This window comes from Somniosus microcephalus, unplaced genomic scaffold (genome assembly GCF_052327205.1).
Source record: "Somniosus microcephalus isolate GS21.2 unplaced genomic scaffold, FLI_Smic_1.0 unresolved_chr2, whole genome shotgun sequence".
NCBI classification, from domain to species: Eukaryota; Metazoa; Chordata; class Chondrichthyes; order Squaliformes; family Somniosidae; genus Somniosus; species Somniosus microcephalus.
The window spans coordinates 57,336,426-57,408,514 of record NW_028225180.1 but is presented as its reverse complement, the minus strand read 5'-3'; the positions used below and the strand labels follow the sequence as shown (position 1 = coordinate 57,408,514).

The following is a 72,089-nucleotide window of genomic DNA, read 5'->3' as shown; positions in this document are numbered from 1 at the left end:
CGGGGCCTACCACCTCAACATCAATCCCCGAGCTCACAGCTTTAGCAAAGCACAGAGAGAGACAGAGACTCACCTCAGATGGTGTCCGGCAGGGCTGCGGAGAGTCTGTTTCTCCTCACACAACACACACACAGCAGAATGTGATCAGACCCTCCGGCTTCACCTACATCTCCTCTCTCTAGATCCTTTTTAAAAAATGTTAAACCCACACTCTTGCCTTCTTCCTTCCTTCCTTCCTTCCTTCGGCCGCTGTGATTCAAACTTCACGCCGACCTCACCAAATGGCGGGCGCCCTTCTTCACCCACCGGGCTCTGAGTCCAGTCCCTTCCCTGGGGTGCCTTCCTCTCTTCTCTATCTCCTTCCCTCACTCTTTCCTTCCCTCTCTCTCTCTCTCTCTCTCCTTCCCCCTCTCTCTCCTTCTCTCTCTCTCTCTCTCTCTCTCTCTCTCCTTCTCCCTCTCTCTCCTTCCCCCTCTCTCTCTCTCCTTCACCCTCTCTCTCTATCCTTCCCCCATCTCTCCTTCCCCCTCTCTGTCTCACCTTCCCCCTCTCTCTCTCTCCTTCCCACACAGACAGACAGACTCATTTTAACATATAATTTCTTTTTTCTTTTTCCGTAACAGCATGCCCTCAAGAAAACGTTCCAGCCGTCGACGCAGCACTTCTGATGCATACCGAAAAAAGGCTCGGAGAGCCTCAGAGACTCCTGACCAGACTCAGGCACGTCAAGCTGCTGACCAGGCGAGACATACCCAAGCCAGAGCCTCAGAGACTACTGACCAGACTCAGGCATGCCAAGCTGCTGACCAGGTGAGACATGCCCAAGCCAGAGCCTCAGGGACTCCTGACCAGACTCACGGACATCAAGCTGTTGACCAGGCGAGACATACCCAAGCCAGAGCCTCAGAGACACCTGACAATGCTCAGGCACGTCAGGCTGTTGACCAGGCGAGACATACCCAAGCCAGAGCCTCAGATGCTCCTGAACAAACTCAGGCACGTCAAGCTGCTGACCAGGAGAGACATACCCAAGCCAAAGCCTCAGAGACTCCTGACCAGACTCAGTCACGTCACGCTGTTGACCAGGCGAGACATACCCAAGCCAGCGCCTCAGAGACTCCTGACCAGACTCAGTCACATCACACTGTTGACCAGGCGAGACATACCCAAGCCAGAGCCTCAGAGACTCCTGACCAGACTCAGTCACGTCACGCCATGACCAGGCGAGACATACCCAAGCCAGAACCTCAGAGACTCCTGACCAGACTCAGGCACGTCAAGCTGTTGACCAGGCGAGACATACCCACGACAGAGCCTCAGAGACTCCTGACCAGACTCAGGCACGTCGCCAGGCCGCCAATAGACGCAGGGCCATTGCCAGAGCTGACATTTGGAATCATTGGCTCGGAGCAGCCTTCTCCTATAGACCCACCATCAATTATGAAGCCGACCCCACAATCATCATTGGCAAGATGACCATCATTTGCCCTCACTGTGGCGCTCTGAAGTGGGAAGGGGAAATTGATGGGATTTGCTGCAATGGAGGAAAGGTTAAACTTTCAAAACTAACAGCTCCACCTGAACCCCTACACTCACTTCTGTTCGGCCGAATTCCAGCTTCAACACATTTCCTCACTCACATCAGAAAGTACAACAACTGCTTTGCAATGACCTCTTTTGGTGCAAACAGAGTGCGTGAATCAGGATTTTGCCCAACTTTTAAAGTTCATGGACAGGTGTACCATACAGCTGGCTCCCTACTTCCTCTACCAAACGAAAGACTTCAGTTTCTCCAAATCTACTTCTTGGGTGATGACGAAGAGCAAGCCAATCGCCGCAGGGAAGCTGCTGTTCACCCTGCACATCAACACCAAATCAAGCTTCAAACTTTGCTTGGGTTACAGGAGATGCTTCATCAGCAAAACCCATATGTAAAGAGTTTCAAAACAGCCATCGAAAAAACATAAAATGAAGACCTCAAAGTTGTCATCAAAGCTTACAAGACTCCTGCAGGTGAACATGAGTGACGCTTCAATGCTCCAACCACCAATGAAGTAGCCATTGTCAGTGTGGGCCAAGAATTTGAACAACGGGACATTGTCTTGCATATGAGAGGTGGTCCACTCAAAAGAATTTCTGAGCTTCACAGGTCATATGATCCTATGCAATATCCGCTTTTGTTTTGCCATGGGGAAGATGGATACGATGCCTATAACAAGATCCCTCATGTTGAGCCCAAAACTAGTGCGCCACCTACAGCCCAAAGGCAAAAGATGGATTCTGCCATGGAATTCTATTTATACAGGCTGATGGAACGAGAAACTGCATCAAACCACCTGCTTCAGTGTGGAGGACTTCTCCACCAGTTCCTCACTGACATGTATGCAAAAATGGAAGGAGAGCGGCTTAATTGGTTCCGGAATAACCAAAATTATTTGAGAGTCACAGACTATATACACTTACGAGATGCTGTGGCCAATGTTGGCAACACTGAGGACATTGATCAATTGGTTATCCTACCATCCACCTTTATTGGAGGTCCTAGGTACATGCATGAGCACACGCAAGATGCCATGACCTATGTCAGAAACTATGGCAGACCTGACCTCTTCATCACCATGACTTGCAATCCCCAATGGCAGGAGTTCCCACCCAAAGCTGGTACTGAAAGGCATGACCTCATAGCACGGGTCTTCAACTTCAAAGTTACAAAACTGATCAAACTCCTGACTGTGGGTAAACTTTTTAGTGCACACCATTGCTACATGTACAGCATTGAGTGGCAGAAGAGAGGACTTCCTCATGTTCATCTTTTACTCTGGCTTCAGGCAAAGATTCACCCCAATCAAGTTGATTCCTTCATCTCTGCAGAGCTACCCGTTAAGGACAAGGATCCAATCCTCTTTCATGTTGCTGTAAAAATATGATTCATGGTCCTTGTGGGCGACACAACCCTTCTTCTCCCTGCATGAAAAACAATGCATGTACAAAAGGGTACCCAAAGCCACTCCGTGAAGAAACTCAGCATGGGGATGATGGCTATCCTTTGTACAGGAGAAGGGGCAAAGAGAGTGGAGGTTTCAGCACTGAGATAAGAATGCGAACTCAAAAACCTAGAGACTCAGGTCAACCTGGTCTGTCAAATCAGACAACACAGCAAAGACAGACATTGGAAGTTGACAACCGTTGGATTGTTCCTTACTGTCCACTCCTATCCAGGCTCTTCAAATGTCACATCAATGTGGAGTACTGCCACTCAGTTAAGTCTATCAAATATGTGCGCAAGTACATCCATAAGGGCAGTGACCAAGCTGTCTTTGATCTTCAACCGGCTGGACAGCAGAATCAAAATGATGAGCTCACCACACATCTGATGGGCCGTTACATCTGCAGCAATGAGGCAGCCTGGCGATCTTTTGGATTTGACATCCACAAGCGTTACTCCACTGTCACTAAATTGGGTGTTCACTTGCAAAATGGACAAAGGATTTTATTCCGACCAGAAAATGCCAGCCAACGTCCCGAGGAACCCACAAAGACAAAACTTACAGCATTCTTTGAGTTGTGCCAAACGAATGACTTTGCCAAGACACCTTTGTATCATCAGGTGCCCAAGTACTACACCTGGCAGCCAAACAAGACATGGCGGGCTCGGTGCCCTGGAGCAGGTCTGAAGGAAGATCCTGGTCATACAGGGGTGTACTCATCAGATGCACTTGGCAGATTCTACACGGTCCATCCAAACAACACCGAATGCTTTCACCTTCGTCTACTCCTCCATGACGTTGCTGGCCCAATATAATTTAATAACCTCAAGACTCTCACTGGCCATCTCTGTGACTCCTTTCAAGAAGCTTGCCGCAGGAGAGGACTCATTGAGGATGACATTCATTGGCATGCAACGATGACAGAAGCTGTTCCGTCGTACTCCCCCAGTAGGCTACGAAATCCCTTTGCCATTATAATTGCCCTCTGCAGCCCTTCCAACCCGATGCAGTTGTGGGAAGATCACAAAGACAGCCTCACAGAAGACATCTTACACCAACTCAGGACAGCCAACCCCACCATGGAGCTGAACTTCACTGATGCAATGTACGATCAGGTATTGATCCTTTTTGCGAACAAGACTTTGGCATTGGCTGGCAAGTCTGTGTCTCAGTTGAACCTTCCATCTCCCAATAGGAATGATTCTCCAGGTCTCAGCAGAGAGGTCGTCAGGGAAACCACCTACAATGTTGAGGAACTGACCTCCTTTGTCACCGTCACTGAACCTAAATTGGTTCCAGACCAGAAAGAGACATACAGGTTGGTTGTGGTTATGGTGGAAAACAAGGCAGGTGGCATTATCTTCCTCGATGCACCTGGTGGAACAGGAAAGACATTCCTGATCAATCTTTTACTGGCCATGGTTCGCCCTAAGGGGTGCATTACACTGGTTGTTGCCTCATCAGGAATCGCTGCAACTCTTCTCCAAGGAGGTCACACTGCCCACTCAACCTTTGCTCTCCCTCTGGATCTGACAACACAAGAACACCCAGTGTGTAACATTAGCAAAGGAACTGGTGCTGCTGAGTTGCTTCAAAAGTGTAGACTCATTGTGTGGGATGAGTGTACAATGGCCCACAAGAGGGCACTTAAAGCACTCAACAGAACTCTTCAAGATCTGAGAGGCAAAAATAGGCTGATGGGTGGCATCCCCCTGTTGCTGGCAGGTGATTTCCGCCAAATCCTGCCAGTTGTCCAAAAGGAACACCAGCAGATGAACTCAATGCATGTCTCAAGGCCTCCCATCTGTGGCCAGCTGTGCAAACAGTCCATTTGACCACAAACATGTGTGTTCTTATGCATGGTGACGAGATGTCAGAATCCTTTGCGCAACTTTTGCTACAATTGGGAGAAGGAAACTTGCCAATTGACAGCAGTGGTCAAATCACAATTCCTCCAGGCTTTGGCAGTCAATTCAGAACAGTTGATGAGTTGATCTCAAAGGTGTATCCAGACCTCCTCAATCACTTCAAAGATCCCAAGTGGCTGTGTGAACGTTCAATACTTGCACCCAGGAATGATGCTGTCAACACATCAACATGCTACTTCTTCAAAAACTCCCAGGCCAAGAGCAAATTTATAAAAGTGTTGATACTGTTTGTGACAGTGCTGATGGGGTACACTACCCCACTGAGTTCCTCAACTCATTGCAGCCTTCAGGAATGCCTCCTCACAAACTGGTACTGAAGGAAGGCACCCCCATCATGCTCCTAAGAAACATATATCCACCAAAGCTGTGCAACGGAACCAGACTGGCAGTCAAAAAGCTCATGCCAAATCTCATTGAGGCTACCATCATCTCAGGCTGCGCCAGAGGGGAGGATGTTCTCATTCCTCGAATTACAATGATACCAGCTGACATGCCATTTCAATTCAGAAGGCAACAGTTTACTGTGACTATTTATTTTGCAATGTCAATCAACAAGGCACAGGGGCAGACTTTGAAGGTTGCTGGCATCAACTTACTCAGGCCCTGTTTTTCACATGGCCAGTTGTACGTGGCATGTTCAAGAGTTGGTGCATCAAGGGTTCTGTTTATTTTAACACCCTCAGGAAAAACAGAAAAGGTTGTCTATCAACGGGCTCTCCAATAACGCAGAGTGCTTTCACCTTCATCTACTGCTCCATGAGGTTGCTGGCCAACATTATTTAATGAACTCAAAACTCTCACTGGCCATCTCTGTGCCTCCTTTATAAAAGCTTGCCGCAGGAGAGGACTCATTCAGGATGACATTCATTGGCATGCAACGATGACAGAAGCTGCTCTGTCTTACGCCCCCAAAAGGCTACGAAATCTCTTTGTGCCCATCCTTCGCTCCAAGGGATTCATTGCACTGGCTGTTGCCTCATCAGGAATTGCTGCAACTCTTCTCCAAGGAGGTCGCACTGCCCACTCAACCTTTGCTCTCCCTCTGGGTCTGACAAGACAACAACACCCAGTGTGTCCCATTACCAAAGGAACTGCTCCTGCTGAGCTGCTTCAAAAGTCTAAACTCATTGTATGGGATGAGTGTACAAAGGCCCACAAGAGGGCACTTGAAGCTCTCAACAGCACTCTTCAAGATCTGAGAGGCTGCATACCTACTACAAGATAACACATATAACAGTGTAATGTTGAATACATTTATTGATTATAAATTCACTCTGTACAATACCAAACCTATTGGGTTTGCAAACCTTTACCAGAAGGAGTATTCACTCAGTCTTTGGTTGTAACTCCAGAATATTGTAAAATGTTCTATTGTTCTACATTATTGGAATAAATGTTCACTGTTGATTTCTAAACTGACCTCTAAATGCCTGAGATAGTATCTTTTATTTCCCTATTCAACTCATACACTGAAACTTTGTGAATAATGTATTATCACTCCTGGGTGCTTAGGAAGAGTTCTTCAATCCCAACAGTTTTATAAACAGTTCTATAAACATGGCACAGGGTTCTTGAGTTCCCTCGGCACCGCCGGACACTCCAGCTAGTATATTATTTATATATATAAAAGGGTACATCTGTCTGTCATTCCGTCTGTCTGTCTGTCTGTCTGTCTGTCTGTCTGTATTGTATAAACTCGAAAGTTATAGAGCGTACCTACACGTGTGGTACATCAAAAGAAAGCTTACGATTCCAGAACCGTCATAAGCGTATTTACGTTTTGGTGAGACAAAAATTGCGCCCTCGGTATCCAAAAAGCGTTCAACATTCCGGTCATTATGCGCTCATTAGCATCGAGTGACGTCGAGGTCGACCAATCATACGGTTGAACGACCCGACGGCCGACCAATCGCTGCATGGCGGGGGCGGGTTCCTGGCGCTTGTGGGCGAGCCCTCCTAGAGTCGAGTGAAGGGACGATTGACCAATCCTACACTTCGGTGACCTGACGGTCGACCAATCGGTGCGTGTGTGGGCGGGCCTTATCGTTCTGAACCGAGATGAGTCGCCGCCATCTTGATTCCAAACTTTTCATTACTTTTTCCCGCTTTCTGCGTCTTTAAAAAAAAAGTTGCTTTTAAAACACATATTGTTTTAAAAAAAAGTTAATTACTTTCTAAATCTTTAATCTAATCTCATTAATTTTCCTACGTTTCTCCGTTTTTGCAGGTAAGCCTTGAAGCCTGGGCATCTGTTGCCAGCCATGCTGGACCCCAAGCAATTGTTTTGTGGCAAACTCCTCCCACCCCTCGCCTCCCACCCCCCCTGCTAGGCCCGATTCCAAACCAGCGGCCAGCCATCTTGGTAAAGGCTGGCTGGGCTCACTGCAACCTCCTCGCGCTTCATTCGGGGGCGGGGCGGGGCTCGGGAGGGGAGGGGAGCAGAGAGGGTTACCCCGGCAACCGGGCTCGCCAGCCGCAATCGGCCGCTCAGGCCCAGGCCCGGAGATCAGGTGGCGGACAGGGGAGGAGGGTTACCAAGGCAACCGGGCCCGGCCAGCCGCAATCGGCTGTCTCAGGCCCAGGCCCGGAGATCGGGAGGCGGAGAGGGGAGGAGGGTTACCAAGGCAACCGTGCCCGGCCAGCCGCAATCGGCCGTCTCAGGCCCAGTCTCGGGAGGATGGGGCTCGGGCTCACCGGGGAAATGCGCTCAGCATGTCAGTGCGTGGGGTGGCATGGAGCTCAGCGGAGCCATTGCCGGCAGTGGGGAGAGGGTCTGCTGGCTCCCCCACTCCCTTCCTCCCCCCTTCCTTCCCCACCTCCTCCATCCCTCCCCTCTCCCCCCACCCCCCTCCCCTCGCCCCTCCCCTCCCCTCTCCCCCACCCCTCCTCTCCCACTCCCCCTCCCCTTCCCTCCCTCCCCTCCCCCTCCCCCTCTTCCTCCCCCCTCCCCCCTCCCCTTCCCCCCTCCCCTTCCTACCCCCCTCCCCTCCCTCCCCCCCTCCTCCCACACCCCGCCTCGTCCCCTCCTCCCCCTCTCCCCTCCCCTCCCCTTCCTCCCCCCTCCCCTTCCTCCCCCCCTCCCCCTCCCCTTCCCTCCCCTCCCCTCCCCCCTCCCCTCCCCCCTTCCCCCTCCCCCTCCCCTTCCTCCCCTTCCCCATCCCCTCCACTTACCCCCTCCCCCTCCCCATCCCCTCCCCCCTCCCCTTCCCCCCTTTCCCCCTCCCCTTTACCCCTTCCCCCTCCCCTTTCCCCCCTTCCCCCTCCCCTTTCCCCCCTTCCCCCCTCCCCTTTCCCTCCCCTTTCCCCCTCCCCTTCCCCCCTCCCCTTTCCCCCCCTTCCCCCCCTTTCCCCCTTCCCCCCTCCCCCTTCCCCCCCTTTCCCCCCCTTCCCCCCAGTCTCTCTCTCTCTCTCTCTCTTCCCCCAGTCACTCTCTCTCTTCCCCCCCAGTCGCTGTCGCTCTACCCCCCCAGTCGCTCTCTCTCTTCCCCCCCAGTCGCTCTCTCTCTTACCCCTCAGTCGCTCTTTCTCTTCACCCCCAGTTGCTCTCTCTCTTCCCCCCCAGTCGCTCTCTCTCTTCCCCCCCAGTCGCTCTCTCTCTCCCCCCCCAGTCGCTCTCTCTCTTCCCCCCAGTCTCTCTCTCTCTTCCCCCCCAGTCGCTCTCTCTCTTCCCCCCAAGTCGCTCTCTCTCTTCCCCCCAAGTCACTCTCTCTCTTCCCCCCAGTCACTCTCTCTCTTCCATCAACAACATGCCCTCGAAAAAGCCTCGGCACCCCCGGGCACTCCAGCTTATATATATAAAAGGATAGTTCTGTATGTCTGTCTGTCCGGGCATCACTCAAAAGTTATAGAGCGTACCTACACATAATTTATACCAAAAGAAAGCTTATGATTAGGGGATTCTACTAGGTGTCTTTACTTTTTGGTCAGATAAAAGTTGTTCGGACAGTAGACAAAAAACACTCAAAAAATGTAAAAAAATCCGCTCGTTAGCGGTTGACCAATCCTACCGCTCATTAGCATTGAGTGACGTGATGGTTGACCAATCCTACAGTTCAATGACCTGATGGTTGACCAATCGGTGCGTCACGGGGGGCGTTTCATGGCGTGTGTGGGCGTGGCCTAATCCTTCAAACTGCCGTTACTGAGGTGAGTGGCGGCCATTACAGACCGGCCGGGCCTGAAGCTTAAAAAATTTCTCTCTCTCTCTCTCGCTCTCCTTCCCCCCCTCTCTTTCTCTCTCTCTCTCCTCTTCCCTCTCTTCTTCCCTCTCTCTCTTGCCATGAGTGCGGGACCGGGAAAATCGGGGCTTTCACATGAGCCCGCCCCACCCGATATCGGACACGTGATTCCAGAGTGAAAGGCGTTCCACTGCCGCCCGGCCAACCGGGGTCCAAAGGCCCGCTGCGTTAACCATGAGGAACCCCGGGCTCGCTTCGGAGCGATGGGCACCCGGACTCCCAGTGTCGGATATGCTCCGTTCTGGTACCGTGGTGAGTCGGAGGGAGAGGAGAGGGAGAGAGAGAGAGAGAGGGGGGCGGGGAGAGAGGGGGGGCGGGGAGAGAGGGGGCGGGGAGAGAAGGGGGCGGGTCGAGAGAGAGGGTGGGGGAACTTCCTGCAGACCTCACAAAATGGCGGCCGCCCTTCTTCACCCGCAGTCTCTCTCTCTCTCTCCCCCCCAGTCTCTCTCTTTGTTATGTTCATAAATAAATAGACGTTTTCATTATGAACAGCTAGCTTGAGCTAGTCATTTATTCACCCATGTGGACTAGTGTACAGGCATCCATCTTGACTACTGCCTTGTGGGTAGCCCGCTACTAAACATACAGCTCCACCTAGTATACCATTCTAGAATGACGTTACTGATCATTACATCCCCCTTCCTTAGAGATTAAACAAAATCAATATCAATCAATCATAACAACATAAACATCTTCACAACAGTCAACACATTTTGAAAGCTTTACTTTATGAACTCTAAGCATTTCAACATTTATTATAGTTTTCTTTGTACTCAAATATTACGTCTATCAGGCTTTTTTACTTCACGTGTGGATCTTCTCAGCACAGGTAATCTGATGTGTTTTCATGAGAGGCTGTATGTGTGTTTGTGTTAGATTGTTCTGATGGTGAGTGACAAGATTCAGTTGCGGCATTGTCATCGATTTGCTCTTGGATAGTTTCTTGTGTTTTCAGGAGGGAACGGCGGTTCCTCCTGAGAATCTGTCCTTCCTCAGTTCTAATGGTATATGACCTTGGTCCTACTTCCTCAAGAACTGTAGCTTTCCTGGTCCATGTATTTCGATCCTCAATGCTGACAACATCATCCATTGTCAATGGTTTCAGGGTTTTGAATGACTGGTCATAGTGTGATTTCTGTTTCAGCTTTAACAGTTGAAGTCTCTGTCTTAGTTCTGCTTCAGCTTTAACAGTTGAAGTCTCTGTCTTAGTTCCTTACTCTGCTTTTCTTTTGCACAGCAGGGTAGCGTGGTGCGCAACTTGTGACCCATTAGGAGTTCAGCAGGTGAAGAACCAGAGCCTAAACGGGAGGCTCAGTAGCTCAGCAGGGCGAGATAAGGATCAGACTTGCTTTCTGTTGCTTTCTTCAGTAGCTGTTTGAGAACTTGAACACCTTTCTCTGCCTTTCCATTCGACTGAGCATACAGAGGACTGGATGTGATGTGTTGAAAGTCATAATGTGCTGCAAACTGTTGCCACTCCTTACAGTTGAAGCACGGCATTGTCGCTAACGGCAATCCTGGGAGTTCCATGTCTGGCGAAGATGGATTTAACATGCATTATGACACTGCTTGCTAATGTGCTTGAGAGCAGCGCCATCTCAGGATAGTTAGAATAGTAGTCAATCACTAATAGATGGTCTTTACCATTCAAATGAAAAAGGTCCATACCAACCTTTTGCCATGGTGCTGTTGGTAAGTCATCTACTATCATTGGTTCCTTTGCTTGTTTGTTTTGGTGTTTCTGACATGTCTCACATTCGCCTATCATGTTCTCAATGTCCTTATTTATGCCAGGCCAATAAACAGTGTCTCTTGCTCTCCTTTTGCATTTTTCAATTCCGGGGTGTCCCTCATGAATCCTTATGAGCATGTCTTTACGTAGAGCCTATGGAATGATTATTCTGTTCTGTTTTAGTAATAGTCCACTTGCGACACTCAACTCTGACCTGATGTGATAGTACTTTGGACAGGAACCTTTTTGCCAACCATGATGAATGACTCTATTACTGTTTGTAACACTGTATCTTTTATTGTTTCTTCTGCTATTTGCTTTGATTTTGTGTCTGACACGGGCAGCGAAGCAGTGACCATACTCACATGAACATCCACGTCTTCCTCAGTAGAGCTCACATGACTCATTGTGGGTGTTCGGGATAGTGCATCTGCTAACACTATGTGTTTGCCTGATGTGTAGATCAGTTCAAAGTCATATCTTTGCAGCTTTATCATGAGTCATTGAATCCTTGGAGACATCTCATTCAGATTTTTTTTTATGATGGCAACCAGTGGGCAATGGTCTGTCTCAACTGTGAAGGTGGGAAATCCATATATGTAGCCATGGAACTTTTCTAGTCCAACTACCAAGCCTAGACATTCCTTTTCAATCTGGGTGTATCGACACTCAGAATCAGTCATAGGCCTGGAGGCATAGGCAACAGGCTTCCAATCTTCACCCCCTGCTTGTAGCAAGACCCCACCTAGGCCATCTTTTGATGCATCCGTTGACACTTTGATTCTCTTTGTTAGGTCAAAGAAGGTGAGTACAGGTGTGGTTGTCAGCACTGTTTTGAGGTTCATCCACTCTTGTTCATGTCTTTCTGTCCATGCAAACTCATTTGTTTTATGTAGCTGGTCTCACAGGCAGGCTGTCTTGGCTGACAAGTTAGGAATGAACTTTCCAATGAAGTTTATCATCCCCATGATGCGTAGCACTCCTTTTTTGTCAGTGGGTCGGGGCATTTTGAGTATGGCGTTTACTTTTTCCATATCTGGCTCTATTCCTTTACCAGATAGATTATCTCCTAGGAAAGTGACTTCCTGGACGCCAAACTGACACTTGGGTTGGTTGAGCTTCAGTCCATTCCGGCGTATGCTCTGTAGCACTTTAGTCAGTCTCTCATTGTGTTCTTTCAGTGTGGAGCCCCAGATGATGATGTCATCAACATAGACCCGAACTCCTTCCAGACCTTCAATTATGTGTTCCATCACTCTAAGAAAGATTTCAGATGCAGATATTATCCCGAAAGGCATTCTGAGGAAACAATACCTGCCAAATGGTATGTTAAAGGTACTGTATTTGGTGCTCTCTTCATCCAGTTTTAGTTGCCAAAATCCTTGTGAGGCATCGAGCTTTGTGAAGTATCTGGACCTGACATTTCACTGGTGATTTCTTCTCACTTGGGAATCTGGTAGTGTTCACGTTTTATGTTTGCATTTACGTTCTTTGGATCCATGCATACTCTTAGATCGTTGTTCTTTTTCTTTACACATACCATGGAGTTAACCCAGTCTGTTGGCTCTTCGACTTTCCTGATGACTCCTAGTGTGGTCATTCTGTCCAGTTCTTTCTTGAGCCAGTCATGCAGGGGTGCTGGAACTCTCCGTGGAGCATGTACCACTGACTGAGCATCCTCCTTTAGCTGGATCTTGTAAGTGAATGGTAGAACTCCAAATCCGTTGTACACATCCTGGAAATTACTCACTACAGAATCCACTGAGTCATCTGGTCTGCTTATGGCACAGTTTATAAGGTAGACTCTCTTGCCCAGTTCTAAGTCCTCACAAGCTTTGTCACCTAGTAGTGAATCAAGTCCTTCAGCCACAACAGAAAGCATGAGATGATGCACTTTGTCTTTGACTGTCACTTTAAGTCTGCATACACCTAAGCTATCTATTTTCTGTCCATTATAGTTCTTCAGTAGTACTGACTTTTTCTGTATTTTGGGCTTTTCTTTCATATTTTTAATGTCACTCATACTGATTAAGTTTGCTTTTGCCCCAGTGTCCAGTTTCAATGTAAGTAATGCTCCATTTACCTGCAGTGGCATCATCCATTTGTCCTCTTTTACTGCATTAACTTTATGTTCAGCATTGTCCATTCCTGAGGGCTGCACATTTTCTGTATCCTTTTCCATATTGTCACATGACACCATTCCTACAAAAAATGTCTCACTTAAATCAGTGTCCTCAATCACATTGACTTGTTGCACTTTCTTTGTTTTTACTTTTGGAAAGCATTGTTTGGCAAAGTGATTCTTTCCATTACATTTGGTGCACATTTTCCCAAACGCAGGGCATTGTCTTGACTGGTGCTGGCAACCACAGCGTTTACAATTAAAAATACCATCCTCCGATTGCTTTGCATTTCTGTGCTGCCCACGTTTCTTCCCCTTGTAGGACACAGCACCGACAGCAGCACTGTCATTCACTACAGTCACATTATTATTAATTTCACTGAAAGTCTTTGTGTGCTGTTGAGCTAGCTCACTGGCATGGCATATTTTCACAGCATCCTCCAATGTTAGTTCGGTTTCTCGCAACAAATGTTCCCTGACTTTTTTTATCATGAATCTGGTCACGAATTATGGATGATTTCAGTTCAGAGAAATTACATGTCTGTGCTTTCAGTTTCAGATTGGTCACAAAGCTATCAAAAGTCTCATTTTGCTGCTGTGTCTGTGAACGGAACACGTGCCTCTCATAGGTCTCGTTCTTTTTGGGAGAACAATGTGTATCAAACTTCTTTAGCACATCGTCCATTTTTTCTCTGTCCTCCTCTTGATCAAATACAAACGTATTAAATACCTCTAGCACCTGCGGGCCTGCAACCGTGAGCAGTAACGCTATTTTCCTTGCATCTGGCTTCGTACTGAACCCGATGGCGGCAATATAGAGTTCGAATTGTTGTTTGAAAGTCCGCCAATTGCAGTCGACATTCCCCGTGAGTTTCAAACCCTCTGGTGGCTTCAAATTCTCCATGTCACGTTTCACAATATTCAGCAGATATTACCAATCCTGGTACCATGTTATGTTCATAAATAAATAGACGTTTTCATTATGAAGAGCTAGCTTGAGCTAGTCATTTATTCAGCCATGTGGACTAGTGTACAGGCATCCATCTTGACTACTGCCTTGTTGGTAGCCCGCTACTAAGCATACAGCTCCACCTAGTGTACCATTCTAGAATTACATGTTACTAAACATTACATCTCTTCTCCCCCCAGTCTCTCTCTCTCTCTTCCCCCCAGTCTCTCTCTCCCCCCAGTCTCTCTCTCTCTCTCCCCCAGTCGCTCTCTCCCCCCAGTCTCTCTCTCCCCCCCGTCTCTCTCTCGATCCCCGGGCCTCTCTCAACGTGATGGTTGACCAATCCTACAGTTCAGTGACCTGATGGTTGAGCAATCGGTGCGTCACGGGCGGGACCTAATCCTGCAGCCTCATGAAACGTAGCCACCATTTTCCCCCTGCTGTTCCTCAACAGCAAGCGGGGCAGCTGTGTCGGCCCGCCAGAGCAGGAGGTGAGTTGGGGTCACTCGGGCCGGGCCTCACAACCGCTCAGCCCGAGACACAGAGCGGGGGAGCGGCAGCGGCCGGCCGTCAAGCACGTGGCCCGAGACACAGAGCGGGGGAGCGGCAGCGGCCGCCCGTCAATCGCGCGGCCCTCTAAACTGCCCTGGCAACGCCGGCCCCCCCCAGCTAGTCTATATATATAAAAGGATCATGGTGTCTGTCTGTGGTCTGTCTGTCTGTCCGGGCATCACTCAAACATTATAGAGCGTACCTACACATATGTTATATCAAAAGAAAGCTTAATATTAGGGGAGTGTCAAAGGCATATGTACTTTTTGGTCAGACAAAAATTGCCTGGACATTATACAAAAAACGTTCAAAAAACGGACAAAATCCGCTCATTAGCGGTTGACCAATCCTACCGCTCATTAGCGTTGAGTGACGTGATGGTTGACCAATCCTACGGGGGAAGCGCCCTGCATCACACGGGGCATTTCATGGCATTTGTGGGCGTGGCGTAATCCTTCAAACTGCCGTTAGTGCGGGAGCGGGAGCTGAGCTGAGGTGAGTGGCGGCCATTAAAAATCAGCCGGACATGAAGCTAAAAAAATGGTAATGGAGGTGAGGAAATTGTTGATTCATTAGTATTGATTCAGGACTTTCTCTCTCTCCCTCTCTCCTTCCCTCCCTCTCTCTCTCTCTCACTCTCATTCCCCCCTCTCTCTGAAAAGCAAGCTGCGGCCGTTGTTAGTTTGGGCGTGTTGCTAACAGGTGACGAGGGTGTTTGTTGTTCACGTTGGGTGGCGGGCCGGAGCAGGAGCTCAGCTGTGGTGACTCGGGCCGGGCCTCTTCCACTCTTCTCTATCTCCTTCCCTCACTCTCTCCTCTCTCTCACTCTCTCTCTCTCTCTCTCTCTCTGTCTCTCTCCTTCCCTCTATCTCTCTCTCTCTCCTTCCCTCTCTGTCTCTCTCCTTCCCTCTCTCTCTCTCTCTCCTTCCCTCGCTCTCTCTGTCTCTCTCTCTCCTTCCCTCTCTGTCTCTCTCTCTGTCTCTCTGTCTCTCTCTCCTTCCCTCTCTCTTTGTCTCTCTCTCCTTCCCTCTCTCTCTCCTTCTCTCTCTGTCTCTCTCTCTCCTTCCCTCTCTCTCTCTCTCTCCTTCCCCCTCTCTCTCTCTCTCCTTCCCTTTCTCTCTCTCTGTCTCCTTCCCTCTCTCTCTCCTTCCCTCTCTCTCTCTGTCTCTCTCTCCATCCCTCTCTCTCTCTCTCCTTCCCACTCTCTCTCTCCTTCCCTGTCTCTCTCTCCTTCCCTCTCTGTCTCTCTCTCTCCTTCCCTCTCTGTCTCTCTCTCCTTCCCTCGCTCTCTCCCTCCTTCCCTCTCTCTCTCTCTCCTTCCCTCTCTGTCTCTCTCTCTCTCCTTCCCTCTCTCTCTCTGTCTCTCCCTCCTTCCCTCTCTCTCTCTCTCCTTCCCTCTCTCTCTCTGTCTCTCTCTCCTTCCCTCTCTCTCTCTCTCTCTCCTTACTTCTTTCTGTCTCCTTCCTCACAATGTCAATCAACAAGGCACAGGAGCAAACTTTGCACCAGCACTGCCGGGCACTCCAGCAAGTATATATATGTAATATATAGAGAGAGAGAGACTGAAGAGGAGATAGGTATATATATATATGTATATATAGGGAGAGAGAGAGAGAGAGAGAGAGAGAGAAGAGGAATGAAAGAGAGTGAGTGAAGAGGCGAGAGATAGACAGCGAAGAGGCTGAGATTCAGAGGCAGAAAGAGAGATAGAGAGGGAGACCGGGATTGATTGATAGAGACAAAGAGGGAGGCAGAGACAGCGGGAATCGTAGAGAGAGAAAGGGAAATGGGAGACACAGGGAAATAGATGCTGAGAGAGACAGAGGCAGAGAGAGAAAGAGAGAGAAAATGAGAAAAAGTTGGAGAGAGAGACATACACACAGAGTGATCAAATGAAAGATGCAGACTGAGAGAGGGAGAGTGCGAAGAAGACAGAGTGAGAGAGATGGAAAAGAGCAGAGAGAGTTCCAGTGAATGGGGAGAGATGGAGAGGAGGAGAGAAAACGAAACTGACAGATAGAGAGAGAGACAGTGAGACACGAGAGAGAGATAGAGAGAGCAGCAGAGAGAAAAAGGCAGGGTGACTAAAAGACATACAAAGAGGGAGAGGCAGATAGAGAGAGGGAGACATAGGGGAGCGAGAGAAATAAAGACCTAGACATAGAGGGGGAGAGAGAGAGAGAGAGCATGAGAGAGATACAGATAGAGAGACGCAGGGACAGAGAGAGCGGGGCTATAAAAGAAAAAAGGAGAAATATACAAACAGAGAAAGAGAGTGTGGGAATGGGGGTGAAAAGAGAGACAAGGTGAAACAAACAGAATGGGAGAGACAGAGGGGCATTCTTAGCGTGGGACAGGGATAGAAACAGAGAGATGGACAGAGGCAGTTTGGAGAGGGCAAGAGACAAAGAGCAAGAAAGAAAGGGAGTGATAGAGCAAGAGAAGCAAATAGTGAGATAGGCAGAGGGAGGAAAAGAAATATAGAGCGCGAGAAAATGGGAGATAGAGATGTTAACAGAGAATAGAATCATAGAATGGTTACAACACCGAATGAGGCCATTTGACCGGTCGAGCCTGTGCCGGCTCTTTGCAAGAGCACTTCAGCTAGTCCCACTCCCCTGCCTTTTTCCCTTAGCCCTGCAATTGTTTCCTTCAGGAACTTATCCAATTACATTTGGAAAGTCACGATTTAATCTGCTTCCACCACCCTTTCAGGCAGTGCATTCCAGTTCATAACCAATCACTGTATAAACAAGGATTTCCTCATGTCGCCTCTGGAACTTCTGCCAATTACCTCAAAACTGTGTCCTCTGATTCTCTACCCTTCCACCAAAGGGAACAATTTCTCTCGATCTCGCTTTCTCAACCTGCCCTGCCACCTTCAGCGATGTGTACACATATGCCCACAGGTCTTTGTTCCTGCACCCCTTTAGAATCACACCCTTCAGTCTATATTGCCTCTTCTCGTTCTTCCTACCAAAATGTATCGTTTCACACTTTTCTGCGTTAAAATTTATTTGCCTCGTGTCTTTTCATTTCACCAGCCAGTCTATGTCCTCGTGAAGTCTATCCCTATCCGCCTCTCTGATCGCTATACCTCCAAGCTTTGTGACATCTGAAATTTTGAAATAATGCCCTATACACCGAAGTCTATATCATTAATGTATATCAAGAAAAGCAGTGGTCCGAGTAACGACCCCTGGGGAATACCATTCTATACCTTCCTCCAGTCCGAAAAAAACACCGTTCACCAGGACACCATTTCCTGTCACTTAGCCAATTTCGTATCCATGCTGCCACTGCCCCTTTTATTCCATGGGCTTCAAATTTACTGGCTAGCCTATTATGTGGCACTTTATCAAATGCCTTTTGCATGTCCATGTACGCTACACCAACTGCACTACCCTTATCAACCGTCTCTGTTACCTCATCAGAAAATTCAAACAATTTGGTTAAACATGTTTTGCCATTAACAAATTCGTGCTGGGTTCCTTTAATGAATCCAAACTTGTCCAAGTAACTGTTAAACTTATCTGGGATTATCGTTGGTAAAAGATTCCCTACCATCCAGATTAAGCTGACTTGTCCTTGCACCCTTTTTTCAACAAGTGTGTCACATTTTCAATTTTCCAGACCTCTGGCACCACCCCCATACCCAAGGAGGATTAGAATTTATGGCCACGGTATCTCCACAATTTCCACTTTTACTGCCTTCAGCATCCTAGGATGCATTCCATCCGGTCCTGGTGACTTATCTACTTTAAGTACAACCTCCCTTTCTAGCAGTCGCTCTTTATCAAAATTTATCTCATACAATATCTCAACTGCGTCCTCTTTCACGATGACAATAGGAAGCGAGAGAGACAGAGATGGGAGAGAGAGGTAGAAGTGGTGAGAGAAGAGGAATTTGGCAGTGTGAGAGAGACAGACAGAGTAATAGATACAGAGAGATAGAGAGATACAGAGTCGGACAGAGGGAGGCTGTGAAGAAAACAACAGAGAGAGTGAGAGAGACAGCGAGTGAGTGAGAGACACAATGAGTGAGAGTGACAGAGTGAGTGAGAGCGAAAGAGTGAGTGAGAGAGACAGAGAGTGTGTGAGAGAGACAGGGGCAGAGACTAAGAGAGTGAGCGTGATAGAAAGGGAGGAAGACAGACAGAGTCACAGAAATAGAGAGGACAGATAGATGGAGATGGAGAGAGGAGAAATAATAGATGATGATAGGGAGAGAGAGAGGCGGTGACAGATACAGAGGTGAGACAGATGGAGATAGAGCGATGTGATATTATTAGATATAGATAGGGAGAGAGAGGGTGAGATAGACATAGAAGGGAGAGCGATGATCGCAGTCAAACACGGAGTGACAAGCAGATTATAGACAGCGGCAGATGTGTTTCCCTGTTGTTTGCATAAAATTATGTGTGCTTTGGGACCTTTGATCTGTTAATGCTCCTTTGACAGAATGGGTTTTATTACTGGGTGTCATCCCAGGTTTTGTATCTTCAAAAAGGGCACAAAACTGAGCTGTTGCCAGCTAAACAAATCCACTTGTTGGAAGGGCCATAGAGTTATTCCAGGAAGAATGTGAATTAATTTAAATATACTGGGACTACAGAAACAGGAATTGATGCTTCGACACTGATCTGACAGAGAGACTGGATCAGAGCATCCCAGGGAGGGGCATCACTGAGTGTGTGGGGAGGCAATGATCATTGGGAGATGCCCAGGCTCCATCCCGGCCTGTGTTGAGTTAGCCTGATCTCCCACCCGGTGTGGTACTGAGGCTCCCAATACACACACAATGCAGGAGAGGCCCAGGCTCCATCCATGGCCTTTGCTTCGTGAGTTGATCTCACACCCGCTGTGGTACTGAGCCCCACAAATGCACACAGATCAGGAAAGGCCCAGGCTCCATTCAGGTTCTCTGTTGAGTTAGTCTGATCTCACTCCTGGTGTGGTTCTGAGCCCCACACACCGGCACACACACAGAATGGGACCTTTTAGAGGGAGTTTTGCACTGCATCTCACCAATGCTGTATCTGTCCTGGGAGTGTTTGAGGGAGCAGCGCAGAGGAAGCTTACTCTGGACCTAACCCCGTGCTTTATATGCCCTGGGAGTGTTTGATGGGACAGTGCAGAGTGAGCTTCACCAGGTACCTAACCTGTGCTGTACCTGCCCTGGAAGTGTTTGATGGGACAGTGTAGAGAGAGCTTTACTCTTTATCTAACGCATGCTTTACCTGCCTGGGGTTGTTTGATGGGAAAGTGTAGAGGGTCTTTTACTCTGTATCTAACCCTGTGCTGTAACTTCCAGGGTAGCAGTTTAAACTAAGATGAGTGTCATTCCCCCTGCCTCACATTCCTGAGCATTAATCTGTGACAATGTTTGTGTTGGTCAGTCCCGTTATTACAAAACAACTTATGTTCACCCTGTAAGATTATCTTTCTCGCTGGGGTCAGGGTTCTTCGTGCAGTTCCTTCATGCGTCACTGCTGAGTCATAGTCTCATAGAGTCTTAGAGTTATACGGCACAGAAAGAGGCCATTCGGCCCTTCGTGTCCATGCTGGCCATCAAGTCCTGTCTAATCGAATCCCATTTCCACCACTTTGTCCATAGCCTTGTATGCTATGGCGTTTCAAGTGTTCATCTAAATGCTTCTTGAATGCTGTGAGGGTTCCTGCCTCTACCACCCTTTTAGGCACTGAGTTCTATATTCCAAATACCCTCTGGGTGAAAACGTTTTTCCTCAAATCCACTCTAAACCTCCTGCCTCCTACATTGAAACTATGTCCCCTGGTTATTGACCCCTCTAATAAGGGAAGAGCTGCTTTCTATCTATCTATGACCCTCAAAATTCTGTACACCTTAATCAGGTCCCTCCTCTGCCCTCTCTGCTGAAAGGAAAACAACCCCAGCCTGTCAAATCTCTCTTAATAGCTGAAGCACTCCAGCCCAGGTAACAGCCTGGTGAATCTCCTCTGCACCCTCTCCAATTCAATCACATCCTTCCTATAGTGTGGCGACCAGAACTGCACACAGTATTCCAGCTGTGGCCTAACTAACGCTTTTTACAGCTCCATCATAACCTCCCTGCTCTTATATTCTATGGCTCGGCTAATAATCTCCAGTTAATTTCCCTTTTATATTTCGTGCTCTCTGGAGAACAATTCCAGCTTCTGATGTCTCTCCACATAAATTAAGTCCTTCATCCTTGGTACCATTGTTATAAATCTCCTCGGTGCCCACGCCAAGGCCTTGACATCCTTCCTAATGTGCACTGCCTAGAATTGGATACAATACTCCAGCCGGGGCCAAACAATTGATTTATAAATGTTCAGCATAACTTCATTGCTCTTGTTCTCTGCCTCTATTGATAAAGTTAAGGACCCCATATGTTTTTTAACAATCTTGTCAACTTGCCCTGCCGTCTTCAAAGGCTTGTGTATGTATACTCCCAGGTGTCCCTTTCTCTGCTTGGTACAAATTGTACAGTTTAGATTATATTGCCTCTTCTCATTTACCTCCCAGATTTATCCTTCACACCAGTCTGCATTAAATTTCAGCTGTCTTTTTTCATTTTTATTATTTCATGGAATGTGCCATGGCTGGCATGGCCAGCAATTATTGCCCAACCCTAATTGCCCTTGAGAAGGTGCCGTTGAGCCACCTTCTTGAACCGCCTCATTTTCCCCTGTAGTGCTGTTATGAAGGGAATTGCAGGATTATGTACCAGCGATGATTAAGGCATGGCGCTACGCTTCCAAACCAGGAAGTTGTGTGACTTGGAATGAACTTGGAGGCGCTGATGTTTGCATGCGCCTGCTACCATTGTCCTTCTATGTGGTAGATGTCGCGGGTTTGGGAGGTGCAGTCGAAGAAGCCTTGGCTGGTTGCTGCAGTGCATCTTGAAGATGGTAAACACTGCAGCCATGGTGCGCTGGTGGTGGAGGGAATGAACGTTTAAGATGGTGGATGAGGTGCCAATCAATCTTGAGTGTTGTTGGAGCTGAACCCATCCAGAAAAATGGAGAGTATTCCATCACACTCCTGACTTGTTCCTTGTAGATGGTGGAAATGCTTTGGGGTGTCAGGAGATGAGACAATCGCTGCAGAATACCCAGGCTCTGACCTGCTCATTTAGCCATAATTTTTACGTGGCTGCTCCCGGTCTGGTTAAGTTTCTGGTGAATGGTGACACACATTATATTGGTGGTGAGGGATTTGGTGATGATAATGCCATTGATTGTCACGGGGAGGTGGCTGTGTTTGGAGATCGTAATTGCCTGTCATTCCTCAGGTGCGAGTGCTACTTGCCACTATTCAGCCCAAGCCTGAAGGTCGTCCTTGCTGCATGCGGGCACAGACTGATTCATTATCTGAGGAGTTGTGAATGGAAGTGAACACTGCAAACTTAAGCAAACATCCCCATGTCTGACATTATGTTGGAGGGAAGGTCGTTGATGAAGCAAGTGAAATTGTTTGAGCCTAGGACACTGCCCTGAGCAACGAGTGCAGCGATGTCCTGGGACTGAGATTATTGACTTCCAACAATCACTGCCATTTTCCTTTGTGGTAGGTACGACTCCAGCCAATGGATAGTTTTCCCCCTCATTCCAATTATTTAAATTTTACGAGGTATCCTTGATTCCACACTTGGTCAAATGCTGTCTTGATGTCGAGGGCTGTCATTCTCACCTCAGCGCTCGAATTCAGCTCTTTTTCCATCTTTCGACCAAGGCTGTAATGAAATCTGGAGCCGAGTGGTCCTGGCTGAATGCTAACTGAGCAACGGTCAGGAGGTTATTGGTTAGTAAGTAACACATAATATCACTGTCGACGACTACTTTCAACACATTGCTCATTTCACCAGATTGTCTATGTCCTCCTGAAGCCTACTCCTATCCTACTCAGTGTTTAGTACATTTCCCAGTTTCGTGTGATCTGCAAACGTTCAAATTATGCCTTTTATATATATATAGATAAGACAATATTTAACATTTATCAGAATGATCAGCGGTCCGAATAGCGATCCCTGGGTGACATTACTGCATTCTTCCCTCCACTCTGAACAACAACCATTCACAACTACTCATTGTTTTCTGTCTCTTAGCCAATGTCGGATCCGCACTGCCACTGCCCATTTGCTCCAAACAAGTTTATTTAAAGGCTTTTTATCAAATGCATTTTTAAATTCCATATAAACAACATCAAGCACATAATGCTCATCAACACTCTCCGTTACTTCATCAATGAACTCAATCAAAATTGTCAGACACACTTTACCGTTAACATATCTGTGCTGGTTGTCATTTATTAATCCATGATTCTTTCCAAGTGACAGATAATTTTCTCTGGGAATAAGGCCTCTCGATGTTTCCCCACTTCTGACTTTGGCTGACTGGCCTGTAGTTACAGGTTTTATCCCACTCTCCTTTTTTTAACAGGTTGTAACATTTGCAACCCTACAATGCGTTGACCTCACTCCCATATCCAAGGAAGATTGAAAGATTCTGGGCAGATCCTGCGCTATTTCCACCATTACTTCCGTCAGCAACCCTCATACATCTCATCCAGACCATAGAAATGTTCTACTTTACTGTGGTACAAAACGTGCTGGATTGAAAGGAGTTAACTGAAGCTGTTCTTCGGTGACTGTAATCAATGTCAACCTCCATGGGTTAACTGAAGCTGTTTGTTCAGTGACTGTAATTAATGTCAGTCTCCACGGATTAACTGAAGCAGTTTGTTCAGTGACTGTAATTAATGTCATTCTCCATGAACTTTAATTGCATCAGTGCAGGGTTTCCATCTTTTATTAATAAGGGACTCCTTTAAATGTGTTACTGCATAGTGTCATTGAGAACATCACCTCCGGCACTAACAGGGAAGAGCGCGCTGTTTCAGAGAGAGGGAATCGGAATTTGAGAAAAGTAGATTGGAATGTTGCAACAATGGGTCGGAAACTGAGAACAGTAGATTGGAATGTTACAACAATAGATCAGAATCTGAGAATATTAGATTGGAATGTTACAACAATAGATCAGAATCTGAGATCAGTAGATTGGAATGTTACAACAATGGGCAAGAGTTTCTCCTGGGCGTTTGACTTTCTTTCTGCATATTATGATTATCTATCATTAGCAAATAAGATATTTTACGGACTTATGACTATTGAATGCATTTACTATCCCCTTCTTGCTGTTGTTGGTGTACCTGGTAAGTCTCTCTATCCTGCTATTAATTGTATATACCTTGATTAACTGCATTAGTGTTCTTGCCTTTTACTTTCCCCTCATTGCTGCGAATGTTGTTCCTGGTAAGTTTCTGTATGCATCTATCAACATTGCCTATTTTATACAATTCTCTTAGGTTACACGCTCGTCTTTGCTGCTGTTGGTGTTCCTTTTAAGTCTCTACATCCAGCAATTAGATCTGTACGCCATGTCTCACTGTATTACAGTGTTTGTCATTTAAGTCTTGGGAAGACCTAAGCCATTGTCTTCGGTCCTCGTCACAAACTCCATTTTTAATCTACCAATTCAGTACTCCTCCCAGATCAATGTCTGAAGATGAACCAGATTGTTCGCAATTATGGTGTTCTCTTTGACTGAGCTGAGTTCCGACCACATATTCTCTGAAAAATCAGTCCTGCCTGCTACAACCTCCATTATATCGACCGTCTCAGTCCCTCCTCATTCCTTCCACTGCATAAACTCTCACCCATGCTTTGTTAAATTCTTAAATGACTATTCCAAAACACTCCTGGCTGGCCTCCCAGTTACAAGCCTCCTGTTGCTGGTAAGTCTCAATATCCAGCTATTAATTTTATAAACCGTGATTAACTGCATTACTGATCTTGCCTTTAACTCGCCCCTCCTTGCTGTGGTTGTCATTCCTGGTAAGTCTCTGTATCCAGCTATTAGCTCTGCAAATCTTTGCATACCGTATTACTATTTGCAGAAGTTACTCTCTCATCTGTACTGCTGTTGGTGTTCCTGTTAAGTCTCTACATCCACCAATTAGATTTGCAAACCACGCCTCACTATATTCCTGTGTTTGTCATGTATACCTTGGCAAGACCAAAGACTTTGTCTTCGGTCCTCATCACAAATTCCATTTCTAATCCATCAATTCAGTCCCCCTCCCTGGCCAATGTCTGAGCATGAACCATATTGTTTGTAACAACTGCGTTCTCTTTGAGCCTGAGCTGAGTTCCGACCTCATGCCCTCTGAACCATCAGTCCTGCCTGCGACCACCTCCATAATAACGACCGTCTCCGCCCCTCCTCGGCCCTTATGCTGCATAACCCTTCACTCGTGCCTTTGTTAAACCCTGACTCGACTACTTCAAAACTCTCCTGGCTAGACTCCCAGTTACAAGCCTCCATAATCTAGAGCTCATCCATAACTCTGCTGGCCCTATCCTAACATGTCCCGTTCACCATCACCCTTTTGTTTACTGAGCACCATTTGCTCCCAATCGGGAAATGCTCGATCTGAATATTATCATCCTTCAGATCAACTCCCACCATGGCCTCAGCCCTCCAATTAGTCCCATTCCCCAGTTCTTTTTCTATAGTCCTGCAAATTGTTACCACTCAAGTATTTATCCTATTCCCCTTTTAAATTAATTTATTCACTTCTGTACCTCTCCCAGTCTTTCTGTCTTGTTTTATTTCTCTCTGTGTCTCACTCTCCCTATTCTCTCTCTCTCTGTCAATTGCTCATTGAATGATAGAATGGTACAACAAGAAAGGAGACCATTCGCCCAAGCGTTTCCGTGCCAGCACTTTGAAAGTGTTGTATTATTAGTCCTACTCATTAGCCAGAACCCTGTAAAAAATGTCCTCTTCAACTAATTATCCAATTCGCTTTCGAAAGGTACTATTGATTCTACTTCCACCACGTTCTCAGGCAGTGCATTCCAGATCACAACAATTTACTGTGTAAAGTAAATGCTCCTCATCTCTCCTCTGGTTCTTTTGCCTATTACCTTAAAGCTGAGATCTCTGGTTAGCCACCATTCTGCCACTGCAAAAAAAATAGATTTATGTGCTCTATGAATTCCAATGAAAATTTTGATTATCTTTATTAAATCTCCTGTTATGAAAAAGGAGAAAGATAGATCAGGTGTAAAAGTATTCAATTGTGGAAAGACCAATTTTAATAAGCTGAGATGTGATTTAGCAAATGTGAACTGGAAAAATATACTTGAAGATAAATCAGTGTCAGAGCAATGGGAGGCATTCAAGGAGGAGATAGTGAGGGTTCAGAGCAAATATGCTCCCGCAATGAAAAAATGAAAGGAAGGACTTGCATTTATATAGCGCCTTTCACGACCACAGGACGTCTCAAAGCGTTTTACAGCCAATTAAGTACATTTGAAGTGCAGTCACTGTTGTAATGTGGGAAACGCGGCAGCCAATTTGCACACAGCAAGGACCAACAAACACCAATGTGATAATGACCAGACAATCTATTTTGTTATGTTGATTGAGGATAAATATTGGCTAGGACACCGGGGATAACTCCCCTGCTCTTCTTCGATATAGTGCCATTGGGTCATTTACGTCCATCTGAGAGAGCAGACGTTTTACCATCTCATCCGAAAGCCGGCACCACTGACAGTGCAGCACTCCCTCAGCAATGTACTGGAATATCAGCCTAGTTTTATGTGCTCAGGTCACTGGAGTGGCATTTGAACCGATAAGCTGGTGACTCAGAGGTGAGTGTGCTACCCACTTAACCACAGATGACAAAACGGATGGGTCACTCAAATCTAGAGCCCACTGGATGTCAAGAAGCATACAGGGAAACATACATGAAATAAGAGCAGCATTTGTCAGATACTGAGAGCTCACTAATACCGAAAGCCTAGAGGTGTATAGAAAGAGCAGGGGTTACATATGATTACATGGGATATACGGTGCAGAAACAGACCAAATTATCTATGCCGGTGTTTAACCTCCACTCGAAATTCCTCCCGTGTTTCCTCATCGAATTCTATCAATATAACAATCTATTCCCTTCTATCTCATAAGTTTATCTAACCGCCCCTTAAATGCATCTATAAAATTCGATTCAACCACTCCTGTGGTAGTGAGTTCCACATTCTCATCACTCTCCGTGTAAAGAAGTTTATTCTGAATTCCCTATTTGATTTCTTGGTGACTATCTGATATTGATGACCTCTAGTATTGATCTACCAGAAAAGTGGAAACAATCTCTCTGTATCTACTCTATCAAAATCTTCCATGATTTTAAAGACTTCTATTAGGTCACCACTCAGTTTTTTCTTTTCAAGAGAAAATATACCCAGGCTGTTTATCCTTCCATGATAGGTGTACCCTCGCATTTCTGGTATCATCTTTGTAAACCTTCTCTGCACCCTCTCCAGTGCCTCTATATCCTTTTTTATATTATAACGACAAAAAATGCACACAGTATTCCAAGTGTGGTCTAACCAAGTCCTCACCAAGGTTCGATAGAAGTTCAGCATAACTTAATTACTTTTCAATGCTGTCCCTCTAGAAATAAACCCTAGTGCTTGGTTTGCTGTTTGTATGGCTTTGTTAAACTGTTTTGATACGTTTCAGTGACTTGTGTATTTGTACCCCTAGATCCCTTTGCTCCTCTACCCCATTTTAGATTCGTATTTTCCAAGTAATATGTGACACCACTATTTGTCTTACCAAAATGTAATACCTCACATTTATCTGTGTTAAATTTCTTTCGCTAATTATGTGCCCATTCTGCAATTTTAGTAATGTCGTCTTGTAATTTATTGCAGTCCTCCTCAGTATTGGCCATCCCCGCCAATTTGGTGTCATCCACAAATTTACTAATTGTGTTTTTGATTCCAAAGTCTAAATCATTAACATAAATTTTGAACCACAGTGGTCCCTGCAATGATCCTTGTAGATCACCACTACCCAACTTCTGCCACTCTGAATAGCTATCCTTTAACCCTACTGTCTGCTTTCTGTCTTGAAGCCAGCTAGCTATCCATTCTGCTACTTGTCACCTGACTCCGCATTACCTGACCTAATTTATTAGTCTGTTATTTATTACCCTATCAAAGGCCTTTTGAAAATCTATATAAATTACATCTACTGCATCAGCGTTGTCCACTCTCACTGTTACCTCTTCAAAAAATTCTGTTAGATTGGTCAAGCAAGACTTTTCCTTTTGAAATCCATGGTGAGTATTCACTATTCTATTTGTCATTTCTAAATGTTCTTCTAAATTCTCCTTTATTAGGAATTCCATTATTGTCCTACCACTGCTGTTAATCTGACTGGCCTATAGTTCCATGGACATGATCTATCTCCCCTCTTAGATACAAAGTATTACGTTAGATATCCGCCGGTCCTCTGGCACTAAACCTTTTCCTAACGAATTATTAAATATGTGTTGTAATGCCTCTACTATCTCTTCCCTAGATTCCCTTAAAATGCGTTAATGTAATCCATCCACACCAGGAGTTTTATGCTCTTTGAGTTTGATTAGATTATTTAATATATATCTTCATTTTATTTTAATTGCAGTTAACCCATTACTAACCTCATCTTCCGATGACATCTCCACCTGTTCTACCTAACTGGTAAATACTGAAGCAAATGAATGATTTCATATCACTGCCAATTCTCTATTGCTGCCTGTGATATTATCCTCTCCATCGCTTAGTGGACCTATTCCAATCCTGACCTTCATTTTTTATTGATATGCCTGTAAAATTTTTTAAATATTTTGTTTTATGTTCCTTGATAATTTAATTTCATAGATCCTGGTTGCATTCCGAATTGTGTTTTTGACTTCTCTTCTAATCTCTTCATATTCAACCTTATCATACTCTCCCCTACTGTCCATGTACTTAAAGTATGCTGCATTCCTTATGCTCATTCTTTCCCTTATGTCTTTATTCATTCACGGTATCTCATTCATGTTTAGCTTGTTCTTGTATATAAGCAGAATATATTTTTCCTGGATTCTGTTGAACACTCTTTTAAATGTTTCCCATTGCTGTTCCAAGTCATTGTTTGCCAATGTTGCCCTTTTTATTTCTAAGTGCTACTCTCAGGCCCTGAAAATCAGCTGTTCTCTAATCTATTACCCTGGTCTTTGTCATACTTAACTCCTTCACAATTTTTAGCTTAACGCATATTATATAATCGTCAATATTGACTCGATGTTCCCCTTATCTGCTCTGGCAGATTCCCCATTACTATATCCAAGACCCTTTCTCCTGCTATCAGAATTCTAGTTCTACCTGGACCACTCCCTCTGGACTCTTACCCACTCTAGATCATTTCATTGCTAACTGCCGCCGTGACATCGGCCGTCTCCATTTCTCTGCTCCCCTCACTCACTCCAACCTAACTCCCTCTAAAATTGCAGCACTCCATTCTCTCAGATCCAACCCGACATTGTCATTAAAACTGCTGACAAGGGTGCTGCTTTTGTTGTTTGGTGAACCGACCTCTACCTAGCGGAAGCTGAACGCCAACTCTCCGACACCTCCTCCTACCTCCACCTGGACCATGACCCCACTACTGAACATCAAACCACCGTTTCCAGGACTGTCACTGACCTCATCTCCTCTGGAGATCTTCCCCCCATGGCCACCAACCTCATAGTCCCCCAACTCCGCACAGCCCGCTTCTACTTCCTCCCCAAGATCCGCAAACAGGACTGCTCTGGTAGACCCATCGTTTCAGACTGTTCTTGCCTCACAGAACTTATCACTTCCTATCTCGACTCCATCCATGCTCCTCTTGTCCAGTCTCTTCCCATCTACATCCGCGACTCTTCCAACGCCCTCCGCCACTTTAACAGTTTCCAGTTTACTGGTCCCAACCACCTCCTTTTCATCATGGATGTACAATCCCTCTACACCTCCATCCCCCACCAGGATGGCCTGAGGGCGCTCCACTTCTTCCTTGAACAGAGGCCCAACCAGTCCCCACCCAGCACTACCCTGCTCCGCCTGGCTGACCTTGTTCTCACATTGAACAACTTCTCCCATGACTCAACTCATTTCCTCCAAATTAAAGGTGTTGATATGGGTACCCCCATGGGTCCTAGCTATGCTTGCCTTTTCATGGGATATGTGGAACAATCTTTGTTCTAGTACTACACGGGTCCGCTCCCTCACCTCTTTTTCCAGTACATTGATGAATGTATCAGTGCCGTTTCCTGCTCTCACCCTGAACTAGGCAATTTCATTCACTTTGCCTCCAATTTCCACCCTTCCCTCACCTCACATGGTCCATCTCAGACTCTTCCCTTCGCTTCCTCGACCTCTCTGTCTCCATCTCTGGGGATTGGTTATTGACCAACATTCACTGCAAGCCCACTGACTCCCACAGCTACCTGGACAACACTTCCTCCCACCCCGCCTCCCATTCTCCCAGCTTCTCTGCCTCTGCCGCATCTGCTCCGACGATGCCACCTTCCATACCAGTGCTTCCGACATGTCTTCCTTTTTCCTCAACCGAGGATTCCCCTCTACTGTGTTTGACATGGCCCGCGACCGGGACTGTTCTATCTCTCGCACTTCAGCAATCACTCCTGTCCCTCCCTCCTGGAACAATGATAGGGCTCCCCTTGTCCTCACCTTTCACCCCACCAGCCTCCACATTCAACGGATCATCCTCCGCAATTTCTGCCACCTCCAACATGATCCCAGCACCAAACGCATCTTCCCCATCCTCCCCTTTCAGCATTCCGTAGGGACCACTCCCTCCGAGATAACCTGGTCCACTCCTCTATCACCCACAGCACCCCTTCCTCTTTGCCTGGCACCTTCCTGTGCAAGTGCAGGAGATGTAACACCTACCCATATACCCTCCCTTCCCACTGTCCAGGGCCCCAAACACTCCTTCCAGGAGAACCAGCGATTTACTTGTACTTCTTGCAATCTAGTATACTGTATTCGCTGCTCACAATGTGTTCTCCTCTATATTGGGGAGACCAAACGCAGATTGGGTGACCACTTTGCAGTACTCATCTGTTCAGTCCATAAGGGTGACCCCGACCTTCCGGTCCCTTGTCATTTCAATTCACCATTCCATTCCCACTCAGACCTCACCATCTGTGGCCTTTTGCATTGTTCCATGGAAGCTCACTGTAAACTCGAGGAACAGAAACTCATCTTCCGATTAGGCACTTTACAGCCTTCCAGAATCACTATCGAGTTCAACAACTTCAGTTCATAACCTCAGCCCCTTTTATATTTTTATATTTTTTATCCACACTTTTGATTTGTGACTTTTCCTTTCTTCTCTCTCTCCCACATAGCAGCTGTCTTTCACACTTCATTTAGAGCGATTGTCTGTTTCTTTACCTGTCCTATTACTATCTCATCTCACCTTGAATATCCCTTAATGTCGCTACTTTCATACACTCCCCCATTTCCCAGCCGCCAAGCTGCCTTTTGTTTAATTTCCTGCCTTTTCTCTCAGTTGTGTAGAAGGGTTTCCATCTGAAAATTTGACTCTAACTCTCTCTCCACAGTAGATGCCTGGCCTGCTGAGTTTTTTCAGCATTTCTGTTGTTATTTCATGACTCCTCACTTGTTGGGCTTTTTACATTTTGGGTTAGAAAGGAATCTTGTACACATTGTAGGAACTCAATTCCCTTATCCCCTTTACCTGCCTCATTTGTCCAATTAATATCTGGGCATTTGAAAAACCCCATGATTATATACCTATTTTTTTACAATTTCCCTAATTTGTCTGCACATCTCTTCCTCCAACTCTCTTCCACTATTAGATGATCTGTGGACCATCCCTATCAGTGTGATTTATCCTTTACTGTCTTTCATCTCTATCCACACGAATTCTATTTCTGTCTTGCTGATAGCTACATCATTTTTTCTACTCACATTATGATATCTCTAATAAGTACAGCTACTGCACCTCCCCTTTTCCCTCTCTCTATCATTTCTGAATATGTTAAACAGTGCAATGTTTAATTCCCAGTCGTGATTTTTCGGTAGCCATGTCTCAGTGAAAGCAAAGAGAGGAAATGAAAAAATATTAACAAGTTAAATCAAGGAAAACCCAAAGATCTTTTATAAATACATAAAGAGCAAGAGGATAACTAAGGAAAGGGTATGGCATTTTAGTGACCAAAAAGTTAACCTGTCTGTGGAGGGGGAAGACATGGGTAAAAAAGTAAAAGCCCATGGGATCCAAGGAAAGTGGCAAGTTTGACCCAAAATTGGCTCCGTGGCAGTATTCAAGGGGTAATGGTCAACGGGTATTTTTGTGACTGGAAGGATGTTTCCAGTGGGGTTCTACAGGGCCCAGTACCAGGTCCCTTGATTTTTGTGGTATACATCAATGATTTAGATCTCAATGTAGGGGGCATGATTAAAATGTTTGCAGATGATTCATAAATTGGCCGTGTGCTGGATAATGTGGAAGAAAGCTGTAAACTGCAGGAAGATCTCAATGGACTGGTCACGTGGTCAGAAAAGTGTCAGATGTAATTCAATCCGGAGAAGTGGGGAGGTCCAACAAGGCAAGGCAATGAACCATAAATGGTAGGATACTGAGAATTGTAGAGGAACAGATGGACCTTGAAGTGCATCTTCACATATCACTGAAGGTAGGAGGACAGGTAGATAAGGTGGTTAAGAAGGTATACAGGATACACTCGTTTAGTAGCCGAGGCATAGAATATAAGAGCAGAGAGGTTATGCTAGAAGTTATAAAACACTAGTTAGAATACTGCGTCCAGATCTGGTCACATTACAGGAAGATATGATTGCACTAGGAAGGCACAGAGGAGATTTACAAGGATGTTGCCAGGACTGCAGGATATTAGCAGTGAGGTAAGATTGGACACACTGGCTTTGCTTACTTTGGAAAAGAGGAGGCTGAGTGAACATTTAATTAAGGTGCATAAAATTATGAGCGGCCTAGATAGAGTAGATAGGAAGCAGCTATAGGCCTTAGCAGAGAGGTCAACAACCAGGGGCATAGATTTAACGTAATTGGTAGAAGGATTCGAGGGGAGTTGTTAATTCCTTTCACCCAGTTGGTGGTGGGAGCCTGGAACTCCCTGCCTGAAAGGGTGATAGAGGCAGAAACCCTCATCACATTAAAAAGTACTTGAATGTGCACGTGAAGTGCCACAACTTGCAAGGTTACAGACCAAGAGCTGGAAAGTGGGATTAGGCTGATTAGCTCTATTGCGACTGCGACAGACACGATGGTCTGAATGGCCTCCTTATGTGCCATACATTACTATGATTCAATAATTCTATGTTTCTTAACCTTCGCTGCTGTAAAAAGAACAATTCCAGCTTCTCCAGTCTCTGCATGTAACTGTAATCCCAGATCCCTGGCAAAATTCTGGTATATACCTAAAAATTCTCTAATCTTTGACATGCTTGCCAAAGTGTAGTGCCCAGAATTGGACAAAATGCTCCAGCTGGGGTCTAACCAGTGATTTAGAAAAGGTTAGCATTACTTCCTGGATTTTGTTACTCTGTGTCTCTGTTTGAAAAGCCAATGACTCCGTATGCTTTATTAACATCTGTCGCAAAGTGTCCTGCCACCTTCAAAAATTTGTATATGTCCTCCCCAGGTGTGTCTGATTGTGCACCCACTTTAAAATTGTACCGTTTAGATTTTATTGCCTCTGCTCATATATATGTGGTATATATATCAATGATCTAAACTTTAATATAGGGGGTATGATTAAGAAGTTTGCAGATAATACTAAAATCGGCTGTGTGGTTGATACTGAAGAAGGAAGATGTAGCCTGCAGTAAGATATCAACACATTGCCCAGGTGAGCAGAACAGTGGCAATTGGTATTCAATCCAGAGAGTTGTGAGCTAATGCATTTGGGGAGGGCTAACGAGGAAAGGGAATACATATTAAATGTTGGGACACTGAGTAGTGTAGAGGAACAAAGGGACCTTGGAGTGCATGTCCACAGATGGCTGAAGGTAGCAGGCCAAGTAGATAAGGTGGTTAAGAAGGCATACGGAATGCTTGCATTTATTAGCCATAACATACAATCAAAGAGCAGGGGGGTTATGCTTCAACTGTACAAAACACAAGTTATGATTCAGCTAGCGTACTGCTTGCAGTTCTAGTCACCACGTTACAGGAAGGACGTGCTTTCACTAGAGAGGTTACAGAGGAGATTTACAAGCATGTTGCCGGGTGTAGAGAATCTTAGCTTGGAGGAAAGACTGGATAGGCTGGGTCTGTTTCCCTTGGAAAAGAGGAGGCTCAGGGGAGACAATATTGAGGGGTATAACGTTATGAGGTGCATCGATAAAGTGGATGGAAAGCACCTATTTCCCTTGGCAGTGGGGTCAAAAGCCAGGGGTCACAGATTTAAAATAATTTGGGGAAGGTTTAGAAGGGATTTGGGGGGAATTTCTTCACCCAGAGGGTTGTGGGCATCTGGAACTCACTGCCTGAAAGGATGCTGGAGGCAGGAACCCTAATCACATTTATAAATGACTTGGATATGCACTTGGATTGCTCTGTCCTGCAAGGCTAAGAACCAAGTGCTGGGAATGGGATTAGGCTGGATAGCTCTTTGTTGGCTGGCACGGACATGATGGGATGAAATGGATTCCTTCCGTGCTGTAACTTTCTATCATTCAATGATTCAAAAAAAATCTGGAATAAAAAGCTAGTTTTAGTAATGGTGAGCATGAAATTACTGGATTATAGTAAAAACCTGTAGTGTCCGAGTATCAATAATACACGGACTGCAGGAGAACAATAATAACAGGTATTTACTGAACAGAGGGTAAGCTTAAAACTGAAGTACAGAAGCCTGCTATGACTTTATATACAGATGTGGTCACTGCCGGTACTGCAGTATAAAATCAGTTCTCTCTTAAAGGTACATACACAATAATTCCTCCCCTTTTAGATAAACAGTACATAACATTGATTTAACAACTAAATAATAACTAATTACAATTACAATTTTCTCTGTGCTATATACATCAACTGAAATAATCATTTATAAGTTCAGTCTTTGAGGAGGCTACCTGATCCTGACTGGATAGCGCCTTTCTCGAGTATCCTGTTCTTGCGGCAGAGTCGATTCTGGCTCATTGTCATTGGTTGGTACGTCAGCTTCCAATATCACTGATTCTGAGGTAGACGCAATCTGTACTTCGGGTCCATTACCAGGTGCACATGCTCGTGGTATGGGTTTGGCTTGTTCCTGTGACTCTAGAATCTGGTCAGCATGGCGTCTCACGATGCTGTCTCCAACGTCCACTGTGTACATTAGTGGTCCCTGCTGTGTGCATATCGTTCATGGCTGCCATTTTTCTGTTCGGTAGTCACGGGCCAAGACTGGTTGCCCTATCTTGAAGCTCCTGTTTGGCTTCTCATTGATGTGCTGGAATTGCTTATCCTCAACATCTCGTCTTATGTTTGGTTTGAGCAAATCCAGGCGACATATTAGCCTTCGGTTGAAGAACATTATGGCTGGAGCTTGGTTGGTGACTGCATGCGTAGCATTCCGGTAAGCAAACAAGAAATTATCCACCTTGTGTTGTAGTGGCATGTCGTCGTTATACATTGCCTTTATTGCCTTTTTAAAGGTCTGAACAAACCTCTCAGCCAATCCATTTGTGGCTGGATGACATGGGGCAGATGTGTAATGTTTCACCCCATTATTCGTCAGAAACCTCCGGAAATCCTCGGACACAAACTGTGGCCCATTGTCGGAGCAAATCTGTTCTGGCAAGCCATTCCTGGTGAAGATGGTCCGTAGGACTGCAATAGTTTTCTCCGTGGTGGTGGAGGATATTTTGATGACCTCTGGCCATTTCGGATGGGCATCCACGGCGATTAGAAACATTGAGTCCATAAATGGACCACCAAAATCAATGTGTACCCGTTGCCATGGGGATGAGGGCAACTCCCATGGGTGTAGCGGGGCCTGTGGTGGAGCGTTTTGGACCTTCTGGCATCCTTTGCATCTCTTGGTCATATCCTCGATTTCTTTATCGATTCCCGGCCACCACACAAATGCCCTGGCTAGGCGCTTCATTTTTACCCCTCCCAGATGAACCTCATGAAGCTCATTGAGCACTCTATCTCTCACCTTGGGTGGAATTACCACTCGGGATCCACACATCAAGGTCCCCCGGCACACTGACAGCTGTTCTCTCCTTGGCGAGAATGCTGGCAACAGTGAGTCGCCATGTGCTGGCCATCCCTTCACCGTCAAATCATAGACCCGAGAGACTGTCGGGTCATTTCAGGTTTCCTTCTCTATACTTGAGTTTGTAACAGGTAGACATTCGACTATGGTCGAATGGAACCTCTCAACAGGGTCCACTGCAGGTGCTTCCTCTACCATAGGCAACGGTAGGTGCGACAGCCCATCAGCGTTTCCATGCTGTTTCATACCCTTGTACTCTATGTCGTACTGATGTGCCCCTAGAAAAAGTGACCATCTTTGCAGCCGTTGCGCCGTCATCACTGGAACGCCCTTCTTTGGGTTAAAAATGGAGACCAGGGGTTGATGATCAGTCAGTAGGGTGAATTTCTGCCCGTGCAGATAGTGATTGAACTTATTCACCCCCCACGCCAGGCTGAGGGCCTCCCTGTCAATCTGGGCGTAGTTACGCTCAGCTGAGGTTAACGAGCGCGACGCAAAGGCTATTGGCCTCTCTGAACCGTCAAGGAATTTGTGTGACAGCACCGCTCCAATGCCGTAGGGAGACGCATCACATGCCAACCGAATCGGTATTGTTGGATTGTAGTGGGCCAATACTTCTTTTGAAGTGATTAGGCATTTACATTTCTGAAAGGCACGCTTACACTCATCACTCCATTTCCATGTTACTCCAGTTTGCAGCAGGGCATTCAGTTGGTGCAGAATTGTAGATAAATTCGGTAAGAACTTATGGTAGTAGTCACCAACCCGAGAAACGACCTCAGTTGCGACACATTTTCCAGTGCTGGAGCCTTGACTTCAGCCTCAATCTTGTCTGGCGACTTATGCAACCCTTCCTCATCAATCATGTGGCCACAATACGAGATTTGTCTCCTGAAGAACTCGCATTTGGGGCGGTTGGCTCGTAGCCCATATTCTTGTAATCTAGTGAGCACCTGCTCCAGGTTGGCAAGGTGTTCACTGTCATTTTCGCCCGTAACCAGGATGTCGTCCAAATAACACTGGGTCCCCGGGATCCCTTACAGGACTTGTTCCATCGCCCTCTGCCAAATAGCCGGGGCTGATGCTACCCCGACTACTAGTCGGTTGTACTGGTAAAGACCTTTGTGAGTGTTTAGCGTGAGGTATTTCCTAGATGCTTCTTCCACCTCCATTTGTAGATACGCTTGGGCCAGATCAATCTTCATAAAGCGTTTCCCTCCAGATAGTGAGGCGAAAATATCTTCTATCCGTGGAAGTGGATATTGTACTGTGTGCAGGATTGGGTTCACAGTTACCTTGAAGTCCCCACAGATGCGAACTTTCAGCGGCTCCCCAGGCGTGCTGCTCACTGATTTCTTCATTGCAGGAACGATGGGTGTGGCCCACTCGCTCCAGTCCACCTTCGACAGCACACCTGAATGTTCCAGACTCTCCAGCTCTGCTTCAACGGCTGGGCGGATCGCGTACGGTACCGGTCTGGCCTTAAAAAATTTTGGGTTTGCGTTATCTTCGATTTTTATCATTGCCGTTACTCCTTTTAGAGTCCCAAGTCCTTGTTGGAACACCTCTTTCACGTCAGTTAGAATTTTTGACAGTCGTCCAGGTGTGACATCATCATCCTTTTTGTCAGTCACAGTTAGCGCCTGAATGGAATGCCAATCCAATTGTATTTTTCGGATCCATTCACATCCCAATAATGGTGGCCCTCCATCTTGTAGTATATATAGATACAATTTCTGTGTTTCCTTGCCATTGTATTTAACTGGCACCCTTATTTTTCCTCTGGGGTAGACTTTTTGCCCCGTGTATGTCTTCAATACAATGGATGTGTCCTTCAAGGGTATGCGTGAGAATAGCCACTCAGAGTCTCATCGATTCATGACAGTTAGGGCTGATCCTGTGTCCAATTCCATCTTTACTTGGGACCCTGCTATCATGAGGGTGACCCAAATGGTTCGGTGATCATTCTTTGTGATCACGTTGTGTAACTTTAGACAACTTCGTCTCCTGCTCCCAGAGTCATTATCACTCTCCTGATCTTCCGAACAACTGTCTGTCATTTTTTTTCTTTCTTGTACTTTTCCTTAGTAGTTCTTTTAGTGTTGGTTTTCTTTCCCGACCTGCAGACTCTTGCTATGTGTCCCATTTTCCCACACTGCCTGCATACTTTGTCCTTAAACCAGCAGTCCTTCTGATCATGGGTTGTTCTGCCGCAGCGATAGCACTTTTCTGCTCCATATGCCATTTCGTTAGCGCTGTATTCTTGTGGTTTCTGTTGAATTTCTGCAGCTGCCCATGCTGCTGCTTCGTAGGATACTGCCACGCTGAAATCCTGTTCTAGCGTCAGGTCCTTTTCCGAAAGTTGTTGTTTCTGGGTTCCTTCTTTCTGGAGCCCGCAGACAAACTTATCCCTTAAGGTGTCTGCCAGTCCTGCTCCGAACTGGCAGTGCTTCGACAACTTGCGTAGTTCCGCAAGATAGTCAGCATTGCTTTCATCTTTGTGCTGGTTTCTTTTATGGAACTTGAATCTTTCTGCTATCAGCAGCGGTGTAGGGTTTAGGTGTTCCTGTAAGATATTGACAATCTCTTCAAAACTTTTCTCCATTGGCTTAGCTGGGATAATTAAATTCCGCAATAGGCCGTACGTTCTCGCGCCCATCAAATTTAATAATACCGACGCCTTCTTTCCATCGGCCACCTCATTTGCCTTGCAGTACACTTCAATTCTTTCCACATACGTGGTCCAGTCTTCTACCTCGTTGTCGAAAGCAGGGATACTGCCACTCTTCGGCAACTTTGGTGGTTTAAAATGGCGCCTCCCGCGCTTTTTCTTCTTCCCCAATGGAATAAAATGGCGCCTCCCGTGCTTTTCCTTCTTCCCCAATGGAATAAAATGGCGCCTCCCGCGCTTTTCCTTCTTCCCCTTGCTGCCACGCTGCTCCTAGCATTCTACAGAGTAATGGTGGCGACCCGCGGCTTTGGCGCGTCTCACTTTTCGTTCCCCTCATTTTATTTTCTCTACGCTGCCCGGTTCTTGAGCACCGACCGTGCCCTGTGCGCTCCACCCTCTCTCTCTCTCTTTTCCTCCCGACGATGCTGCATGGCCCCTTTGCAGAGCTGTTCGATCGAGCTCGAGCCCGCCGCAGTCCGGAAGGGTCAGCGCACTACCTTCTACCAGCACGATTTGCTGCAACACCTTGACTGGGGAGCCAAGCCCAGCTCTCCACAGCCTCCCCTGCAATTCTCCGAACTCCGATCGATCCTTGGGCGGTTGCCCGCCGTCGACACCCGTTGCTCTGACTTCGACCTCCAAGAAGCTTCTTCTCAGGGAAAGATCCCCGTGAGGTGATGCAGTACTGCAGGTGAGTTCGAACCTGCTCATCGCCAGTATAGTGTCCGAGTATCAATAATACACGGACTGCAGGAGAACAATAAGAACAGGTATTTACTGAACAGAGGGTAAGCTTAACACTGAAGTACAGAAGCCTGCTATGGCTTTATATACAGGTGTGGTCACAGCCGGTACTGCAGTATAAAATCAGTTCTCTCTTAATGGTACATACACAACAAAACCCATCTGGTCACACGGCGTCTTTGAAAAGAAGAAGAAGAACAACAACTGGTATTTATATAGCACCTTTAATGTCGTAAAACGTCCCAAGTCACTGCACAGGAGTATTATGGGACAAAAAAATTGACACCGAGCAATGCAAATAGAAATTAGGGCAGGTGACCAAAAGCTTGCTCAAAGAGGTAGATTTCAATGTGCATCGTTAAGGAGGAAAGAGAGTTAGCGAGCCGAAGAGGTTTAGGCCTGGAATTCCCGAGCTCAGGGCCTAGGCAACAGGAGGCACAGATTATTGCGTGATTATAATCAGGGATGCTTAAGAGGGCAGAATAAGAGAAGCGCACATATTTCGAAGGGGGGTGGGTTGTGGATGAAGGATATTAGAGATATAGGGAGGGGCGAGGACAGGGAGGAATTTTAAAACAAGGATGAGAAATTTGAAATTGAGGTGCTGCTTAAACAGGAACAAAATTAATTCAGCGAGAACAGGTGTGATGGGCGAACAGGACTTGGTTCCATTAAGGATATGGACAGCCGAGCTTTGAATGACCTGAAGTTTCCACAGGGTACAATATGGGCAGCCAGCCAGGAGTGCACTGTAATAGTCAAGTCTAAAGCTAATAAAGGCATGGATGAAGGTTACAGCAGCGCATGTGCTCAGGCATGTGTGGAGACGGTCGAAATTATGGAGGTGGTAATAGGCGGTCTTAGCTATGCTGCAGATTGGTGTTTGGAAGTTCACTTCAGGGTCAACTATGACACCAATGTTGCAAACAGTGTGGTACAGCTTCAGACAGATGATAGGGAGAGGGAGGGAGTCAGTGGCTAGTAAACGGAGTTTGTGGCAGGGATCTAAAAAATTTGGCTTCGGTCCAACCAATAATTGATTCGAGAAAATTTCTGCTCATTCAGAAATGTATGTATGACAAGCTGTCTGACACATTAGAGACTGTGGAGGGGTCGAGAGAAGATGTAGTGAGGTGGAGCTGGGTTTCGGCAGCGTACATGTGGAAACTAATGCTGTTTTGGATGATGTCGCTAAGGGGTAAAATGTATGAGAAATAGGCGGGGGCCAAGGATAGATCCTTGGGGAACAAGAGAGGTAACAATGCGGGATTGGGAAGAGAAAACCGTTGCATGTGATTCTCTGACTACGATTAGATAGATAAGAATGGAACCAGGCGACTGCAGTCCCATGTAGTAGCACGACGATGGAGAAGCATTGGAGAAGGATGGAGTGGTCAACTGCATCAAATGCTGCTGACAAGTCAAGAAGGACGAGGAGTGATTGTTTACATTTTTCACAGTCACAAAGGGTGTCATTTGTTCCTTTGATGAGAGCGTTTTCGGCACTGAGGCAATGGTGGAAGCCTGACAGGAGGGATACAAGCAAGGAATTGTGGGAAAGATAGGCACGGATTTGAGAGGCGACAACACATTCAATGAATTTGGAGAAGAAAGGGAGGTTAGAGATGGGGCGGTAGTTTGCAAGGCTGGAGAGGTCAAGGGTTGTTATTTGGGGAGAGGGGTGATGACGGCAGTTTTGAGGGAGAGTGGGACAGTAGCTGAGGAGACAGAACCGTTAACAATGTTAGCTAACATGGTGCAAGAAAATGAAGTAGGGTGGTCAGCATCTTCATGGGAATAGGTTAGAGGGAGGAGGGAGTGGGTCTCATGGACACGGTGATGAGCGTGGTGACGACATGAGGGGAGATCGGAGAGAAACTGGAGAAAGAAGTGAGTTGGAATTTGTGGGTAATATACTAGCATGGATTGAGAATTGGTTAACAGATAGAAAACAAATAGGAGGGTTAATCGGGTCTTGTTCGGGTTGACAGGCTATGACTAATGGGGTACCACAAGGATCGGTGCTTGGGCCCCAGCTATTCACAAAGTAGATTAATGACTTGGATGAGGGGACGAAATGTAACATTTCCACATTTGCTGCTAACAGAAATCTATGCGGCAGTGGCAGTCATGAACAGGATGTGAAGAGGCATCAAGGGGATCTCGACAGGCCCAGTGAGTGGGAGAGTACATGGCAGATGGAATATAATGAGGATAATTGTGAAGTTATCCACTTTGGTAGAAAAAACAGAAAGGCAGAGCATTTCCTAAATGGTGAAAGATTGGAGAATGCAGATGTTGAAAGGGACCTGGGTGTCATTGTACATGGGTTGCTGAAAGTGAATGTGCAGGTGCAGCAAGCCATTAGGAATGCAAACGATATGCTGGCCTTCGTTTCAAGAGGATTTGATTACAGGAGTAAAGAAGTCTTACTGCAATAATATGCAGCCTCGGTGAGACAACACCTGGAGTACTGTGTACAATTTTGGTCTCTTTATCTAAGGGAGCATATGTTTGCCATAGAGGAAGTGCAACGAAGGTTCATGAGATTGATCCCCGGGATGGCGGGACTGTTGTATGAGAAATGATTGTGTAAACTAGGCTTGTAGGCCTAGAAATTCAGTAGGCTTAGCGCCCCATTTGGGGCGCTGGAGGGCCTAGCGCCGGAGTTATGGCCAGTTGGCAAATTCAGTGGGGCCCTTCCGTCGGCGTTACACCGGTTGCGCTGCGCCGGCACCGATGACGTCATCGGTGTGCGCAGCGTCCCGGTTGCCGTGGTGACGGGCCCCAGCGCCGAAATTGAGTTGCGGCCGCCTCGCCCGTGGCAGCCGCAACTAAGACTTTGGCAACCGAGTCTTGCAGGAGTTAGCGCCGGCGCATTAAGGTCGCGCGGCGGCCGGCCGCTTTCCCGCCGGCCGCCTGCCCGCACCTCCCTCCCCGGACTCCTCCCACCCCCCCCGCGGAACAGATGCGTCTGGCCTGCAAGCCCGGCACTGTCCGAGGTGCCGGGCTCATTTTTCTGAACATTTGAACGGCCAGCGGGCGGGTGCAGGCAGCTCCTCCTTAACTGAAGGAGGAGGCCTGCACTTCCCCAGCCTGCCGCACCGCATCGGGTGCCGCAGCGCCGGAATTGCGCCGCAATGCGGCAGTCAGTGCCCATTTCGAGGCGCTGACACCCTCTAGTAGCGCCGGCAGCCGTTTGGGCGTGGCGCTACTGAATTTTTGGCGCGCGCAGGGGGACTTAGCGCCGGCGCTAAATTTCCGGCGCTAAAGCCCTGCGAACCCACAACCGAATTTCTAGGCCGTAGTCTCTTGAATTCAAAAGAATGAGAGGGGATCTCATTGAAGCATACAAAATTATTACAGGGCTTGATAGGGTGGATGCTGGGAAAATGTTTCCCTTGGCTGTGGTGTCTTGAACCAGGGGCCACAGCCTCAGCTTAAAGGGTAGGCCATTAAGGACTGAGATGAGAAGAGATTTTTTTCACACAGAGGGTGGTGATTCTTTGGAATTCTCTACCAGATAGAGCTGTGGATGCTCAGTCATTGGGTATATTCAAAACAGAAGCTGATAGATTTCGGACCAGCATGGGCATCAAGGGATATGGCGATTTGGCCAGTGAATGCAGTTCAGGCAGCAGATCAGCCATGATCTCATTGAATGGCCGAGCTGGCTCGAAGGGCCGATTGGCCTACTCCTGCTCCTATTTCTTATGCTCTTATGTTCTTAGTTCAGGGCTAGGGCAGGGGGAACCTGAGAGGATGTTTGGCATGGTGCACTAGAGCAAGGAAGGGAAGTGGCAGAGGCAGCTGAACGGATGGTCTCAATCATAAAGTCAAAGAAGTCAATGAGCTCCATACACTTGTTATCGGAGGAGAGGGTGGAGGAGACAGGGGAGAGGGGTTTAAGAAGACGGTTAGCAGTAGAGAATAGGAGCCAGCGTTTATCGTTGCATAACAGAATGATTCTGGGCAATTTTGGCAGAGTAGAGCAGGAGCAGATAATGCTTTATGAGGTGCAGCCTGATCTGCCACACCTGTTAAAGACACACCAGGCACACGGACATCTTTACGAGACAGGACCAGTCACACAGGATTTTTAAAGAGACAGAACAAGTCACAATGTTTATTAAAGCGGCTGGACCAGTCACACATGTTTCCTTAAGAGACAGGACAACTCACACAGCATTTTTAAAGAGACAAGACCAGACACACAGGCCTTTTAAAGAGACAGGAATAGTCACACAGGCCCTTTAAAGAGACAGGACCAGTCGCAGCGGCTTCATGAAGAAGCAGGAACAGTCACACAGGCTATTTAAAGAGAATGAACCAGTCACACAAGCTTCTTAAAGAGACAGGACTGGACACACAGACATTTTAAAGATACAGGACCGGTCGCAAAGGCCTTATAAAGAGACAAGTCCAGTCACACAGGTTTTGTAAAGAGACAGTACCTGTCATACGGGCATTTTAAAGAGACAGGACCAGTCACAAAGTCTTTTAAAAGAGCCAGCACCAGACAGTGAGGTATTTTTAAAGAGACAGGATCAGTCACAATAGCTTTTTAATGAATCATAAACACTCAGAAAGGCTTTTGCAACAAACTGCGCCAGTCATATAGATGTTTTAAGAGAAAGAACCAGTTGCACGGTGTTTTTAAAGGGAAACAACGGTGAAGGCTCAAGGGCTTGGAAATTCCTCTCGAGTGAAGACACTAAACAGATGGTTTCGGAACGGAAATTCTAGGCCCCCATTTCTGACCTTACAGATTATTAGACCATTAATGTTCGTTCACAGATTGTAATATTGTCCTGAATATGACCCCTTAGAACCTGCTTATTTTGCAGACTCTTCGTTTTAATATGTTTAATTTTCCTTAATGTTGAGAAAGGTTCGGCATTTTTTATTTATTGATTCATTTCCGGAATGTGGGCATTGCTGGCAAGGCAAGCCAATCCCTAATTGTCCTTGAGAAGGTGATGGTGAGCCGCCTTCCTGAACTGATGCAGTCCTTGAGTTTAAGATACTCCCACAGTGCTGACCTTGGTACAACTGTGTGGCTTGTTGGGCCATTTCAGAGGGCAGTTAAGAGTCAACTACATATGGGCAGCACAGGTAAGGAAGGCAGTTCTCCTTCCTGAAAGGGCCTTAGTGAACCAGTTGGGTTTTTCCAACAATCTGGTAGTTTCATGGTCTCCGTTACTGATACCAGCTTTTAAATAACAAATTTATTTATTTAACTGAATTTAAATTCCCCAGCTGCCTTGGTGGGATTTGAACTCACGTCTCCCGGATTATAAGTCCAGGCCTCTGGAATAATAGTCCAGTAAAATAACCACTATGCTAATGTACTCCGTGTCTGCAGATATTAATCGATAACACTCTTGACATGAGCCTTGTCGGTGTTAGAGATGCTTTGAGGAGTCAGGAGGTGAGTGACTCACTGCAGAATCCCCAACCTCTGACCTGCTGTTACAGTCATTTATGGGGCTGGTCCAGTTGATTACCTGATCAATGGCGACCCCTAGGAGTTTGATGCTGGAGGACTCGGTGATGAAAATGCTATTGACTGTCAAATGGAGGAAGTTAGACTGTCTCCTGTTGGAGGTGGTCATTGTCTGTTGTTTGTGTGGTGAGAATTTACAATAATGATGACATCAGGGGTGAGGGATTTTTATTATGTGGAGAAACTGGAGACGCAGGGATTGTTCGCCTTAGTGCAAAGAAGGCTAGGGGGAGTTTGAATAGAATTGTCCAAAATGTTGAGGGTTTTGATACAGTAAGTAAGCAATCTTTTTCCATTGGCTGGCTTGTCATTACCTATAGGACGAACTTTGATCACGCAGTGAGATGATCTTGAATGAACTCCCTGAAAGACTGGTGGAAGCAGATTCAAACGGCTCAGTTGGTAGCAAAGCTAGCCTCTGAGTCAGAAGGCTGTGTGTTCAATTCCTACTCATGCAACGTGAGTACAAAAATCTAGGCTGACACTCCAGTGCAGTACTGAGGGAGCACTGCACTGTCGGAGGGGAAGTACTGAGGGAGCACTGCACTGTCGGAGGGACAGTACTGAGGGAGCGCCGCCCTGTCAGAGGGGAGGTACTAAGGGAGCACTGCACTGTCGGAGGGTCAGTACTAAGGGAGCACTAAACTATCGGAGGGACAGTACTGAGGGAGCGCTGCTCTTCGGAGGGACAGTACTGCTGGACCACTGCACTATTCGAGGGTCAGTACTGAGGGAGAGCTGCACTGTCGGAGGGACAGTACTGATAGAGCGCTACACTATCGGAGGGACAGCACTGAGGGAATGCTGCTCTTCGGAGGGACAGTACTGATGGACCACTGCACTGTTCGAGGGTCAGTACTGAGGGAGCGCTGCACTGTCAGAGGGAAAGTACTGAGTGAGCACTGCACTGTCGGAGGAACAGTACTGAGGGAGCACTGCACTGTCGGAGGGACAGTACTGAGGGAGCACTGCACTGTCGGAGGGATAGTACTGCGGGAGCGCTGCTCTTCAGAGGGACAGTACTGATGGACCACTGCACTGTTCGAGGGTCAGTACTGAGGGAGCGCTGCAATGTCCGAGGGACAGTACTGAGGGAGCACTGCACTGTCGGAGGGACAGTACTAAGGGAGCGCTGCTCTTCAGAGGGACAGTACTGAGGGAGCACTGCACTGTCAGAGGGACAGCTCTGAGGATCAGTACTGAAGGAGCTCTGTATTCACGGAGCGCCAATACTGAGGGAGCGCTGCGCTGTTGGAGGTGCATTGCTGAGGGAGTAGTGTCTTGTCAGAGGCTCCGTCTTTCGGATGTGATGTTAAACCGAGGCCCTGTCTGCTCTCTCTCAGGTGGATGTAAAAGATCCCTTGGCACAATTCGAAGAAGAGCAGCGGAGTTATCCCCAGCGTTCTGGTCAATATTTATCTCAATCAACTACAATAAAACAGTTAACCTGGTCGTAATTGCAATTCTGTTTGTGGGAACGTGCGGTTTACAAACTTGCTGCTGTGTTTCCTACAGTACAACACAGACTTCACTTCAAAAGTACTTCTTTGGCTGCAAAGTACTTTGGGTCATCCCACGGTCGCTAAAGGCGTTCTATAATTTCAAGTCTATCTTAATAGACACTTCCAAAAGGTAATTCGACATAAACATGAAAAGCAGAAATTTTCAGGACTATGGGTAAACGGCTTAATTGTTCACTACCATTCAGGAAAGCAAATCACTGCTTTGAAATAGTCTGATCTGTTGGTTGTGGGCTCGCTTGAATCTATTTAATTTCATCCCACTTAGCACGATGGTAGTGGCACATGATACGATGGATGGTGTCCTCAGTGCGAAGGCGAGACTTAGTCTCCAAAAATATTGTGCAGTGATCAGTCCTACAAGAGCGTCATGGACAGATGCATATGCGATAGCTAGATTGGTGAGGACGAGGTCATGCAGAATATTTTCCCATGTTGGTTCTCCCACCACCTGCCGCAATCCCAGACTGTCAGCTCTGTTCTTCAGGGCTCGGTTAATGATGGTGCTTCCGAGCCACTCTTAGTGATAGACATTGAAGTCTCCTCATCCCCAACCAGGGAAAATATCTCGTGCACTTTCTGCCTTCAGTGCTCCATCAACTGGTGTTCAGCATGAAGATGTAATGATTCATCAGCTGAATGAGGGCGGTTGGTGGTAATCAGCAGGAAGTGACCTCGTTCATGACTAACTGGAAGCCACGAGACTTCATTATGTCCTAAGGCAATGTTGAGGACTCGCAGGATCTCTCCCAGCCAAAAGTTTACCCCTGTGCCCCCATCTCTTGTGAGTCTCTCCTGCCGGTGAAACAGGATATATCCTGGGATGGTGATAGAGGAGTCAGGGATGTAGACTGATAGGTATGGGTCTGTGAATAGGATTGTGCGAGAATTCAATGTTTACAGAGCTTTTCAAGGAGTATTGAGACGGTTACAGTGTATTTACCTCACTGGTTAATATTTTCAACATTTTCCTTTGATTCCTGGGTGTCAAAACGTTGCTCGTTTAATTATTGTCTCCCCCTCTGTAAAGCACCAGTACAAGTAAGGCTGCTTGAGGTAAATCATTAGAAACACATTTTTGTTCTTGTTCTAGATTCAGGCAAACATAATGCCCTGGGAATTAATTTGCTGGATTGAGGCGGGTGCACTGTGCTCTTGGCCGCCCTGAGAATGAAATTCATAGACAGAGGCTGGAGCAGTTAAATCTTGGCAGCGTTGGGAATTAAATTGCTGCACTGAGGCGGGAGCAGAACTATCTAGGCGGCCCTGTGAATGAAATTCCTGGACGAAAGTGGGAGCATTGCAATTTAAACGGGAGCAGCGTTATCTAAGTGGTCCTGAGAATGAAATTCCTGGACGGAGGTGGGAGCATTCTATACAGCACGGCCCTGGCAAACAACTTCCTGGACTGAGACGGGAGCATTCTAAAGTGACGGACCTGGGAAAGAAATTCCTGGACTGTGGCAGAAACAGGGTAATCTAGGCGGCCCTGGGATTGTATTTCCTGGATTGAGGTGGGAGCGGTGTAATCTTAGAGGCCCAGGGGATGAAATTCCTGCACTGAAGTGGGAGCAGTGTTATCTAGTCGACCAAGGGAATGACATTTCTAGAGTGAGTTGGGAGAAGTGTAATCTAAGCAGCACAAGGAATTACATTCTTGGACTGAGGCGGGAGCAGTATAATCTAGGCGATCCTGGGAATGACATTCCAGGACTGAGGTGGGAGCTTTCTCATATTGATGTTATTTTTTGATGAATGGTTGAGCAGGTTGGGCCTATTCTCATTGGAGTTTAGAAGAATGAGAGGGGATCTTATGGAAATAGATAAGATTTTGAAGGGGTTTGACAAGTTAGATGCAGATAGGAAATTTCCCCTCGTGGGGGAATCCAGAGCTAGGTGGCATAATTTCAGAATAAGGAGGCCACTCTTAAAGCAGAATTCAGGAGGAATTTCTTCTCACAGAGGGTGGTGAATCTGTGGAATGATCTTCCCAAGAGAGCTATGGAGGCTGGGTCATTGAATGTATTTAATGTTGAGATAGACAGATTTCTGAACGATAAGGGAGTCAAGGTTATGGGGAGCGGTCAGGGAAGTGGAGTTGAGGCCAAGATAATATCAGTCATGAAGTTATTGAATGGCGGAGCAGGCTCGATGAGCCAACTGACCTACTCCTGTTGTACGCCATATAATCTTATGTTCTAAACAGTGCAATCTAGGCGCCCTGGTAATGAAATTTCTGGACTGAGGCTTGAGCATTATCATCTGGACAGCCCCAGGAATGAAATTCCTGTACTGAGGCAGGAACAGTGTAATCTTGGCGGCCGTGGAAATTAAATTTCTGGACTCCGTCGGCAGCAGTGTAATTCAGGCATCCCTCGAAATGCAATTCCAGGACTGAGGCAGAATAAATGTAATCTAGGAGCCCTGGGAATGAAATTCCTGGACTGAGGCGGAGGCCGTTTAATCTAGGTGGCCCAGCGAATGACGTTACTGGACTGAGGTGGGTTCATTTTAATCTAGGCGGCCTGGGGAATGGAATTTCTTATATGAGTCAGGAGCAGTGTAATCTAGGCAGCCCTGGGAATGCAATTCCTGGACTCAGGCGGGAGCAGTGTAATCTATGCAGCACTGGGAATAAAATTCCTGGTGTGATGTGGGAGCAGTGTAATCTAGTGAGCCTTCAAAACGAAATTCCAGGGCTGAGCCGGCAGCAGTGCAAACTTGGTGTCCCTCGGAATTATACTCCTGGACTAAGGCCAGAGCATTGTAATCCATGTGGCCCTGGGAATGCAATTTCTGGACTAAGGCGGCAACAGAGTAATCTAAGCGGCCCTGTGAATTCAATTGCTGGACTGATGCGTGGGAGCAGTGTAATCTAGGTGGCCTTGGGAATTAAATTCCTGGACTGTGGCAGGAGCAGTGTAAACTAGATGGCCTTGGGAATGAAATTCCTGGACTGTGGCAGGAGCAGTGTAAACTAGGCGGCCTTGGGATTGAAATTGCTGGACTGAGGTGGGAGAAGTGTAATCTAGGCAGCTTTTGGAATGAAATTCCTGGTCATAGTAACATAGAAAAAGAGAAGATAGGAGCAGGAGTAGGCCATTCGGCCCCTCGAGCCATTCAATGTGATCAAGGCTAATCATCCAAATTCAGTACCCTGTCCCTTCTTTCTCCCCATATCCCTTGATCCCTTTAGCCATAAGAAATATATCCAACTGCTTCTTGAATATATTTAATGAATTGGCCTCTACTGCCTTCTGTGGTAAAGGATTCCACAGGTTCACCACTCTCTGGGTGAAGAAATTCCTCCTAATTTCTGACCTAAATGGCTTACCCATTATCCTTAGACTGTGACCCCTGGTTCTGGACTCCCCGACCATCGGGAACATCTTTCCTGCATCTGGCCTGTCCAGTCCTGTCAGACTTTATAAGTTTCAATGAGATCTGCTCTCATTCTTCTAAACTCCAGCGAGTATAAGCCCAATCGACCCAATCTCCCCTCATACGTCTTTCCTGCCATCCCAGGTATCAGCCTGATGAATCTTCGCTGAACTCCTTCCATGGCAAGGATGTTCTTCCTCAGGTAAGTCGACCAAAACTGCACACAATACTCAAGATGTGGTCTCACCAAGGCCCTGTACAACTGCAGCAAGACATCCTTGTTTCTGTAATCAAACCCTCTCGCTACGAAGGCCAACATAGCATTTGCCTTCTTAACCGCCTGCTGCACCTGCATGCTTACCTTCAGCGACTGGTGCACAAGGACACCCAGGTCTCGTTGCACTTCCCCTTCTTCCAATCTATTGCCATTCAGATAATAATCTGCCTTCCTGTTTTTGCCACCAAAGTGGATAACCTCACAATTATCCACGTTATATTGCATCTGCCATGCCCAATCACCCAACCTGTCCAAATCATCCTGTAGTTTCTCGGCATCCTCCTCACAGCACACATGCCCACCCAGCTCTGTGTTCTCTGCAAACTTGGCGATATTACATCTAATTCCCTTGCCTAGATCATTAATATATATTGCGAATATCTGGGATCCAAGGATTGATCCCTGCGGTACCCCACTAATCACTGTCTGGCACTCGGAAAAAGACCCATTTATTCCAACTCCTTGCTTTCTGTCTGCCAACCAGTTCTCTATCCAAGTCAAAACCTTGCCCCCAATCCCATGTGCCTTAACTTTACACGCTAATCTCTTATGCGGGACCTTATCGAAAGCCTTCTAAAGTCCAAATACACCACATCCACTGGTGCTCCCTTATCTAATTTACCAGTTACATCGTCAAAAATGTTCTGAGGCAGGAGCAGTGTATTCTAGGCGACCTTGGGAATGGATCTCCTGGACTGAGGTGGGAGCATTCTAACTGAGCATTACCTGGGAATGAAATTCCTGGACTGAGGCAGGAACAGTTTAATGTAGGCGGGCCTGGGAATTAAATTTCTGGACTGAGGGAGGGTGAAATGTTGTGCATACGCACGCTTTTAATTTAAAGCTGTGTACAATAATGTGAGCTAGATTGTGTTGCAGTGAAGTGTTGGGGTGACAATGGATCAATGAGTCTGTTTGTTGAATGACTGTAATTAATGCCAGTTACAGTGAGGCCTAATGATGTCACTCGGGGATTACCGTCTGCTCTAAATAAGGAGCTTCCTTCAATATGTGACCTCACACAATCATTGCGCTGCCTCCAGCACCAAGAGCACCAGCCTCTCACAGGTTGGAGGTCGTGGGTTCGAGGATCTCGATGGAAAATATTCTTCAACAGTGGCAGTTAACAGGAATACTTTGTAATAATAACAGAAAATGTTTTAAACAATCAGCAGGCCAGACAGCATTGTAGAGAGAGAAACAGTTTTACCATTTCAGGTCTGTGAAACTTCGTCAGAACTGGAAACAGTTAGAGATTGAACAGAGTTAAGCAGGTGCAGGAGCATGGAAAGGGGGTAGGAGAGGAAAGGTCAAAAGGGATGGTCTGTGATAGGGTGGAAGGCAGGAGTGGCGAATTGTTGCAAATGGGGATGGGAGAAACATCAACAGCTGCCGCCTGAAAACAATAGGGACCGAGATTATTGTCCGAAGTTGCAAAACTCAATGCTCTGTCCAGAAGGTTGTAAAGTGCCTGATCGAAAGATGGGCTTTAAACTAAATAAGGCGGGGCGGGGGGGGGGGGTGCATTCCCGGTGAAGGGAAATCTATAATGTTAAATAGAAAGGACAAGGAAGCAGTGCAGGAAAGTGATTGGGATAAGGATAACCTGTTGGTGTCAGGAAGTGACAGAGCATACAAACAAGGGAGTGCACTAACAAATAGGTGATAAAAAATCGTCATAAGACAAACAGTGCTATAGAGCAAAAAATGTTAAGATGTCTAAAAATGTTAAAAAGGAAAATCTGAAGACACCGTATCTGAATGCACGAAGCATTCATAGTAAGGTAGATGGATTTACAGCACAAATAGATGTAAATGGATACGATATAATTGTGATTACGGAGACATGGCTGCAGGGTGACCAAGGCTGGGAGCTGATTATCCAAGGATATTCGATATGGACAGGAGAAAAGTAAAAGGAGGTGGGTTAGCCTTGCTAATAACGGATGAAATCAGAGCAATAGTGAGAAAGGATATTGGTTCAGAAAATCAAGATGTAGATCCAGTCTGGGTGGAGCTAAGAAGCACCAAGCAGCAGAAAACATTGGTGGGAGTTGTCTATAGCCCTCCTAACAGTAGTGGTAATGTAGGGGATGGCATCTAACAGGAAATTGGAGACGCGTGTAACAAGGGTACTACAGAAATCATGGTTGACCTTTTCTACATATAGACAGGCCAAACCAAATTAGCAATAATACTGTGGAGGATGAATTCCTGGAGTGTGTACGAGATGTTTCTTTAGACCAGTACGTTGAGGAGCCAACTGGGGAACAGGATATGTAGATTGGGCATTCTTCAATGAAAAGGTGTTAATTGATAATCTTGATGAGCGGGGTCCTTTAGGGAAGAGTGACCATAGCATGATAGATTTCTTCATTGAAATGGAAAGTGAAGAAGTCCAATCCGAAACTAAGGTCCTAAATCTAAAAAGAGGAATCTACGATGGTATGAGGAGTGATTTGCACCAGTTATACATTACTTTCTGGCGCAAAAACACAAAAGGAAAAGCGGTCCAACCCTGGCTAACAAAATAAATTAAGGACAGTATTAGATCCAGTGGAGTCATATAAAGTTGCCAGAAAAAGTAGCAAGCCTGAGGATTGGGAGCAGTTTAGAGTTCAGCAAAAAAGGCCCAAGAAATTGATTAACAGGGGAAAATAGAGTATGAGATTAAACTTGCAAGGAACATAAAAGCGGATTGTAAAAGTTTCTACAAGCATGTAAAAGTAAAAAGATTAGTGAAGACAAATGTTAGTCCCTTATAGTCAGAAACGGGAGAGTTTATAATGGGGGACAAGGAATTGGCAGAGCAATTAAACATAAACTTTGGTTCTGCCTTCACGAAAGAGGACACAAATAACTTCCCAGAAGTGCAAAGGAACCAAGGGTCTAGTGAGAAGGAGGTATTAAAGGACATAAGTATTAGTAAAAAAATGGTGCTGGAGAAATTAATGGGACTGAAAACTGATAAATCCCAGGGTCTGATAATCTGCACCCCAGACTACTTAAAGAAGCCATGGAAATGGTGGATGCATTGGCAGTCAGCTTCCAAAATTCTATAGATTATGGAACAATTCGTGCAGATTGGAGGGTGGCAAATGTAACCACACAATTTAAAAAAGGATTGAGAGAAAACGGGAACTAGAGACCGGAGATCCTAACATCAGTAATAGGGAAATGCTAGAGTCTATTATAAAGGATGTGAAAAAAGGACACTTAGACAATATCAACGGGGTTAGACAAAGTCAACGTGAATTTATGAAAGGGAAATCGTGTCTGAAAAACGTACAGGTAGAATAGATAAGAGAGAACCAGTGGATGTGGTGTATTTGGATTTTCAGAAGGTCTTTGATGAAGTCCCACATAAGAGTTTAGTGTACAAAATTAAAGCATATGGGATTGGGGTAATATACTGGCATGGAATGAAAATTTGTTAACAGAGAGCAAACAGAGAGTAGCAAAAAATGGGTGTTTTTCGGGGTGGCAGGCGGTGACTAGTGGGGTACCGCAGGAATCAGTGCTTGGGCCACAGCTATTCACAATATATATCAGTGAAATGGATGAGGGAACCAAATGTAATATTTCCAAGTTTGCTGTCGACTCGAAACTAGGTGGGACTGTGAGTTTTGAGGAGGATACAATAAGGCTTCAATGCGAATTAGACAAACTGAGTGAGTGGGCAAACACATGGCACATGAAGCATAACATGGATAAATGTGAATTTATCCACTTCGGTATGAAAAACAGAAAGGTAAAGTATTATTTAAATTGTGCTAGATTGGGAAATGCTGTTGTAAAAATGGACCTGGGTGTCCTTGTATACCAGTCACTGAAAGCAAACATGCAGGTGCAGCAAGCAGTTAGGAAGGCAAGTGGTATGTTGTCCTTCAATGCAAGAGGATTTGATTACAGGAGCAAGGATAACTTACTACATTTATACGGGGCCTTGATGAGACCACAACTGGAGTACCTTGTGCAGTTTTGGTCTCCTTACCTAAGAAAGGCTATACTTGCCATAGAAGAAGTGCAGTGAATGTTCAGCAGGCTGATTCCTGGAATGGCAGGTCTGTCGTATGAGGAGAGATTGTGTCGACTAGGCCTGTATTCACTAGAGTTTAGAAGAATGAGAGGGGATCTCATTGAAACGTATAAAACTCTGACAGGGCTGGACAGACTGGATACAGGGAGGATGGCGCGTCTCGAACGAGGGGTCACAGTCTTAGCATACGGGGTAGTAAATGTATGACTGAGTTGAGGAGAAATTTCTTCACTCAGAGGCTGGTGAACCTGTGGAATTCTCTACCACAGATGGCTGTGGAGGCCAAGTCGCTGAATATATTTAAGAACGAGATAGATAGATTTCTAGACACAAAATGCATCAAAGGGTATGGGGAGAGAGCGGCAATATGATATTGAGATAAAGTATCAGCTATGATCATATTGAATTGGAGAGTAGGCTCGAAGGGCCGAAAGGCCTACTCATGCTCCTATTTGTCTATGTTTCTATGTTTCTATGAAGCGCTCTTCCTCGAGCTTAAATTGAGCTTCATTGGAACACTGTAAGAAGCAAAGGACAGAGAGGTCAGAGTAGGAGGGGAGCAGAGAATTAAAAGGACAGGCGACTGCAAGCTCGGGGTCACGCTTTCGGACTGAAGGAAGTGCTCCACCAAGCGGTCACCCAATGTACGTTTGGTCTGTCCAATGTAGAGGAGACCACATCGTGAGCAGCGAATACAGTATAATAAATTGCAAGAAGTACAAGTAAATCGCTGTTTCACCTTGAAGGAATGTTTGGGGCCCTGGACAGTGGAAGGGAGGAGGTAAATGGGCATTTTTGCATCTGCTGTGCTTGTACGGGAAGATGCTGTGGGGAGGGGGTGGCGCTGTTGGGGTTGCTTGAGGAGTGGACCAGGGTGTTGTGGAGGGACCTGAATGCTGAATTGCTGAATGGGGAGGGGAGAATATATAAAAGATTTGCTATCCCCTTCTTGCAGCTGTTAGCTTTCCCTGTAAGTATCTATGTCATATTAATAATTCTATAAACCATGTTACACTGTAATATTATTCTTACTAGTAACCGTGGCATACTCAGTTATTAATGGTATTCTTTGTTTCAAGTTGTTGCATCTTTGTTAATGCAAGAGTTGTTGTTAAAAAAGACCGGCACATCTTCACTGCTGTTGGTGTTCCTGGTAAGTCTCTGTTTCCAGCTATTAATTTTATAAATCATGTTTAACTGTATTACTGAGCTTGTCATTTTCTCCCCCCAGAACCCCTCTCTGTTGTTGGAGTCCCTGTTAATTCACTGTATTCAGGTATTAATTCTTTCAATCATCTTTAACTGTATTTCTCTCCGTGTCGTTCCCCATGCAATCCGCACTGCTGTCCACTATTGATATGAAGGTAATACAGTTTTACCAAGATTCAATTGTTCTATATTCAACTCAAGAAAAGATATTGGATGAGACTCTTTGCTTAACAAATTTAGTTCTGCTCTCTACACTGAACATTTTTAACAGATCAGAAGAATGTTGTCTTGGTTTAGGAGACTTTTCATCTAATGGAGAAGGATTATCGACCTGAAACGTTAACTCTCTCTCTCTCTCTGATGGTGCCTGACCTGCTGAGTATCTAAAACATTTTCTGAACTTATTTCAGATTTCCAGCATCCACAGTAATTTGCTTTTGCTTTCACCGAATGCTCGTTATGGGTACTGACACAGAGTCACAGGAACAGTTCCTGGCAGTTCACAAACACATCGTTAAATGTCTGAAATATCAGCGAATCATTCAGTTGCTGTCCGTGTCTCCTTTCCCACCATCTCCAGTTCTGCATTAGAGGCACTGCTTCTGATGGTTAGAATCGGATTACAAAAATAATTTTCATTCTTAAAAAACGTTCAGTCAGCCATATTTAAACGCGTTTATTTCAAATATTTGTTTTGAATTTACAATTGGAGCCCATACCCATCTGTCACAATTCAGTGGCTCTCTCAGTGAGAACCATAGTGATTCTCTATTGCCTCCTGCTGTACTGCATGATAAACATGCCCAGCTGATTGTAACTGAACTACTGAGGCTAAGAACATCCTTTCATATTTCCTAGACTAATATTCTCTGCACAAGTTAGAAAACAACAGGTGAAAAAGTACATGTATAAATCTCTTCCGTTTGTGTTCAGATACTCTACAAAAGCATTTGGCGGCTCGTTCACTGTTGGATAAGTCGTGTGATTATGATGCTAATACATGCTTTTAGTGGACTGTTACCTGGTAAATGAAAAATTTTAATTTTAATTCAGAGCCCATTCTTTCCAAAGTTATTTGTAAAATCTTCCTTTCAATGAGCTACAATTCGAGTATTTCAACAAAACTGTAAAAAGCTCAATCTTCAATACACTCCTTACAGCCCATTTATTTGTATAATAACTGCAGAGCACTTGTATTTATTATCTTTGCACTTGTATATCACAGCCGTACCTTTTAAATAATATTGCCAGTAATTATTGCACGCCAAGTTTTCAGTTTCTGTATTTTGATGTAGCATTCATTTTAAGTTGTAAATATAATGGATATTCTAACCATGACCAGGAATTCAAGCGGGATATCCCCCTCTCTCACACAAGGGCACAGAAACGAAATGCACTGCCCCGAATGCTGACCGATCCCTGGACACGAAGGCTTCCTGAGAGCTTCTGGTCCTTTGCGTCCCTGATACCTCGGGCAGAGCTACTGTCTGCTGGGCAGAAGTTACATCTACCATTTAATCTTTCATTGCTCAAACATCTGTTACTTTCCTGTTGTATTTATCTCAGTTTCATTGATTGATTCCACTATGTATTCCCGATTACTCTAAAAACAAGCCCTGTAATCAGCTCCACGGGTAATAGAATTAAAAAATATAATTGAATGTCGCTAATGATTTGCTGATTTCTCTCCGAATTACTTCAAACTGCTGGTCTTGCTCCCAGACCAATGTATAAACTCCCTGTTTATTTCTCTTCCTCACAGTGAACTTAGTGACGATTGTAATCCTCTCTCGTGGAAAGTGCGGTCTCTCCAAATGTGTCACTCGCTACCTGGTGGCCATGGCAGCGGCGGATCTATTGGTCGTTATCCTTGACCTGATATTGAAACAGATTCCGATTGTTTATAATGTACAGTTTCGTTTCGTGCGGCTACTCCCCGTGTGTAATATCCACGCTGTCCTGCTTTATGCAGCCACAGATTGTTCTGTCTGGTTCACTGTCACTTTCACCTTTGATCGATTTGTGGCCATTTGTCGTCAGAAGCTGAAAACTAAATATTGCACCGAGAAAACGGCGGCTGTTGTTCTGGGAGCAGTGACTGTGCTGAGCTGTTCAAAGAACATTTTCTGGTATTTTATGTTCACAGGCCACTATTCGCTTATGAACTTCCCCTGGTTTTGTGATGTAACACTCGATGTTTGGTTTTCCCCACTTTGGGCAGCATTCGAGCTCGTTCATTATATTGTCACCCCGGGGGTCCCATTTGTTGTCATTCTGCTGTTCAATGCGCTCACCATCAGACACATTTTAGTGTCCAGCAGAGCCCGCAGGAGACTCCGAGGTCCCAGCAGTGGGGAGAGTCCCAGAGATGCAGAGATGGAGAGCCGCAGGAAATCCATTATTTTACTTCTTGTTATCTCCGGCAATTTCATCCTGTTATGGGCAGCATTTATGGTGTTTTCTATATGGTACCGTATTTTGTCTCTGTGGCCTGTGTCTGTCTATCCACCTGAATATTTACAGGAAACAGGATTGATGCTGCAGCTGCTGAGTTGCTGCACAAACACTGGGATTTATGCCCTGACCCAGACAAAGTTCAGAGAGCAGTTGAAGAATGTACGGAAATATGCCTTTACTCTGGTTGTAAAATTCATTAAAGGATGATGTGAAGCAGAGACTTTGCAGCCTGAGAGATTCCTGGGACTGATATTGTGGCGACCACTCTCTCCCGGGCCGCCCACCGGTGTGGAAATTCACGATACTAAGATGGCGGACACAGCACCCTGCACAAAGATGGCGGCTCCTTTGCTCCGCACAAAGATGACGGCCCCTGCGCCAAGCATCTAGATGCTGGCCCTGGAAAATGGCAAAATATTTGCTGCGCCGGCACACTACACACAGGTGGCGGACCCGGCGCCCATCACAAACATAGCTGCTCCATTGCTCCGCATTAAGATCGCGGTCCCGGCGCCCTGTACAAAAATGGCGGACACAGCGCACCTCACAAGTATGGCAGCTCCGTTGCCCCCCACCAAGATGATGGAACCCACGGAGATCTTCCACCCATGACCACCAACCTCATAGTTCAAAAACCCCGCACAGCTTACACCTTCCTCCTTTCCAAGATCCACAAACAGAACTGCCCTGGTAGACCCATAGTTTCAGCCTGTTCTTGCCCCATGGAACTTATCTCTTCCTATATCGACTCTATTTTTTCTCCCCTTGTCAGCCTCTTCCCACCTACAAACACGACTCTTCCGATGCCACCCCCGCCACTTTAACAGTTTCCATTTTCCTGGCCCAACTGCCTCCTTTTCACTATGGACGTACAATCCCTCTACACCTCCAGCCCCCACCAGGATGGCCTGAGTGTGCTCCGCTTCTCACTTGAACAGAGATCCGACCAGTCCCCATCCACGACCAGCATCCTCCGCCTGCCAGAACTTGTTCTCACATTGAAGAACTTCTCTTTTGACTCAATTCACTTCCTCCAAATCAAAGGTTATGCTATGGGAACCCGCATGAGTCCCAGCTGTGCCTCTCTTTTCGTGGGACATGCGGAACACTCGTTGTCCCCTCCCTCACCTTTTTTCTGGTATATTGATGACTGTATCGATGGCATTTCCTGCTCTCGCCCTGAACTAGATTATTTCATTCACTTTGCTTCCAATTTCCACCATTCCCTCACCTTCACATGGTCCATCTCCGACTCTTCCCATCACTTTCTCGACTTCTCCGTCTCCATCTCTATGGATGGTTTATTGACAAACATTCTCGACAAGCCCACTGACTCCCACAGCTACCTGGATTACACTTCCTCCCACTCCGCCTCCTGTAAGGACTCTATTCCATTCTCCCAGTACATCCGTCTCCGCCACATCTGCTCTGATGATGCCACCTTGCATACGAGTGCTTCCAACATGTCTTTCTTTTTCCTCAACCGAAGATTCTCCTCCACTTGGTGGACACGTCCATTGACCGTTATATCTCCCACAGTTTTGCCCTCACCCCTACCCCTCCCTCCCAGAACCACGATAGAGATCGCCTTGTCCTCACTTTTCACCCCACTAGTCTCCACATTCAACGGATCATCCTCTGTCAACTCTGCCACCTGCAACGTGATGCCAACACACAACACTTCTTCCCCTCACCTCCCCTTTCAGCATTTCAAAGGGGCCACTCCCTCCGCGACACCCTGTGCCACTCCTCTACCACCACCAACACCACTTCCCCTTCGCCCAGCACCTTCCTGTGCAAGTGCAGGTGATGCAACACATGCCCTTATACCTACCCCCTTCCCACTGTCCAGGTCCCCAATCACCCCTTTCAGGTGAAACTGCGATTTACTTGTACTTCTTGCAACTTAATATACTGTATTCGCTGCTCATGATGTGGTCTCATCTACAGTGACGAGACGATACGTAGATTGGGTGACGACTTTGTGGAACACCTCTGTTCAGTCCATAAGGCGGACCCCGAGCTTCCAGTCGCCTGTGACTTTAATTCACTGCTCCACTCCCACTCAGAACTCACCATCGTTGGCCTCCTGCATTGTTCCACTGAAGCTCAGCGGAAGCTCGAGGAAGAGCACCTCATCTTCAGATCAAGCACTGTACAGCCTTCTGAATTCAACTAGAGTTCAACAATTTCAGATTATATCCTCGGCCCCTATCATACATATATTTTTTATTCTGCACTTTTTTTCTGTGTCTTTTTTTCTACTCTCCCATATGACAGCTGTCTTTCATTCTGCCAGTGCAATTCACACTTCATCTAGAGCCATCCTTTCTTTCTTAACCTGTCCCATTACCATCTCCTTTTGCCTTGAATATCTCTTAATGTCTCTTAACCTCTCCTGCCTTCTATCCTATCACAGACCTACCCTTTTGTTGTTTCATCCACTACCCCCTTTCCCAGCCACTTTTCTTGCTTATAAACCTGTTCCATTTCCTGCTTTTTTCCAGCTCTGACGAAAGGTCATCGACCTGAAACGTTAACTCTGTTTCTCTCTTCACAGATGCTACCTGACCTGCTGACTATCTTCAGCATTTTCTGTTTTTATGGTGGAACCCTCGTTCAGCACTAAGATTGCTGCTTTGGCACCCCCTCAAAAATGGCGGCTCTGGCGCCCCTAAAAAATGGTATCCCACACAAAGATGTCCGCTCTGGTGCCGCTAAGAGATATGACGGTTCTGCTGCCCCTAACAAAGATGGCATCTCCGGTGCCATGCACCAATATGGCGGTCCTGACAACCCGCACATAAATGGCTGCTCCACAACCCCTAACAAATTTGGTGGCTCTGGTGCCCCAATCAAAATGGCAGCTACGGCACCCCTAACAAAAATGGCAGCTGTGGCTGCACTAGTTACAACATCATAACCATTAATAATTCATTTTTGTAATGTGGACATCACTGGCAGGGCCTGCATTTATTGCCCATTTCTAATTGCCCTGGAGAAGGTGGTGGTGAGCCGCCTTTTACAACTGTGTGGCTTGCTAGGCCATGTCAGAGGGCCATTAATATCCAACCACATTGCTGTGGATTTGGAGTCACATTTCTTCCAGAACGGGAAACAATGGCAGATTTCCTTCCCTGAAGGACATTAGTGAATGAGATCTGTTTTTACGACAATCCGGTAGCTTCATGGTCACCATTACTGACACTAACTTTGTATTCCAGATTTGTTTAATTCATTCAATTTTAATTCCCCAGCTCGTGGGATTTGAACTGTAGAATCACGGTGGCATAGTGGTTAGCACTGTTGCCTCACAGCGCCAGAGACCCAGGTTCGAATCCGGCCTTAGGCGACTGTCTGTGTGGAGTTTGCACATTCTCCCCGTGTTTGCGTGGGTTTTCTCCGGGTGCTCCGGTTTCCTCCCACAGTCCAAAGATGTGTGGGTTAGGTTGATTGGCTATGATAAATTGACCCTTAGTGTTAGGGGGATTAAATACGTGGGGTTACAGGGATAGGGTGGGACATGTGTTGGTGTAGGGGTTACGGGGATCGGGTGGGATATGTGTCGGTGCAGGCTCGATGGGCCGAAATGGCCTCTATCTGCACTGTGGGGTTTCTGTGATTTCTGTGATTCAATCATTTATCTAGGCATCTGGTTTACTAGTCCAGCAACATAACCATTATGCTACCATACCCTTCAAATATATCACCGTTCCTTCATCGTCACTGGGTCAAAAGCCTGAAATTCCTTCCGTAACATTTTTGTGGGTGTACCTTCACCACACGGTTCAAGATGAATGTCCATCATTTTCTCATGGGTAACGAGGAATGGGCATGTAATACTGGACTTGACAGCTACAACCATATCTTGAGAACAAATCAATATAAATAATAAAATGGGAATAAAATCACTGATTTTGAATATCGCTGATTGAAAGCAGGCGAGGCCTGTGATCAGAGCGGGGTGTCATGTTCCTCCAAACAAATTGTCAACACAACTTGGCTCACCAGTTCTATGGTTTTATGATTGCCACTACTCACACCTTCCCAATTCCCAATATTTTCAAAAGGTGCTGGATAAAATATCACTTACTCCCAAAATTGAAGCCCATGCTATTAAAGTGGCAGTGGCAACACTGGGTGGTGCGAGGTATATCAGTATTACAGTGAGTGGTGTCGGGTGTAACAGCCCAGAGTGTGACATATATCAGAGTGTCACAGTGAGTGGTGTGGGGATGTCAGATTATTAAAGTGAGGGATGTGGGGTATATCAAATTGTCACTGTGCAGATTGTGGGGAATATGGGTGTGTAACAGTGAGAGGTTTAGGCTTTATCAGTGTGCTACAGTGGGAGGTGTGGTTATATCAGAGTGTCTGAGTATTATTGTGAGGTGTGTGGGGTAAATTATTGTGTTACAGTGAGTTGAGTGTTGTAGGGTACATCAGATTGTTACAGTGAGTGGTGTGGGGTCTATCAAGGTGTTACAGTGAAGGGTGTGCGGTGTTTACGAGAGTTAGAGAGAGAGGTGTGGGGTATATCAGATGTTTACAGTGATTGGTGTGGCGTATATCCGTGTAGGAGTGATGGGTGCAGCATATATAAAAGTGTTACAGCGAGGGATGTGGGATGAAGCAGAGCGTTACAGTGAGGGGCGTGGTCTATATCGTATTGTTACAGTTAGGGTGTGTGTTATTTCAGAGTTTTACATTGAGGGATATGAAGTATATCATGGTATGTTACAATGAGTGGTGTGGGGTGTATAAGAGTGTTACATTGAGTGGTGTGGGGTGTATCAGAGTGTTACAGTGAGGGGTGTGTGGTATATCAGAGTGCTACAGTGATGGGTGTGGAGTATATCAGGGTCTGTTGCAGTAATGCAGGTGTAGTATATTAGAGTGTTACAGTGAGTGGGCTGGAGTATACCATAGCGGTGCGAGGTGTATCAGTATTACAGTGAGGGATGTGGGGTATATCAGAGGATTACAGTGATGGGTGTGGCATATATAAGTGTTAGCGTGAGGGGTGTGTGGTACATCAGAGGGTTACAGCGAGGGATGTGGGGAATATCAGAGTGCAACAGTGAGGAGCGTGCATTATATCAGAGTGTTACAGTGAAGGGTGTGGGCTATGATATTGTTACAGTGAGGGATAAATCAGAGTGTAATAGTGAGGAATGTGAGATAATTCATAGTGTTACAGTGAGAGGAGTGGGCAATATCATATTGTTAAATTGATTGATATGGGTTATATCATGGTGTTACAGTGAGGGGTGTGGTGTATATCAGAGTGTTAAATTGAGGGGTGTGGGGTATATCATACTGTTATAGTGATGGGTGTGGCGTATATCAGATTGTTACAGTGAGCATTGACGTCTACATCACAGATTTATGAGGATGTGGGGTTATATCAGGGCGTTGTACATCGAGTTTTGGGGTATATCATTTAGTGGGGTCGGGTTTATCAGAGTGTTAAAGTGACGAGTGTGGGGGCTAGCTGTGTGCTACAGTGAGGGATTTAGGGCATATTAGATTGTTACAATGAGTGGTGTGGGGTATATCTGAGAATTACAGTGAGCAGTGTGGTGTATATCAGAGTGTTAGAGTAAGTGATGTGGGGTAAATCAGAGTGTTACAATGTTGGGTGTGAAGTGTATCAGAGTCTTACTCTGAGGCATGTGGGGTATGTCAGATTGTTACATTGAATGGTGTGGGTAATATCAGAGTGTTAGAATGAGAGTTGTGGGGTATATTATCATGATAAAGTGAGAGGTGTGGGCTATATCAGAGTGTTATATTGAGGGATGTGGGTTATATAAGGGCGTTATATTGACGTGTTACAGTGATGAGTGTGGGGAATAACAGTGTGTTATAGCGAGCGATGTGGGTTATATCAGAGAGCTACAGTGAGGGGTGTGTGGTATTTCAGAGTGTTACAGTGAGCAGTATGGGGTAAATATTAATAACTTGGATGAAGGCACTGAATATAATGCAGCCAAATTTGCTCATGCATAATAGCTCGGTGGGAAAGCAAATTGTGTGGAGGACGCAAAGAATATCCAATGACATATAGATAGGCTATGTGATGGGCAATTATCTGGCAGATGGAGTTTAACGTGGTAAAATGCGAAGTTATCCACTTTGGTAGAAAAATCAGAAATCTAATTATTATTTAACTGGGGAGAGATTACAAATTGCTGAGGTACAGATGGATCTGGTGGTACTTGTACATTAATCACAAAAGGTTAGCATGTAGGTACAGGAAATAATTAGGATGGCAAATGGAGTGTGGTCTTTATTGCAAAGGAAATCGAGTATAAAAGTAAGGAAGTCCTGTTACAAATTTACAGGGCGTTGGTGTGACCGCACCTGGAGCACTGTGTAAAGCTTAGGACTCCTTATTTACGGAAGGATATACTTACATTGGAGGCAGTTCAAAAAAAATCATAATGATGATTCCGGAGATCAAGGGGTTGTCTTATGAAGAAAAGTTGAGCAGGTTGGGCCTATACTTATTGGAGTTTAGAAGAATGAGAGGGGATCATATTGCAATATATAAGATTCTGAAGTGGCATGGCAGGGTAGATGCAGAGAGGATGTTTCCCCTCGTGTGGGAATCTAGAACTAGGGGTCACAATTTCAGAATAATGGGCACCCATTTAAATCGGAAATGAGGAGAAAATTCTTCTCTCAGAGGTTTGTGAATCTTTGGAATTATCTTCCCCAGAGAGCTGTGGAGGTTGGGTCATTGAATATATTTAGGATGAAGATAGACAGATTTTTGAAAGGTAATGGAGTAAAGGGTTATGGGGAGCCGGCAGGGAAGTGGAGTTGAGGCCAAGATCAGATCAGCCATGATCTTATTGAATGGCTGTGCAGGATCGAGGAGCCAGATATGCTACTCCTGCTCCTACGTCTTATGTTCTTATGTTCCTATGCAAATCAGAGTGTTACATTGAAGGGTGTGGGGTATATCAGAGTTTTACAGTGATGGGTGTGGGTATGTCACAGTGTAACAGTGAGGAGTGTGGGCTATATCAGAGTGTTAAACTGAGTGGTGTGGGCTTATCAGAGCGTTATAGTGATGGATGTGGCGTATTTCAGATGACAGCGAGGGTTGTGGGCAATGTCAGAGTGTTACGGGGCAATGGGGTATATCATAGTGTTACATTGAGGGGTGTGGGATAAATCAGAGATTTACAGTGAGCAGTGTGGGGTATTTCAGGGTGTTACAGTGTGGCGTGTGTGGTATATAAGAGTTTTTTACAGTGAGGGGTTAGGAGTATATCAGTGTTTTCTTACAGTTAGTGGTGCAAGGCATATCTGTATTAAAGTGATTGGTTTGGGGAGTAACATCCAGTGTCTGGCATAATTCAGAGTGTTACAGTGAGTGGTGTGGGGGATATCAAATTGTTGCAGTGTGGGGTGTGAGGTACATAAAAGTGTTACATTGACGGGTGTGGGGTTTAAAAGAGTGTCACAGTGAGTGAAGTGGGGTACGTCAGCGTGTTACAGTGTGGGGTGTGAAGTGTACAAGAGTGTTACATTGAGGTGTGTGGGGTTTATCAGAGTGTTGCAGTGAGGGACGTGGGGTATATCAGAGTGTTACAGTGAGGGGGCCCGAGCATGTAAGAATGGTGCGATGTATATCAGTATTAGAGTGACGGGAATGGTGTGTACCAGAGCATTACAGTGATGGGTGTGGCCTATATTAGTGAAAGAGTGAGCGTTGTGGGCTTTATCAGAGTGTTAAATTGAGGGGTATGGGTTTTATTAGTGCGTCATAGTGATGGGTGTGGCTTATATCAGATTGTTACAGCGAGGGTTGTGGGCTACATCAGCGAGTTATGGGGGTGTGGGGTATATCATAGTGTTCCAGAGAGGGGTGTGGGGTATATCAGAGTGTGTTATAGTGACTGGTGCAAGGTGTATTAGTATTACAGTGAGTAACGTGGGGAGTAACTGTGCAGAATGTGGCATATATCAGAGTGTTACTGTGAGTGGTTTGGGGTATATCAGAATGTTACAGTGAGTGGTGTGGGGGATATCAGAGTGTTAAATTGAGGGGTGTGGGGTATATCAGACCCTTATAGTGATGGGTGTGGGCTATATCAGTGTGTTACAGCGATGGTTGGGTTCTATATCTGAGATATATGCATGTGTGGGATTTAGCAGGGCGTTCTACTGAGAGGTTTGGTGTATATCAGAGTGTTACATTTAGTGCGATAGCAAAATACTGCAGATGCTGGAAATCCGAAATAACAACAGAAAATGCTGGAAAAACTCAGCAGGCCAGGCAACATCCGTGGAGAGAAATTAGAGTCGACGTTTCGGGTCTAACCCTTTTTCAAAACTGGAAAGGAAATTAAATATATCGAAAGGCAGAGCAGCGAGAGAAAAAAAGAAGTGATGAGACATTAAGAGGTATTCAAAATGAGACGAGATGGTGATAGCACTAGTGGAGACAAAAGACGGCTCAGATTAGGTGTGAAATATACTGGCAGAATGAGAGACAGCTGCCATGTGGGAGAGAGAAAAAAAAAGGAAAGGGGGGGGAGGGAAAAACCAAACAAAAGGCTGGATAAAAAATATAAGCAAGAATTTAAAAGGGGCCGAGGTTATGATCTGAAATTGTTGATGAACACGTGTGCCAGAAATGCATCCAGCTGCAGCTACTAATGGGCCGTATTGAGGCGCTGGAGCTGCGGATGGATGGGTCGTGGAGCATTCACGATGCTGAGCGGGTTGTGGATTACATGTATGATGAGTTGGTCACGCCGCAGGGTAGGGCTGCACAGGCAGAAGGGAAATGAGTGACCACCAGGTGGAGCAGTAGAAGCAAGCAGGTAGTGCAGGGGACCCCTGTGGCCATCCCCCTTTCAAACAGGCATACCAATTTGGATACTGTTGAGGGGGATGACTCACCAGGGGAAGGCAGCAGCAGCCAACTTCCTGGCACTAGGGGTGCTTCTGCTGCTCAGGAAGGGAGGAAAAAGAGTGGGAGAGCAATAGTGGTAGGGGATTCTATCGTAAGGGGAACAGATAGATGTTTCTGTGGCCGTAGACGTGACTCCAGGATGGTTTATAGCCTCCCTGGTGCCAGGGTCAAGGATGTCACTGAACGGCTGCAGGGCATTCTGAAGGGGGAGGGTGAACAGGCACAGGTCGTGGTTCACATTGGGACCAACGACATAGGTAGGAAGAGGGGTGAGGTCCTGCAGCAAGAATTTAGGGAGCTAGGTAGCAGATTAAGAGCGGGACCTCAAAGGTTGTAATCTCTGGATTACTCCCAGTGCCACGTGCTAGTGAGTATAGCAATAGGAGGATAGAGCAGATGAATGCGTGGCTAATAAGTTGGTGCAGGAGGGAGGGCTTTAGTTTCCTGGATCACTGGGCCTGCTTCTGGGGAAGGTGGGACTTGTACAAGTCGGACGGGTTGCACCTGAACCAGAACGGGACAAACATCCTCGTGGGAGTTTTGCTAGAACTGTTCGGGGGGGTTTAAACTAAAATGCCAGGGGGTTGGGAACCTGAGCAGGGATACAGAGGAAAGGAAAACAGGGATGAAAGCAAAAGATAGGAAGGAGAATAACAAAAGAGGCAGTCAGAGAAATCAACGGTTTAAATAAAACGTGGCCACAGTAAATAATAATTCTATTAGGTCTAAGAGCGTTAAAAAAAAACAAGCCTGAAGGCTTTGTGTCTTAATGCGAGGGGCATTTGTAATAAGGTGGATGAATTGGCTGCACAAATAGAGGTAAATGAATATGATTTGGTTTGGATTACGGAAACGTGGCTCAAGGATGGCCAAGACTGGGAACTCAACATCCAGGGGTATTCGATACTCAGGAAAGATAGGCAAAAAGGAAAGGGAGGTGGGGTAGCATTACTGGTTAAAGAAGGGATTAATACAATCGTAATGAAGGATATTAGCTCTGATGATGTGGAATCTGTATGGGTAGAATTGAGAAATACTAAGGGGAAAAAAACATTAGTGGGAGTGGTATATAGACCTCCAAACAGTAAGGCGAAGGTTGGGGATGGCATTAAAAGGGAAATTAAAGATGTGTGCAATAAGGGCACAGCAGTCATCATGGGCGACTTTAATCTACATATAGATTGGGCCAACCAAATTAGTAACAATACTCTGGAGGACGAATTCCTGGAGTGTTTACGGGATGGTTTCCTGGACCAATATGTCGAGGAACCAACCAGAGATCAGGCGATCTTAGACAGGGTATTATGTAACGAGAATGGATTAATTAGCAATCTTGTTGTACGAGGCCCCTTGGGTCGGAGCGATCATAATATGATCGAATTCTTCATTAAGATGGAGAATGAAGTAGTTGACTCAGAGACAAGGGTCCTCAATTTAAATAAAGGAAACTATGATGGTCTGAGGAGCGAGTTGGGTAGGATTGATTGGGGAATGGCGCTCAAAGGGTTGACGGTGGATAGGCAATGGCAAACATTCAAAGACCGAATGGATGAGCTACAGAATTTGTTCATCCCAGTTTGGCATAAAAATAAATCAAAAAAGGTGACTCAACCTCGGCTAACAAGGGAAATTACGGATAGCATAAGATCCAAGGAGAGGACATATAAATTGGCTAGAAAAAGCAATAATCCTGAGGAATGGGCGCAGTTTAAGAGTCAAAAAAGTAGGACAAAGGGATTAATTAAGAAAGGGAAAATAGAATATGAGAGTAAGCTATCAGGGAACATACAAACTGACTGTAAAAGCTTTTATAGATATGTGAAGAGAAAAAGATTGGTGAAGTCAAGCGTAGGTCCCTTACAGTCAGAATCAGGGGAAGTTATAATGGGAAACAAGGAAATGGCAGACCAACTAAATACATACTTTGTTTTTGTCTTCACAAAGGAGGACACAAATAACCTCCCAGAGATGCCAGGGAACATAGGGTCTGATGAAAGAGAGGAACTGAAAGAAATCAGTATTTGTAGGAAAATGGTGTTAGGAAAATTGATGGGATTGAAGGCCGATAAATCCCCAGGGCCTGATGGTCTACATCCCAGGGTACTTAAGGAAGTGGCCCCAGAGATAGTCGATGCATTACTGGTCATCTTCCAGAACTCGATAGACTCTGGAACGGTACCTATGGATTGGAGGGTAGCTAATGGTACCCCACTATTCCAGAAAGGTGGTAGAGGAAAAGCGGGGAAGCCTGACATTGGTAGTGGGGAAAATGCTAGAGTCTATTATAAATGATGTAATAGCAGAGCGCTTGGAAAGCAGTGACAGGAGCTGACAAAGTCAACATGGATTTACAAAAGGTAAATCATGCTTGACTAATCTACTGGAATTTTTTGAGGATGTAACTGGTAAAATAGATAAGGGAGTACCAGTGGATGTGGTGTATTTGGACTTTCAGAAGGCTTTCGAGAAGGTCCCACATAAGAGATTAGCGTGCAAAATTAAGGCACATGGGATTGGGGGCAAGGTATTGACTTGGATAGAGAACCGGTTGTCTGACAGAAAGCAAAGAGTTGGAATAAATGGGTCATTTCCCGAGTGGCGGGCAGTGACTGGTGGGGTACCACAAGGATCAATCCTAGGACCCCAGCTGTTCACAATATATATTAATGATCTGGACGAGGGAATTGGATGTAATATCTCCAAATTTGCAGACGACACAAAGCTGGGCGGGAGGGTAAGCTGCGAGGAGGATGTCGGGAAACTCCAGTACGATTTGGACAGGCTGGGTGATTGGGCAGAAACATGGCAAATGCACTATAATATGGATAAATGTGAGGTTATCCACTTTGGTGGCAAAAACAGGAAGGCAGATTATTATTTGAATGGCAATAGATTGGAAGAAGGGGAAGTGCAAAGAGACCTGGGTGTCCTTGTGCACCAGTCGCTGAAGTTAAGCATGCAGGTGCAGCAGGCGGTTAAGAAGGCAAATGGTATGTTGGCCTTCGTAGAAAGAGGGTTCGAGTACAGCAACAAGGATGTCTTGCTACAGTTGTACAGGGCCTTGGTGAGACCGCACCTTGAGTATTGTGTGCAGTTTTGGTCAACTTATCTGAGGAAGGACGTTCTTGCCATGGAGGGAGTGCAGCGAAGATTCACCAGGCTGATAACTGGGATGGCAGGAATGACGTATGTGGAGAGATTGTGTCGATTGAGCTTATACTCACTGGAGTTTAGAAGATTGAGAGGGGATCTCATCGAAACCTATAAAATTCTGTCAGGTCTGGACAGACTAGATGCAGGAAGGATGTTTCTGATGGCCGGGGAGTCCAGAACCAGGGGTCATAGTCTAAGTGTATGGGGTAAGCCATTCAGAACTGAAATGAGGAGCAATTTCTTCACCCAGAGAGTGGTAAACCTGTGGAATTCTCTGCCACAGAGGGCGGTGGAGGCCAGTTCATTAAATATATTCAAGAAAGAGTTGGATATATTTTTTGAGGCTAAAGGGATCAAGGGATATGGGGAAAAGGCAGGGACAGGGTGCTGAATTTGAATGATCAGCCATGATCACATTGAATGGCGGAGCAGGCTCGAAGGGCCGAATGGCCTACTCCTGCTCCTATCTTCTATGTTTCTAGGTTAACTCGATATTGAGTCCGGAAGGCTGCAAAGTCCCTAATCAGAAGATTGGGCTGTTCCTCGAGTTTACGTTGAGCTTCCATGGAAAAATGCAAGAGCCCAAGGACGGTGAGGTCCGAGTAGGAATGGAGCGGTGAATTAAAATGACGGGCGACCAGAAGCTCGGGGTCACCCTTACGGACTGAACGGAGGTGTTCCACAAAGCGGTCACCCAATCTGCGTTTGGTCTCACCAATGTAGAGGAGACTACATCGTGAGCAGCGAATACAGTATACTACATTGCAAGAAGTACAAGTAAATCGCAGTTTCACCTGGAAGGGTTGTTTGGGGCCCTGGATAGTGGGAAGGGGGGAGGTATAGGGGCCTCCACCTGGACTATGACCCCACTACCGAACATCAAACCACCGTTTCCAAGACTGTCACTGACCTCATCTCCTCTTGAGATCTTCTCCCCGCGGCCAGCAACTTCATAGTCTCCCAACCCCGCACAGCCCGCTTCTACCTCCTTCCCAAGATCCACAAACAGGACTGCCCTGGTAGAACCATCGTTTCAGCCTGTTGTTGCCCCACAGAACTTATCTCTTCCTATCTCTACTCTACCTTTTCTCCCCTTGTCCAGTCTCTTCCCACCTACATCCGCGACTCTTCGGAAGCCCTCCGCCATTTTAACAGCTTCCAGTTTCCTGGCCCCAAATGCTTCGTTTTCACCATGGACGTACAATCCCTCTACACCTCCATCCCCCACCAGGATGGCCTGAGGGCGTTCCGCTTCTTCCTTGAACAGAGGCCCGACCACTCCCCATCCACCACTACCCTCTTCCGCCTGGCTGAACTTGTACTCACATTGAACAACTTCTCCTTTAACTCCACTCATTTCCTCCAAATCAAATGTGTTGCTATGGGTACCCACATGGGTCCGAGTGCTGCCTGCCTTTTCGTGGGATATGTGGGACACTCTTTGTTCCAGTCCTACTCAGGTCCCCTCCCTCACCTCTTTTTCCGATACATTGATGACTGTATTGGTGCCGTTTCCTGCTCTCGCCCTGAACTATGCAATTTCATTCACTTTGCCTCCAATTTCCACCCTTCCCTCACCTTCACATGGTCCATCTCTGTCTCTTCCCTTCCTTTCCTCGACTTCTCCGTCTCCATCGCTGGGGATAGGTTATTGACCAACATTCACTACAAGCCCACTGACTCCCACAGCTACCTGGACTACACTTCCTCACACCCGCCTCCTGTAAGGACTCTATTCCATTCTCCCAGTTTCTCCATCTCCGCCGCATCTGCTCCGACGATGCCACCTTCCACACCAGTGCTTCCGACATGTCTTCCTTTTTCCTCAACCAAGGATTCCCCTCTACCGTGGTTGACACGGCCCTCAACCGTGTCCGTTCTATCTCCCGCACTTCGGCCCTCACCCCTGCCCCTCCCTCCCAGAACCACGATAGGTTCACCTTGTCCTCACCTTTCACCCCACCAGCCTCCACATTCAATGGATCATCCGCTGCCATTTCCGCTACCTCCAACGTGACCCCACCACCAAATGCATCTTCCACTCCCCTCCCCTTTCAGCATTCCGTAAGGACCACTCGCTCCAAGAAATCCGAGTCCACTCCTCCATCACCCCCAGCACCCCATCCCCTTCGCCTGGCACCTTCACGTGCAAGCGCAGGAGATATAACACCTGCCCCTATACCTCCACCCTTCCCAATGTCCAGGGCCCCATACACCACTTCCAGGTGAAACAGCGATTTACTTGTACTTCTTGCAATCTAGTATACTGTATTCGATCCTCACAATGCGGTCTCCTCTACATTGGGGAGACCAAACGCAGATTGGGTGACCACTTTGCGGAACACTTCCGTTCAGTCCGGAAGCGTGACCCCAAACTTCCGGTCGCCTGTCATTTTATTTCACCACCCCATTCCCACTTGGACCTCACCGTCCTCGACCTCTTGCATTGTTCCACGGAAGCTCAATGTAAACTCGAGGAACAGCACCTCATCTTCCGATTAGGCACTTTACAGCCTTCCGGACTCA

The 72,089-nt window shown here is 46.2% G+C and overlaps 2 protein-coding genes across 2 annotated transcripts in view; both read left to right on the top strand.

Annotated features, from left to right (window-relative positions):
• LOC147092690 (uncharacterized) overlaps window positions 1–6,334 on the top strand; it is an 8,005-nt gene extending 1,671 nt beyond the window's left edge. The window contains exon 2 of the mRNA XM_085975992.1: window positions 624–6,334. Coding sequence (XP_085832118.1) covers window positions 3,905–4,822 — 918 coding nt within the window. The 5' untranslated portion in view covers window positions 624–3,904 and the 3' untranslated portion in view covers window positions 4,823–6,334. The remainder of the gene's footprint in view (window positions 1–623) is intronic.
• A 17,045-nt stretch (window positions 6,335–23,379) lies between these two features.
• Window positions 23,380–57,682, top strand: LOC147092689 (putative G protein-coupled receptor 139). Its single transcript, XM_085975666.1, has 2 exons — window positions 23,380–23,725; window positions 56,781–57,682. The coding sequence occupies exons 1-2, from the start codon at window positions 23,461–23,463 to the stop codon at window positions 57,680–57,682; spliced, it is 1,167 nt and encodes a 388-aa protein (XP_085831792.1). The 5' UTR covers window positions 23,380–23,460.
• The last annotated feature ends 14,407 nt before the right edge of the window (window positions 57,683–72,089 follow it).

Excerpts from the sequence above, each read along its gene's own strand:
- LOC147092689 (XM_085975666.1), top strand. The coding sequence starts at position 23,461 with ATGGGTCGGAAACTGAGAACAGTAGATTGGAATGTTACAACAATAGAT. Across the intron at positions 23,726-56,780 it reads TGCTGTTGTTGGTGTACCTG|TGAACTTAGTGACGATTGTA; the intron begins GTAAGTCTCTCT and ends TCTTCCTCACAG.